The following is a 72,089-nucleotide window of genomic DNA, read 5'->3' on the forward strand; positions in this document are numbered from 1 at the left end:
TCACCCAATATAAGGTAGAACGGAGGTGGTTGTCAGGCACACGTTCATAGGTGAGAATGATGATGAGTGTCACGGATCATCACATTCATCAAGTTGAAGAACAAGTGATATCTTGGAACAAGAACAAGCGGAATTGAATAGAAGAACAATAGTAGTTGCATTAATACTCGAGGTACAGCAGAGCTCCACACCTTAATCTATGGTGTGTAGAAACTCCACCGTTGAAAATACATAAGAACAAGGTCTAGGCATGGCCGAATGGCCAGCCTCCCAAAGAGGGTTCAATCATAAAACATGATCAAAAGCTCTCTAATACAATAGTAAAAGGTCCTACTTATAGAGAACTAGTAGCCTAGGGTTTACAGAGATGAGTAAATGACATAAAAATCCACTTCCGGGCCCACTTGGTGTGTGCTTGGGCTGAGCATTGAAGCATTTTCGTGTAGAGACTCTTCTTGGAGTTAAACGCCAGCTTTGGTGCCAGTTTGGGCGTTTAACTCCCATTTTGGTGCCAGTTCCGGCGTTTAACGCTGGGAATTCTGAGGGTGACTTTGTATGCCGGTTTGGGCCATCAAATATTGGGCAAAGTATGGACTATCATATATTGCTGGAAAGCCCAGGATGTCTACTTTCAACGCCGTTGAGAGCGTGCCAATTGAGCTTTTGTAGCTCCAGAAAATCCACTTCGAGTGCAGGGAGGTCAGAATCCAACAGCATCTGCAGTCCTTTTCAGTCTCTGAATCAGATTTTTGCTCAGGTCCCTCAATTTCAGCCAGAAAATACCTGAAATCACAGAAAAATACACAAACTCCTAGTAAAGTCCAGAAAAGTGAATTTTAACTAAAAACTAATAAAAATATACTAAAAACTAACTCAAACATACTAAAAATATACTAAAAACAATGCCAAAAAGCGTATAAATTATCCGCTCATCAGGAGGCTAAATCCAGCCATGAAGGAGGTGGTGCAGAAAGAGGTCACTAAATTACTAGAGGCTGGGATTATTTATCCTATTTCTGATAGCCCCTGGGTGAGCCCTGTCCAAGTTGTCCCCAAAAAGGGAGGCATGACAGTGGTTCATAATGAAAAAAATGAACTGGTTCCTACAAGAACAATCACAGGGTGGCGTATGTGTATTGACTACAGAAGGCTCAATACAGCCACCAGAAAGGATCATTTTCCTTTACCATTCATAGACCAAATGCTAGAAAGACTAGCTGGTCATGATTATTACTGCTTTTTGGATGGCTATTCAGGTTACAACCAAATTGCAGTAGATCCTCAGGACCAAGAGAAAACAGCATTTACTTGTCCTTCTGGCGTGTTTGCCTACAGGAGGATGCCTTTTGGTCTGTGTAATGCTCCTGCAACCTTTCAGAGATGCATGCTATCCATCTTCTCTGATATGGTGGAGAAATTCCTGGAAGTCTTCATGGATGACTTCTCAGTATATGGAGACTCATTCAGCTCCTGTCTTGACCACCTAGCACTTGTCCTGAAAAGGTGCCAAGAGACTAACCTGGTTTTAAACTGGGAGAAATGTCACTTTATGGTGACTGAGGAAATTGTCCTTGGGCACAAAATTTCAAGCAGGGGAATAGAGGTGGATAAGGCAAAGGTAGAGGTAATTGAAAAATTACCACCACCTGCCAATGTTAAGGCAATCAGAAGCTTTTTGGGGCATGCAGGATTCTACAGAAGGTTTATAAAGGATTTTTCAAAAATTGCAAAACCTTTGAGCAACCTGCTAGCTGCTGACACACGATTTGTGTTTGACACACAGTATCTGCAGGCATTTGAGACCCTGAAAGCCAAGCTGGTCACAGCACCAGTCATCTCTGCACCAGACTGGACATTGCCATTTGAACTAATGTGTGATGCCAGTGACCATGCCATTGGTGCAGTGTTGGGACAGAGGCATAACAAGCTTCTGCACGTCATTTATTATGCCAGCCGTGTTCTAAATGATGCACAGAAGAATTACACAACCACAGAAAAAGAGTTACTTGCAGTGGTCTATACCATTGACAAGTTTAGATCCTATCTAGTGGGATCCAAAGTGATTGTGTACACTGACCATGCTGCTCTTAAGTACTTACTTACAAAGCAGGATTCAAAACCCAGGCTTATAAGATGGGTGTTGCTTCTGCAAGAGTTTGATATAGAAATAAGAGACAGAAAAGGGACAGAGAACCAAGTAGCTGATCATCTGTCCCGAATAGAACCAGTAGCTGGGGCGTCCCTCCCTTCTACTGAGATCTCTGAGACTTTCCCAGATGAGCAACTCTTTGCCATCCAGGAAGCTCCATGGTTTGCAGATATTGCAAATTATAAAGCTGTGGGGTTCATACCACAGGAGTACAGCAGAGTGCAAAGAAAGAAATTAATTTCAAATGCCAAGTACTACCTATGGGATGAGCCATATCTCTTTAAGAGATGTGCAGACGGAATGATCCGCAGATGTGTACCCAGAGAAGAAGCACAGAAGATCATGTGGCATTGCCATGGATCACAGTATGGGGGACATTTTGGAAGTGAGCGAACAGCCACTAAGGTCCTCCAATGTGGCTTCTACTGGCCTACTCTCTATAGAGATGCCCGAGAGTTTGTGCGTAACTGTGACAGTTGCCAAAGAGCTGGTAACTTACCTCATGGATACGCCATGCCTCAACAAGGGATCTTAGAGATTGAGTTGTTTGATGTATGGGGAATTGACTTTATGGGTCCATTCCCACCATCATACTCAAACACTTACATTCTGGTGGCAGTGGACTATGTATCTAAATGGGTAGAAGCAATTGCTACACCCACTAATGATACTAAAACCGTGCTGAAATTCCTCCAGAAACACATCTTCAGCAGATTTGGTGTTCCCAGAGTCATAATCAGTGATGGGGGTACTCATTTCTGCAATAAACAGCTTTACTCCGCTATGGTCCGATATGGAATTAGCCACAAAGTGGCTACCCCGTATCATCCACAGACAAATGGGCAAGCTGAAGTCTCCAACAGAGAGCTAAAAAGAATCCTAGAACGGACTGTAATAGCCCGAAGGAAGGATTGGGCAAGGAGCTTGGATGATGCTCTGTGGGCATACAGAACAGCATTCAAGACTCCAATAGGAACCTCACCATACCAACTTGTGTATGGCAAGGCCTGTCATCTGCCCGTGGAACTGGGACATAAAGCCTACTGGGCAACCAGATTCCTAAACCTAGATGCTAAGTTAGCTGGTGAAAAAAGATTACTCCAGCTAAATGAGCTAGATGAATTTAGACTCAATGCCTTTGAAAATGCAAAGATTTATAAGGAAAAGGCAAAGAAATGGCATGACAAGAAGTTGTCATCCAGAGTCTTTGAGCCAGGACAAAAAGTCCTGCTCTTCAACTTTAGGCTCAGATTGTTTCCAGGAAAACTGAAATCCCGCTGGAGGGGTCCGTATGTGATTACAGGAGTATCACCATATGAATATGTTGAGCTTCAGGATACTGATTCGGACAAGAAGTTCATTGTTAATGGACAGAGGATCAAACATTATCTTGAAAGCAACTTTGAGCAGGACTGCTCAAACCTGAGGCTGGAATGATCCTCAGTGAAGGTCCAGCTAAAGACAGAAGCACTTGCTGGGAGGCAACCCAGTCATTAGCAGGTCATATGTTTTGTTTCTACAAGGGCAATTATCAAAATTTAAGGAATTCACAGAGTTACAGAAGGATTCAGTGCAAAAAGCAGAGAAAAGGAGCTTACTGGCGAAAAAACGCCAGTAAGGGGTACTTTGGGCGTTAAACGCCAGAATGGGCACCATTCTGGGCGTTTAACGCCAGTAAAGGTGCCATTTTGGGCGTTAAACGCCAGAATGGGCACTATTCTGGGCGTTTAACGCCAGTAAAGGTGCCATTTTGGGCGTTAAACGCCAGAATGGGCACCATTCTGGGCGTTTAACGCCAGGTGTGCAGCGGCGTTTAGCAAAACGCCCAGTGATAAAGGGATTCCTGGCGTTTAACGCCCAGCCAGGTACGCCAGGGTACCTGGCTGGGCGTTAAACGCCCAAATTAGCCAACAAATGGGCGTTAAACGCCAGAATGGATACCATTCTGGGCGTTTAACGCCAGAAAGGCAAGGGGAGGAGATTTTGTTTCCCACTTCAAATTTTTTCAAACTTTCTTGTTTTGATCCATATTTTTCTGCATAAACACATTACAAACTTTCATCATTCACCTTCCAATTTCAAAAATCAAATCTTCTTCAAATCTATCTCAAATCCTTTCCTAGGCTCTTTCAAAAACTCTATTATCTCCTCAATTTTCTTTCATATCTTCTCAAATCTCCCTCAAATTTTCGAAAAATCTCTCCTCCTCCCCTATTTAAACACGTTCGGCCACCCCTCTCTCCCCACACCATTCGAATTTTCTCTCCTCTTCTCTCCCCTCTTTCCTTTCTTTTGCTTGAGGACAAGCAAACCTCTAAGTTTGGTGTGCTTTTCCATGATCACTAAGCCAAGATTCATCAAGATCATGGCTCCTAAGGGAAAACAAACCAATTTAAGAGGAAAGAAAGAGAATAATCCAAAGAATCTTTGGAATCAAGAGAAGTTCTTAACCAAAGAACATGAAGACCATTATCACAAAATAATGGGTCTGAGGTCAGTGATCCCGGAAGTCAAATTCGATCTGAAAGAAGATGAATATCCGGGGATCCAAGAGCAAATTCGAAACAGAGGATGGGAAGTTCTAACCAATCCTGAGATAAAGGTTGGAAGAAATATGGTTCAGGAATTCTACTCAAATCTGTGGCTGACAGATAAGCAGAGAATGACTGGAACTGCTTTCCATACTTACAGAACCATGGTCAGAGGGAAAGTTATCTACTTCCATCTGGACCAAATAAGAGAGATCTTCAAATTGCCTCAACTGCAAGATGATCCTGAATCCTTTAATAGGAGAATGGTGAGAGCAGATAAAGGGTTGGATCAAGTTCTAGAGGACATATGCCTCCCTGGAACTAAGTGGATAACCAATTCAAAAGGTGTCCCAAACCAACTCAAGAGGGGAGACCTCAAACCAATTGCAAGAGGTTGGCTAGACTTTATTGGGCGTTCCATATTGCCCACTAGCAACCGTTCTGAGGTCACTATCAAGAGAGCAGTGATGATTCATTGCATTATGCTTGGAAAAGAAGTAGAGGTTCATCATCTGATTGCTTGTGAGATCTACACAATTGCAAATAAGAATTCCACTAAAGCCAAACTGGCTTACCCAAGCTTGATCTCCTTGCTCTGTAAAGAGGCTGGGGTAAAGCTGGGAGTAGATGAATTCATACCCATTGAACATCCAATCACCAAGAAGTCAATGGAAGGACAAATGCAAGACAACTCTATCAAAAAGAGGGCGCAAGAGTTCCTCCCTGAATTTCCTGAAATTGACTACTGGGCCAGCCTAGAAGCATTTATCACCAAGTTGCAAGAAACTATGGCGCAACTTAAGGAAGAACAGCAGAATCAGAACTGCATGCTCTGCAAATTGCTGAAGAAACAAGAGAAGCAGGGGCGTGAACTTCAAGAATTGAAACGCCAAAAGTTCTCCCCTCAATTTGAGGGAGCATCCACCTCTCAAAGTCAAGGTTGTTGAGTCCTAACCCTGTGATAACCTCTATCATTAGGAGCCTATTTAAATTTTTGTTTTCTATTCTTACTAGTCTCATCTTATATCTATTTTTGAGTATTGTTCTTAATTCATGATTAATAAAAATTAAAGTTCATGTCTTAAAGCTATGAATGTCCTATGAATCCATCACCTCTCTTAAATGAAAAGTGCTTTAATCACAAAAGAACAAGAAGTACAGGATTTCGAATTTATCTTTGAAACTAGTTGAATTAGTTTGATGTGGTGACAATACTTTTTGTTTTCTGAATGAATGCCTGAACAGTGCATATGTCTTTTGAATTTGTTGTTTTAAGAATGTTAAAATTGTTGGCTCTTGAAAGAATGAGAAAAAAGAAAACTGTTATTGAGGATCTGAAAAATCATCAAATTGATTCTTGAAGCAAGAAAAAGCAGTGATTCAAAAAAAAACGAAAAAAAAAGATAGAAGAAAAAGAAAGAAATAAAGTTGTGATCCAAGGCAAAAAGAATGTGCTTAAGAACCCTGGACACCTCTAATTGGGGACTCTAGCAAAGCTGAGTCACAATCTGAAAAAGGTTCACCCAAGTATGTGTCTGTGGCATGTATGTATCCGGTGGTAATACTGGAAGACAAAGTACTTTGGGCCACAGCCAAGACTCATAAAATAGCTATGTTCAAGAATCATTATACTTAACTAGGAGAATCAATAACACTATCTGAGTTCTGAGTTCCTATAGATGCCAATCATTCTGAACCTCAAAGGATAAAGTGAGATGCCAAAACTGTTCGGAAGCAAAAAGCTACTAGTCCCGCTCATCTAATTGGGGCTAAGTTTCTTTGATATTTTGGAGTCTATAGTATATTCTCTTCTTTTTATTCTATTTTGATTTTCAGTTGCTTGGGGACAAGCAACAATTTAAGTTTGGTGTTGTGATGAGCGGATAATTTATACGCTTTTTGGCATTGTTTTTAGTATGTTTTAGTATAATCTAGTTAGTTTTTAGTATATTTTTATTAGTTTTTAGTTAAAATTCACTTTTTTGGACTTTACTATGAGTTTGTGTGTTTTTCTGTGATTTCAGGTATTTTCTGGCTGAAATTGAGGGACCTGAGCAAAAATCTGATTCAGAGGCTGAAAAGGACTGCAGATGCTGTTGGATTCTGACCTCCCTGCACTCGAAGTGGATTTTCTGGAGCTACAGAAGCCCAATTGGCGCGCTCTCAACTGCGTTGGAAGGTAGACATCCTGGACTTTCCAGCAATGTATAATAGTCCATACTTTGCCCGAGATTTGATGGCCCAAACTGGCGTTGCAAATCAGCTTCAGAATTCCCAGCGTTTAACGCTGGAACTGGCATAAAAATTGGAGTTAAACGCCCAAACTGGCATAAAAGCTGGCGTTTAACTCCAGAAAAAGTCTCTACACATGAAAGCTTCAATGCTCAGCCCAAGCACACACTAAGTGGACCCAGAAGTGGATTTTTACGTCATTTACTCATTTCTGTATACCCTAGGTTACTAGTTCACTATTAATAGGATCTTTTGACATTGTATCTGTACATCATGACACTTTACATGTTTCTCATTGTGTCTTCTACAGCATGAGTCTCTAAACCCCATGGTTGGGGGTGAGGAGCTCTGCTGTGTCTTGATGGATTAATGCAATTACTACTGTTTTTCATTCAATCATGCTTGCTTCCATTCTAAGATATCACTTGTTCTTAAACCTGATGAATGTGATGATCCGTGACACTCATCATCATTCTCAACTATGAACGTGTGCCTGACAACCACCTCCGTTCTACTTTAGATTGAGTAGATATCTCTTGGATTCCTTAATCAGAATCTTCGTGGTATAAGCTAGAATTGATGGCGGCATTCAAGAGAATCCGGAAGGTCTAAACCTTGTCTGTGGTATTCTGAGTAGGATCCAATGATTGAATGACTGTGACGAGCTTCAAACTCGCGATTGTGGGGCGTTAGTGACAGACGCAAAAGAATCACTGGATTCTATTCCGACATGATCGAGAACCGACAGCTGAATAGCCGTGCCGTGACAGGGTGCGTTGAACATTTTCACTGAGAGGATGGGAGGTAGCCATTGACAACGGTGAAACCCTACATACAGCTTGCCATGGAAGGAGCCTTGCGTGCTTGAAGAAGAAGACAGTAGGAAAGCAGAGATTCAGAAGATAGAGCATCTCCAAAACCTCAACATGTTCTCCATTACTGCAAAACAAGTACTTATTTCATGTTCTTTCACTTTTCATAATCAACCCTGATAATTATTGATATCCTGACTAAGAGTTACAAGATAACCATAGCTTGCTTCAAGCCGACAATGTCCGTGGGATCGACTCTTACTCACGTAAGGTATTACTTGGACGACCCAGTGCACTTGCTGGTTAGTTGTGCGGAATTGCAAAAGTGTGATTGCAATTTCGTGCACCATTTTCAATACAAAATTCAATTCCGCATTCTCCACTGGATTTTCTAATCTCTCCTTCATACTCCACTCTTCACTTGATTCTCCACATGTGGCTATGGGAGTACTTTGAGTGCATAAACATTGGGAGGCTAAGTTGGTTACTACCTTGGTCAAGGTAGCCATGAATTCTTTTTGCCTCCTTTGAAATTCAAGTCGCTCTTGAAGAAAGGTATGAAGTTCCCTTTGCTCTTGGAGAATGGTGCAAAGGAGATTATCTATTAGGGATTGGAGTGGATATGAGGGTTCATTGTTTGGGAGGAAGGGTTCATAATAAGAAGGTGGTTCATCTTGATAAGGATATGGAGATGGTGTATATGGAGGTGGTTCTTGGGAGTATTGATGTTGGAATTGTGGTGACTCTATGTATGGTTCATATGGCTCATATGGTTTTTGGTATGCTGGATAAGGATTAGGGTCAAATAGGGGTGTTTGGTGGTATGGGGCTTGTGAGTATGGTGGTTGAGGGCTATATTGAGGAGGGGTTCACAGGCATATGATGGTGATTTTTGTTAATCACAAAGAGGTCCACCATAGCCATTGAATTGGTATGCATCTTGGAATGGCTCTTTCTAATAGTACATTGGTGGAGGTTGATGCCATGAAGACTGAGCATATACTTGAGGCTCCTCCCACCTTTGATTGTTCCATCTTTGATGCATGCTTTCATTGTAATTTCCATTCCCTACAACATAGTTTGAACCAAACTCATAGCCAAAGTGATGAGAATTTATAGAAGCAAGAGAAAATTAAAAACAAATACTAATGACAAATAAAGAAAACAAACTCCTACAACTAGCAAAAAATAACAAACAAATCAAAGATCAAGCTATTTACAATATTAACATATATACAATAACCAATAACAAGGCACACATTTGCAACTCCCCGGCAACGGCGCCAAAAACTTGACGGAGGATTAATGTCGGTTAGGAATTTTCACAAAAATAATCACGTTGCAAGTATAGTTCTAAACCAACAAACAATACTCAATCAAAAACAATATTCAATCAAAGTTTAATTTATTTGTCACAAGTACAAACGCCAATAAAAATAAACCGAAGTATTTAAACCTCGGGTCTTCTCTCAAGGAATTACAGGGAAGTGTTCATATTATTGGTTATGGGGTATATTTTGGGGTTTTTGGGTTTGATAGACAAGAAAATAAATTGCAAAAAAATAAACTAACAACTAATATGGGTCTTGCCAAGGATCAAGAGTCAAGGTATCCTATCTTGGATTATTGACCACAACATGGCAATTACAAAGAGTTAATTCTACTTGGTTGCCCTTTAACATCAGAGGATTAAGTCAAGTGGACATAGTTGGCCCTAAAACCACTAACAACCCTAAATCACCAATGAAACTGGACATAAATTATCTCAAGGGTCCTAAATCTTCAATCACTAGTCAAGAGTACCAAAATCAATTCTAAAAACCAACCAAGCATTTTATCAAACACTTGGAAGGTATAAAAGGAAAGCATGGTAAATTGGCAAGAAATGTTAAATCTACAACTACCCAATGCAAGAAAATAACACTAAGAATTCAATTAAACAATAAAGAAACATAAAACATAAATTGCATTAAATGAAAATTAAAAGCAACAAAATGTCATAAACATAAAGGCAACAAAATAAAGGAAATGACAAATAAAACTAGAAGAGCAATGATGTAAGAACAATAAATTGTAAGAAAAAAGTAAATGAAAACAAAAGTTAAACCTAAATCTAAAGGAAATTTAACCTAATTCTAGAGAGAAGAGAGAACTTCTCTCTCTAGAAAATGACCTAAAGCATGATACTAAGCTAGTCTTAATTGCTCTCCTCTTGATCCATCCTGAAATTCATCCTCTAATAGCTTCAGAAATGAGTTGGATTTGGGCCTGGATGGCTCAGAAATCGCCCCAGCGCATTGCCTTTAAATTGGTCACGTGTCGCTTGTCACGCGTACGTGTGGGTGACGCGTGCGCGTCACTTGGCGAAATTCTCTCTCACGCGTATGCATGGATAACGCGTGCGCGTGGGCATGAATCCACCAAATCTTCATTTCTTCATGAATTCTCCACTTGCATGCTTTTCTGTTCACTTCTTCCATCCAATCCTTGCCTCATAAGCCTAAAATCACTTAACAAACATATCAAGGCATCGAATGGAATTAAAGTGAATTAAATTTAGCTATTTTAAAGCCTAAAAAGTATTTTTTCAATCATTAAGCACAATTTAGGAAGAATTACAAAACCATGCTATTTTATTGAATAAATGTGAGAAAAGTTCATAAAATCCTCTAAATTCAACACAAGATAAACCCTAAAAATGGGATTTATCAGCAGGGCCATTCCATAGGTAGTCTGCCAAAGGTCAATCATGATATATCAATGGACAGTCAGTTGAAGTAGTTCAACAAATGGTAGGTGGGTCAAGTAGATCAGGAGCCAATTGATCAAGGTAAGTCGGTCGATGATCAATCAGTTGAGATAGGTTAGTGGTTAGTCAGTTGGGTAGGTCGGAGTATGTTGCTTGGTAGTTGGTTAGACAGTCGGTCAATCAGGTTCCACCAATTAGACAAACCATTCTATTGTACAGATGGTCAACATCGATCATAGGACAATCCATCAGTTGTTTCAGGTAGGTCGGCGATTGGTTAGCTAGTCGAGCTCGATACACTACCAATTGAGTTAGGTCGTCAAGCGATCAAAAGATCAAGGTTGGTTAGCCGATTGGGTTTAAGGTTGGTCGAGCTCAATATACCACCAGTTTTTACGAATTGTCCCACATAATCGCTAATCCTCTCAATCTGTGTCCACTATGTCCTTCACAATCGAGTCCCAAAACATTGCCCATACCTCCTCTGCCTATAAGTCTCTTCATTTCTACAACATTTCTTTTCGTTTCCATAAGGAAAACAAAATTGGGAAACTTACTGTCTCAAGAAAATATTTAGAGGTCTCATTGCCTATGGATTTTCAAGGCCACAATAGTTCCAACTTATGAATCTCATTGGTAATTTCAGTTACCACCTCACATTTCTTGTTTTGCTTTCATCTTCTGGCTCTTGCTAGGAGAAATTTGGTGTGTTCAGTCTCTTACCATTATCTTCTGCTTCTTTCTAGGTGTTAGAAATTTGAGTTATTCATTCAGACTCCTATTCATGGACTCTTTTTTTGTTTTTCTTTTTTCCTTCACCTAATACTTACCATCTTTTTGGTTCCTCCCTCCCTTGATGTTTTGGGTCCACATTATCTTTTATATGGGCCTCTGCATTATGATAGACAATCTTATCCCCCCTCTTTACCTCCCTTTCTATGTTGATTTGTTTTCCCATTATTGGTCTAGATAATTCTTCTTTGTTTACTTGGCCAATAATCGCTCCTTTTTGCACCTTATGAAAAATCTTGCTCTTGTTCAACTTATGTGGTAACTCTTTCTTCTTCTACTTAGCATATATGTCCTCTGTTGTTGTTGATGATGTTCTTGCATCTCTGATGTCAGTCTTGCCAATTTTTCATGAACCATAGCCCTCCCATGGCACTTTTCACGCCTGCTTTCTCCACTCATAGTCTCACTTTCTTCTATCTTTTCCACTAAGGTCTTAACAACATCTGCTCTAACCTAGCCCCTAAGTCTCTTAGCTTCCATTCTACCCCTTCCTCTTCCATATCTGGGTTGTCGCAAGAGGTTTTGTCGTGTTCAATAACTCTACAAAAATAACAAAAATTGGAGAATTGTTCGTACCTGAAATTAATCTGTTGTTATCCAGCTATTTTATTTCCTAGTAAAATTTCAGTCTTGCTTAGTTCAAATAACTTCATTTGTATCCTGGATTTTAGAAAGTTTCTATTCTCAGGTTTGCTATGCTAATTTGTAATATATCTCCTATTTTACTGACTATCTTCTTCTAAAAATGATTGTTTTATAATATTCTAGGTTTCAAACTTGTAGTGTTAATTTGTAGTTTTATTTCTGTGATAGAAAAATCTATTTCACTTGTAGTGACATCTTTCTCCTACCTCCTGATCAATAGCCATAAGTTTCTAGAAATATAAAGAATACCTTTGAGAATTCTTCTCATGATTGCTTTTTTTTTTAAAGAAAAATTGGTATACTTTTTTTTATCAATTTTTGATCATGCTAAATTTTTCGAGTGACATTTTTCTCCCTTGATCCTAGCTGTCTAAACCCATGCTAGATTGATGGCCTTGTTCATTATTAATTTTTCCACAAGATTATTTTCATGCTTCGCCGCTCCTTCATGCACATCACCTTCATCGTATTTAATGAAGTCATCATGTTCAACTATTGTTGCTTTATTGTTGTTTATGTGTTTTGGAATTGGTTTTGATGTGGTTGCCTCCATTTGCAAGAAAATCCATAAATGCAAGACAAAGATGGTTGGTGCATTACTTAGGTGATAGCGACTCAATTTTGAACAAAAAATGATACTTGGCGCTATTTTTTTTTTGTGTAAAGTTGTTAAGTCGGTTACCTAACAAAAAAACAAAAAAAGAGGAAAACTTTTGCATAAGAAACTGTGAATTTAATTTTAATGTATTATCAGTGTAAAAGAGATTTACACATGTATTCAATTATAGAATAACACATTAGTAATTTTTATATTAACCGTGTGAATGGTCGTTCAAAAGAACGAGTGCATTTAAACAATTATATAAAACGTTTTGCAATTTCAGTACATCGAAATTAAACTTAAGAAACCATTGGATGTTACAAGGATGGAGACACATAGCTCTGGAGGGGACAATCCCCCCTTTAGTTTTTGTTAAAAAGAAATAGTAGACATGCCCCCCGTTTTTTTTTTCCAACCCCTCCCTAACTCATTACTTGGTGAACTAGTAGTACTAATACAGTAACGTTATTTTTTGGGTCTTTAATCCATAAAAAAAACAATCCATTCTTGTACAGTGTAAATAAAATATAATAGTTTTAGGCCTAATCCAGTAATCCACTTTATTTAAAAAATAAAATATAAATCCTTATTTTTCTCCCAATGTTCTCATTCACTCAAACTTTCCACTTTTACTTTGTAGCAAACCAACAGTAACAACTTTTTCTATTTTTCTCCTTATTTATCTCTTTAATTTTTTTATCTTCTACTCTTTTACTCTTTTTTTTTTCAGATTAAAAAAAAAAGATAATAGTTCAACAAATGATTCTTCACTCCTCTTTTTTAAAAAAGGTTCTATTTTTACTCTTTTTTATTTCAAGAGAATTATTGAACTAACAACAAAGACACATAATCATACAAAAATAGAACAAATGAATTGTATTTAATATTACAATTTCTTAAGGATTAGTAAATGTTACGTCGTAGGATGAAAGGATAAGAAGAATAAATTATATACCTCTAGCATTGCAACTTTTTGTTTAATATTTTTTATTATTTTTTTTTTAGTCTTGCCTAATTTTTTAATGGTTTTTATATATTTGGTTATTTACTTAATTTACTATTATTTGTTAATTAAGTTTATGTTATTATATGTTAGCTTGTATATTTAGTTTTTTTATTAATTAACTATTTAATATAATTTTATATTATTTATACTACAATGTTAGTATTATTGTTCTGAATTTTAATATTTTATTTTAAATTAAAATATAATTTTTATATTTTATAAAAAAATATAGATTGTAATTTACACTTTTTGCTAAATATATTTTTAATTATAAGAATTTATTTGGCCATTTGAATTATGGGTAAGTTCAAAACTATTGATACATTTTTTAAAAGAAAAGATCATGGGAATGAAGATGCTCCTACTATTACTACTCTAATACTTGAAAGGTCATTAAATTTCATCACTTCAAGTTTTCTATTGAATAGCTCAAAGCGTCCATGACTTCTTCTTAATCAATTGGATATTTTTCATTTGAAAAGAGATCCTGAAATGCGACCAATGATTTGAAAGTTTCCTCCAAATCAAAGAGATAAAACCCGTCGGGCTTATATTAAAGTTGGGCCAAATCAACCAATTCTTGATAACTATCTATTTTCTGGTGATAAAAATCATTATCGCTTTCAAGCGTCATGGTTTAAATTGTTCCCATCTTGATTAGAATATTCTATAGAAGATGATGCCATATATTATTTGTTATGCTTTCTTTTTTGCTAAGGAACCTTCAATCAATACGGGTTCAAATGCTTTTATTGAGAATGGTTTCAGGAATTAGAAAAAAGTAAATCGTGAAAAATAATGTGCTCTTTTGAATCACATTAGCAAAGGTTCCAACTCATTCCATCATAAGACGCTAAAATTATGTTATGATTTGATAAAACAATCACAACGTATCGACAGACTTCTTCATAAGCAAACATCAGAAGAGATTAAAAATAATCGAATTCGACTAGGAGCATCTATAGATTGTATTAGATGGTTGACATTTTAAGGTTGCGCCTACACAGGACATGATGAAAGCCAAAGTTCAAGCAATAAAGGTAACTTTTTGAAAATATCAAAATTTTTTGGATCTTACAATGAAAGAGTGAAAAAGAATGTTTTGGAAAATACTCCAAAAAATGCTATGTATATTTCAAATAATGTCCAAAAAGAAATTCTACATATTCTTGCTACTAAGGTGAGAAATTCAATTAGAGAATAGATTAGAGATGCCAAATTTTGTATTATTGTTGATGAAACTAGAGATAAATTTAAAAAGGAGTAAATGACCATTGTTTTGAGATTTGTTACTCTAGATGGTTTTGTCAAAGAGAGATTCTTTAATCTTGTGCATGTCACTGATACTTGTGCAATAACTTTAAAAAAAGAATTGATTTTTGTCATTTCTCATTATAATCTCCAAGTTGAAAATATTAGGGGTCAAGGGTATGACGGTGTTAGTAGCATGTAGGGTGAGTGAAATGGTTTGCAAGTTTGGTTTTTTAAAAATTCTCCACAAGCATATTATGTACATTGTTTTGCTCATAGGTTACAATTAGCACTGATGGCAGCTTCAAGAGAGGTACTTCAGATTTATGAATTTTTTATTCAATTAAACTCTATTGTCACTATTGTTAGTGCTTCTTCAAAAAGACATGATCAATTACAAGAAGCTCAAACAATTGAAAATGCAAACTCGGTTGCTCAAAATGAATTAGAAACAGGCAAAGGTGCGAATCAAGTAAGCACTTTACAAATAGTTGGGGATACTCGATGGAGCTCTCACTTTAATTCTATTTACAATTTGATAAAAATGTTCACTGCTACCAACATTGTTCTCAATAATATCATTGAAGACAGAACAACTTATGCACAAAGAGGTGAGACTTATGGTGTTAGTAAAATATTATTGTTATTTGAATTTGTTTTCACTTTGTACTTGATGAAAGAGATTATGGGAATCACTAATGTTCTTTGCCAAGCACTGCAACAACAATCTCAAGATATTCTTAATGTAATGCATATTATTTCTATATCAAAGTTACTTCTTCAACAATTAAGAGATGGTGGATGGTGCAATTTTCTTACAAATGTTAAAGATTTTTGTGAAAAGTATGAAATTAAAGTTCCTAATATGAGTGCACAATATGTTTTTGGAAGAGGTCGATCTCGTCAACCAAGTGTGACAGTTGAGCATCATTATTGAATAGATGTATTCTTAGCAACAATTGACTCTCAGATACAAGAGTTGAATAGTAGATTTAATGAGCAAACAATAGAGCTTTTGACTTTGAGTTGTGCTTTGGATCCTAAGGACAATTTTAAATCATTTAACATTGAAGAAATTATCAACTTAGCAAAGAACTTTTATCTCCTTGACTTTCCTTCTAATGAGCTAAATATTTTAAAATCTCAGTTGCAACATTATCAGCATGATATACCAAATCATTTGAAAGGCGTTGATACACTTTCTGAATTCTGCAACAAGTTGCAAGAAATGGAAAAATCAAGAACTTATCACATGGTTGATAGATTAATACGTCTTATTTTAACTCTACCTGTGTCTACAGCAACAACAGAAAAAACTTTTTCAGCAATGAAAATTGTTAAGACAAGACTCCAAAGTAAGATGACTGATGAATTTCTTACAGACAATTTGGTCATCTATATAGAAAAAGAATTAACAGATATTTTTGACACAAATTCAATAATAAATGATTTTAAAAATAGAAAAAAATATCAAATAGCCTTTTTATGATACAAAATTGTAAGTGATAACTTTTATATATTATTATTATCTTACTTTGATTAAGATTATATATTTAATTTTTTTTAATTTTATTATTAGAAATAATAATATAAAATATTTTTAGTAAATTATTAAACACCGTCCTTCCTAAATAATTAGCCTAGCTCCATTTCAGAGATATTATAAAATTGACAAAATTTATATCAATATAAACATAATTGTTTTTTATATAATATAATATAGAGGTGAGAAGGATACACTTAAATAGACCATATAAGGTGAAAATAAATAAACTTTTGAGACAATGATCATTTTATAGGATTGTTAAAATAGACTAAATATATTGGACTAGTCCGTTTATCTGTTTAAATGACATATTTTTTTCTCTTAAAATATGATCTATTTATGTTTTGGATTAAACAAGTTAAGTTCAATTAATCTAAAAAATAGTAGGTTAAACGAACTAATTTGAGGACAAAACACAGCTCATTTAATTTTTTGTAATTTAAAAAAATATAACATTTTTTTTAATATTTTTATTGATTCAATTCAAACATTCGATCTAACCCACTAAAAAAATTTTATTATTTAATATTTTTTACCAAAAAGATATTTTTTAAAAAAATTAAATGAACCAATCTATTTAATCCGTTGGATTGATTATTATTGATCTGAACTTGACAATTAAAACTCATGAATAAACAAAAAAATAAACAAATAATCTCATATAATCTACAATTTTAGATAAATTGAACCTAAATGGATCAGTTGGCCTATTTAATAGTCCTTCCATTTTAAAATGACTAAATTTTTTCAACAAATATATTTGCTATAGATATTATAAAAATGCTAAAGATACTATAAAAAAAACATGTTACTGAATTTGAGAAAATTATTTAAATATAATGAGAATAGTCAAAAGAGTTTTTACCTTTCTTATATTAAAAATCAATCATCGTATTATTATTATTATTCATTATAGTAGTAGCAATACTACTACATGGTACTATGGAAGGTTATTTATTTCGCGTCTAAAGTTGTGACTTGTGACGTTGACTTCAAAGTTCAAAGTCCAAATCCAAAACCATTGAATTTTCTTTATATATAGATAAAGAAAATTCAAACCCAAATGTTGAAGAATTATTATTACTATGATTATTGTACGTAATATTTCTTCTATAAATTATCAATGTAAATTTAATTTATATTATAAATATATTATCATTTTCTATCCTCATTTGATAAATTAATAAAGAGTGGGATTTAATATATGATAAAGGTAAAAAATAAATCAATATAAAAATTTATTAAATTTTTTTTTGATGAAATAATATATAAATATGCAATTGAGTCCATTATTTATTATCTCGTGTATGATTTGTTTAAAAGGATATTTTAAAAATATAAAAAATTTGTGAATGATTTTTTTTTTTTTTGCAAAATGAAAAGTCTAAAAAACGAATTTTGTTTTCATTATTTGTATGAATCTTCTGAATATAGTTATTTATATATTTTTATAAAAATTCAGATCAAATGTTCAAATAGTCTACTAAATACACAAGTCATTTCACTAATAAAAAAATAATATTTTGTTATTTTATCATATTTTTAAATATATAAAAATTTATTTATTATTCATGTTTTTAAAGTTATTTTTTGTCTATGATATAGACTTTTGTGTATTATTTTAATAGTTTATTCTATTTTAATTATAAACAAAAATCTAGTTTTCAAAGTATTTTTTATATAAAAATAAATTTTAGTTTTGATGTGGAGAGAAAATAAATAATTTTACATGATTATTCAATTAAATTCATAAATTTAAATAATTTTTTAAATAATAATAGATTTAATAATTAGTTATTTTTATTAATAAAATAATATATAATTTATTGTTTGTATAAAATTCTTTTATATTTATAGTATAAAATTTAAATTTATAAAATATTTAAAATTATACTAAAATTAATCACAAAAATTAATTAATATAAAATTTATATTAAAATATAAAATATATTAAAAATAAATTAAATTATATTTATATTTATATATAATATATAATAATTAATTTTTTAATAATTAATTTTAATGTATAAATAATATTTTTTATTAACATATATAAAACCTTAAGATGGCCTTAATAAAATATAAATAACATATTTTTTATTTTATATCTGAAATAATTAAAATGATTGTTATGGTGCCTACAAATGTTTACCTAATTTTTTAAAAAGTTAAAAATTAATATTTAATTTAAAAATATAAAAATAAAAAATTATTAAATATTCAAAACTTACTGTATCAAATAAATTAGGCAAAAATTAAGCACCATACTATAAGTATTATAGAATTCACAAATAATTAAATGCATTGGCACTGTGGCGGGCAGATAATCAAGTATCACATTAAAAAGGTGGGGCCAGTTAGAAAGAGTGGCAGAGTGTGTAATTATGAGGACTAGGGAAGGACGAAGTAGACAAAAGACAATTAATGTAGTCTTTTTTGGGTTGAAAGAAAATGGAAGAGGACATGAAATGATGGTTGTGATGTTGTGTGCCTTGTGCTGGGGTAACTCCAGCCAATCCTGCTGCATGCTTCCAAGCAGACAACGAATCACACGGCAACTAACGGTAACGCTCTTACACCGTTAGCAACTTCTCTTTCCGTTCCTCTTCCGTTGAACCCTGCCACACGCATCTCAATGCGCCGTCCATTCCTTCTCTTCAAGTTTCAACTACCCACCCACTTTATCACTACACACTTTTTTTGGTCAAAAAGTTTGCTGTTTTACAAATCTAGTAAAAAAAAAATACCGATCATATATTAAATATTTTTTACACATGTATAAAAATATAATTATTATTAATTATTTATGTATTTAAATTATTTTTAATTAATAAAAGAAAAAAACACATTTAATTGTTAAAAAATTACTAATATCAAAGCAGTATTTATTATAAAGAAGATAAACGCAGTGACACTAAAATTGTAAAAAAATATTTTATAGACAACAATATTTATAGAGATTACATGTAAATAAAATTATTTATCGAAAAAAATGAAAATTTAGAAAAATTATTATGTTGTATTCTAAAAATAAATCAAATTATTTGCTATATATAGCTTATTATTTAACATGCCTAAAATGTAAATTTATTATTTTTGTTTTGAATTAAAACTTTTAGATCATGGGTAATTTTTTATAGTACTTTTTACAATTTAATTTGAAACAAAAATAAAATTTCATAAAGTGACTTAATTTATTCTTAAAGTGCATGAAAGTTTCTCAGTAGATTTGATTTGGAAGGAAAGTTTACTCCAACACAATTTTTTTTTATGTTAGATATAAATATGTCTTTTAAGATACAATTTTGAAGATATAAAATAATTTTGTTTTAATAATGGTAGGTAAGTTTGTCTCAATATTGGAAATTGTTTCGGAACTCTTTAAAATAGTAGAGGGTAAATTACTCTCTCTTATACATATATAATTATGAATAATAATTAGGAGTCATAAACTACTATCTAATTTTAAATAAAGAAAGCTTTGGACTTTTTTTATCTTTTTGATATTTTTAAAAATTAAATAGAGTATGAATTAGAACTCTTACGTTACTCACATATTATTCATAGAATAATTAAGAGAGTAATTTAGTGATAACTATTTATATGAAAATATTTTCATCTGAAAAAAATAACTATAAATAACTGTTACATAATTTAATATAAATAGTCATCTAATTTAATATTCTCAATAATTTTTCTACTTATTTATTATTTGTGTATCTAAAACTCTAAAGTCCTAAACCAACTTGCTATCTTACTTGACCTGATATTCCGCAACTACAATAAATCCTAATTAATAATTTCTTAACAATTTAACTACTAACCCAATTTTCTTTCATAAAAGACGTTGGCCCAAAAGACGAGTTGCCTACTAATAAACGCATTCAGAACATTGAAATAGGTGTTTCTGTAGTGAATTGCATGGCATGGCTAATTTCCCATGAGGTTGGCCATTTTTACAATTTATCTTTTGTGGAAAAATATGCCTTTGCACACCTTTTTCTCCTTTTATTCCGTTCTATTTTGCTTCTTGTGTAGAATTCATAATTAGCCTTCAATGTTTTTAGTAAAGTGGTAGCCAAAGTGTCTAACTTTTAAATGGCTCTGAAATCATTCAAATTATGGTATGATTACTGAGCAAAAGTCAAAATTATTTGATAGTTTTTATTAGAGACATTCTTACCTTCAATCTTCTTCAACAAATTTCACATGGAATTATTGATAATTGGATAAAATGAAAAAAAGGGAATATTTTAGAAATAGTTTTTTTTATAGATTTTAAATAAAAAATATTTTAATTATTTTTTAACTAAATTATCTAAACATAAATTGATTGTTATATAATCTAGTATTTAAAAAAAAAACAACAATACAAATAAGTAATTATTAAAATAATTAACTTTAATTTTTTAGCATTCTTGAACACACATACAAATTTATAGCATAACACTTAAATTTTAGGATAATTCACATGTTTAAAATAAATAGAGATTAAAATTATATAAATACAATTTCCTAAACTGCATTTTAGCCATATGCCTATTCTATGTAATTCATTATAGCCAACAAAATTTTTAAAATTTTCACGTAAAAAATTACATCCTATCACTAATTACAAAAAAATTACCTCCTATCGCTAATTACGAACAAATATGCATAACATGTAATCCGCAACAGTAGACAAAGGATTATACAAAAGATATGAAGCTCCACAAACCACGATAGCCTATAGCAGATTATGCATGAAGTGGAGGAATCACATAAGACAACCCCCGAAGATGAATTCAGTTTCCATTCTTGTCACTAAACAATTGAATTGAGAATAGCATCATAATGTAAGCACGAGCATAGTATATATGTGCAATTTGTCCTCATTAGCATCGGCTGGGAGCATCTTAGCCTCTCATGAAACCATGCAAAGTGAATCGTCATCTACTTGACTTTATTTGGTAGCGGTAGTTCACCAAATATCTCCTTAAACCACTCCTACACTAACTTCCTGTTAGCCATGAACTGCGAAAAGTCCAAGAGACACCCACTAACAGCCTCACCATCAACATGTAACCCCAACTGATACGCCACTTCCTGCAGTGTGATGGTGCACTGTCTGAACGGCATATGGAAGGTGTGCATCTCAAGACGTCACCTCTCAATAAATGTACTAACCATAAGCTCATCTAGTCTGAACCAATGGTTATTCAGTCTAGCCAAGTGATACAATCCAACAGACTCCAAGCATGTAGAGCCATATTTTGTTGCCTCCTAACACCATAAATACACCTAGCCGGCTGCATTAAACACGAAAAATAAATAAGTACTACAACGACAAATCTATCTCTAATCAAGAGATAATTTATTTTATTATAACAGAGTACAAATTACAGTACCACTACAAGAAAGTCATCGAATAATGTCGGATTTACCGATTGATTTTCTAGATAAATCCGATGGTATAAACCTCGTCGAAAAATACCTACCGACGGATATTTAGAGTCAAACACTAATTTTCGTCAGAACTAGCGACTAAATATAGGTGGTAGTAATACAATCCGTTAAAAGCTACCATCAAATTAGCGTTGGTGCCATGTTGTCAGTATCCGCGCTATTTTACCGTCAGATTAATCTGATAGAAATGCCAACGAAAATTTTTTGGAGATTTTTTTTAAAAAGAATTGGCTATTGCGGTCGGTAAAATCTGATGGTAATACTGATGGAAGTATTTTTTATTTTTTTAAAATATAGTCATTTTCTATCCATTTATAGCGTAACCTGATAACAAGCATAATTGAAATAGTGCTTTAAACTTAAAGTGAAGTATCAAGCATCCAACGTAAAAATAGAGAATGATGGTAATTGATATATCTAAATAATGTTAATTACATTACATTCTTATCAAAGTTTGCTAAAGAATTATACATATCATAAAAATATATTTACATTAATCCTATTCAAATTTATCATCTTCTTTCTCTGGTTCACTATCCTCTTCTTCCGAGGTAGTTTTCTGATCAACGAACCCGTCTTCCTCTTCTTCGTCTACATCAACCTCGTCTTCTTCTTGAAGATTTCCGTCCTGTTGTGGTAGTGCATTGGTGCACGAAATTGTGATCAATACTTTTCACAACTCAAATAATCCCCGGTGATGAAACAAAAAACTTGGTATTCAATACCATGGCATAAACACAACTTCGCACAACTAACCAGCAAGTGTACTGGGTCGTCCAAGTAATAAACCTTACGCGAGTAAGGGTCGATCCCACAGAGATTGTTGGTATGAAGCAAGCTATGGTCACCTTGTAAATCTCAGTCAGGCAAACTCAAATGGGTATGGTGATATACGAATAAAACTATAAAGATAAAGATAGAGATACTTATGTAATTCATTGGTGGGAATTTCAGATAAGCGTATGAAGATGCTGTCCCTTCCGTCTCTCTGCTTTCCTACTGTCTTCATCCAATCCTTCTTACTCCTTTCCATGGCAAGCTTATGCAAGGGTTTCACCGTTGTCAGTGGCTACCTCCCATCCTCTCAGTGGAAATGTTCAACGCACCCTGTCACGGCACGGCTATCCATCTGTCGGTTCTCGATCAGGCCGGAATAGAATCCAGTGATTCTTTTGCGTCTGTCACTAACGCCCCGCCTTCAGGAGTTTGAAGCACGTCACAGTCATTCAATCATTGAATCCTACTCAGAATACCACAGACAAGGTTAGACCTTCCGGATTCTCTTGAATGCCGCCATCAGTTCTAGCCTATACCACGAAGATTCCGGTTAAAGAATCCAAGAGATATTCACCCAATCTAAGGTAAAACGGAGGTGGTTGTCAGGCACACGTTCATAGGTGAGAATGATGATGAGTGTCACGGATCATCACATTCATCAAGTTGAAGAACAAGTGATATCTTGGAACAAGAACAAGTGGAATTGAATAGAAGAACAATAGTAATTGCATTAATACTCGAGGTACAGCAGAGCTCCACACCTTAATCTATGGTGTGTAGAAACTCCACCGTTGAAAATACATAAGAACAAGGTTTAGGCATGGCCGAATGGCCAGCCTCCCAATGAGGGTTCAATCATCAAAACATGATCAAAAGATCCAAAGATTGAAAGATCTCCCTTATACAATAGTAAAAGGTCCTACTTATAGAAAACTAGTAGCCTAGGGTGTACAGAGATGAGTAAATGACATAAAAATCCACTTCCGGGCCCACTTTGTGTGTGCTTGGGCTGAGCATTGAAGCATTTTCGTGTAGAGACTCTTCTTGGAGTTAAACGCCAGCTTTTGTGCCAGTTTGGGCGTTTAACTCCCATTTTGGTGCCAGTTCCGGCGTTTAACGCTGGAAATTCTGAGGGTGACTTTGAACGCCGGTTTGGACCATCAAATCTTGGGAAAAGTATGGACTATCATATATTGCTGGAAAGCCCAGGATGTCTACTTTCCAACGCCGTTGAGAGCGCGCCAATTGGGCATCTGTAGCTCCAGAAAATCCACTTCGAGTGCAGGGAGGTCAGAATCCAACAGCATCTGCAGTCCTTTTTGGTCTCTGAATCAGATTTTTGCTCAGGTCCCTCAATTTCAGCCAGAAAATACCTGAAATCACAGAAAAATACACAAACTCATAGTAAAGCCCAGAAAAGTGAATTTTAACTAAAAACTAATAAAAATATACTAAAAACTAACTAGATCATACTAAAAACATACTAAAAACAATGCCAAAAAGCGTACAAATTATCCGCTCATCACAACACCAAACTTAAATTGTTGCTTGTCCTCAAGCAACTGAAAATCAAACAAGATAAAAAAAAGAAGAGAATATGCAATGAATTCCAAAAACATCTATGAAGATCAGTATTAATTAGATGAGCGGGGCTTTTAGCTTTTTGCCTCTGAACAGTTTTGGCATCTCACTCTATCCTTTGAAATTCAGAATGATTGGCTTCTTTAGGAACTCAGAATCCAGATAGTGTTATTGATTCTCCTAGTTAAGTATGATGATTCTTGAACATAGCTACGTATTGAGTCTTGGCCGTGGCCCAAAGCACTCTGTCTTCCAGTATTACCACCGGATACATACATGCCACAGACACATAATTGGGTGAACCTTTTCAGATTGTGACTCAGCTTTGCTAGAGTCCCCAACTAGAGGTGTCCAGGGTTCTTAAGCACACTCTTTTTACCTTGGATCACAACTTTATTTCTTTCTTTTCTCTATTTTTTTCGAAAATTTTTTTTCTTTTTCTTTTCTCTTTTTTTTTTCACTGCTTTTTCTTGCTTCAAGAATCATTTTAATGATTTTTCAGATCCTCAGTAACATGTCTCCTTTTTCATCATTCTTTCAAGAGCCAATATTCATGAACCACAAATTCAAAAGACATATGCACTGTTTAAGCATACATTCAGAAAACAAAAGTATTGCCACCACATCAAAATAATTAAACTGTTATAAAATTCAAAATTCATGCAATTCTTTTCTTTTTCAATTAAGAACATTTTTCATTCAAGAAAGGTGATGGATTCATAGGACATTCATAACTTTAAGGCATAGACACTAAGACACTAATGATCACAAGACACAAACATAGATAAACATAAGCATAATTTTCGAAAAACAGGAAAATAAAGAACAAGGAAATTAAAGAACGGGTCCACCTTAGTGATGGCAGCTTGTTCTTCCTCTTGAAGATCCTATGGAGTGCTTGAGCTCCTCAATGTCTCTTCCTTGTCTTTGTTGCTCCTCTCTCATGATTCTTTGATCTTCTCTAATTTCATGGAGGATGATGGAGTGTTCTTGGTGCTCCACCCTTAGTTGTCCCTTGTTGGAACTCAATTCTCCTAGGGAGGTGTTTAGTTGCTCCCAATAGTTTTGTGGAGGAAAGTGCATCCCTTGAGGAATCTCAGGGATCTCATGATGAGTGGGGTCTCTTGTGTGCTCCATCCTCTTCTTAGTGATGGGCTTGTCCTCATCAATAGGGATGTCTCCCTCTATGTCAACTCCAACTGAATAACAGAGGTGACAAATGAGATGAGGAAAGGCTAACCTTGCCAAGGTAGAGGACTTGTCCGCCACCTTATATAGTTCTTGAGCTATAACCTCATGAACTTCTATTTCTTCTCCAATCATGATGCTATGAATCATGATAGCCCGGTCTATGGTAACTTCGGACCGGTTGCTAGTGGGAATGATTGAGCGTTGAATAAACTCCAATCATCCCCTAGCCACGGGTTTGAGGTCATGCCTTCTCAATTGAACCGGCTTCCCTCTTGAATCTCTCTTCCATTGGGCGCCCTCTTCACATATGACTGTGAGGACTTGGTCCAACCTTTGATCAAAGTTGACCCTTCTAGTGTAAGGATGTTCATCTCCTTGCATCATGGGCAAGTTGAATGCCAACCTTACATTTTCCGGACTAAAAACCAAGTATTTCCCCCGAACCATAGTAAGCCAATTCTTTGGATCCGGGTTCATACTTTGGTCATGGTTCTTGGTGATCCATGCATTGGCATAGAACTCTTGAACCATCAAGATTCCGACTTGTTGAATGGGGTTGGTAAGAACTTCCCAACCTCTTCTTCGGATCTCATGTCGGATCTCCGGATTTTCACTCTTTTTGAGTGAAAAAGGGACCTCGGGGATCACCTTCTTCAAGGCCACAACTTCATAGAAGTGGTCTTGATGCACCCTTGAGATGAATCTCTCCATCTCCCATGACTCGGAGGTAGAAGCTTTTGCCTTCCCTTTCCTCTTTCTAGAGGTTTCTCCGGCCTTGGATGCCATAAATGGTTATGGAAAAACAAAAAGCAATGCTTTTACCACACCAAACTTAAAAGGTTTGCTCGTCCTCGAGCAAAAGAAGAAAGAAGAGAGTAGAAGAAGAAGAAATGAGGAAGAAGGGAATGGCTTTGTGGTTCGGCCAAGAGGGGGAGAAGTGGTGTTTAGGTTGTGTGAAAATGAAGGAGTGAAGATGGGTTTATATAGGAGTGGGGAGAGGGGTAAGGTTCGGTTAAGTGAGGGTGGGTTTGGGTGGGAAAGTGGTTTGAATTTGAATGGTGAGGTAGGTGGGGTTTTATGAAGGATGGATGTAAGTGGTGAAGAGAAAGATGGGATTTGATAGGTGAAGGGTTTTTGGGGAAGAGGTGTTGAGGTGATTGGTGAATGGGTGAAGAAGAGAGAGAGTGGTAGGGTAGGTGGGGATCCTGTGGGGTCCACAGATCCTGAGGTGTCAAGGAGAAGTCTTCCCTGCACCAAATGGCAAGCAAAATTGCATTTTTAGCCAATTCTGGCGTTAAACGCCGGGCTGGTGCCCATTTCTGGCGTTTAACGCCAGCTTCTTGCCCTTTTCTGGCGTTTAACGCCAGTCTGGTGCCCCTTTCTGGCGTTAAACGCCCAGAATGGTGCCAGATTGGGCGTTAAACGCCCAACAGCTAGCCTTACTGGCGTTTAAACGCCAGCACGCTCTCCTCCAGGGTGTGCTGTTTTTCTTTCTGCTTTTCATTCTGTTTTTGCTTTTTTCATTGATTTTGTGACTTCTCATGATCATCAACCTACAAAAACATAAAATAACAAAAGAGAATAGATAAAATATAACATTGGGTTGCCTCCCAACAAGCGCTTCTTTAATGTCATTAGCTTGACAGAGAACTCTCATGGAGCCTCAGAAATGCTCAGAGCTATGTTGGAACCTCCCAACACCAAACTTAGAGTTTGAATGTGGGGGTTCAACACCAAACTTAGAAGTTGGTTGTGGCCTCCCAACACCAAACTTAGAGTTTGACTGTGGGGGCTCTGTTTGGCTCTGTTTTGAGAGAAGCTCTTCATGCTTCCTCTCCATGGTGACAGAGGGATATCCTTGAGCCTTAAACACAAGGGATTCTTCATTCACTTGAATGATCAATTCTCCTCTATCAACATCAATCACAGCCTTTGCTGTGGCTAGGAAGGGTCTGCCAAGGATGATGGATTCATCCATGCACTTCCCAGTCTCTAGGACTATGAAATCAGTAGGGATGTAATGGTCTTCAACCTTTACCAGAACATCCTCTACAAGTCCATAAGCTTGTTTTCTTGAGTTGTCTGCCATCTCTAATGAGATTTTTGCAGCTTGCACCTCAAAGATCCCTAGCTTCTCCATTACAGAGAGAGGCATGAGGTTTACACTTGACCCTAAGTCACACAAGGCCTTCTTGAAGGTCATGGTGCCTATGGTACAAGGTATTGAAAACTTCCCAGGATCTTGTCTCTTTTGAGGTAATCTCTGCCTAGACAAGTCATCCAGTTCTTTGGTGAGCAAATGGGGTTCATCCTCCCAAGTCTCATTCCCAAATAACTTGTCATTTAGCTTCATGATTGCTCCAAGGTATTTAGCAACTTGCTCTTCAGTGACATACTCATCCTCTTCAGAGGAAGAATACTCATCAGAGCTCATGAATGGCAGAAGTAAGTCCAATGGAATCTCTATGGTCTCATTTTGAGCCTCAGATTCCCATGGTTCCTCATTAGGGAACTCATTGGAGGCCAGTGGACGTCCATTGAGGCCTTCCTCAGTGGCGTTCACTGCCTCTCTTTCCTCTCCAAATTCGGCCATGTTGATGGCTTTGCACTCTCCTTTTGGATTTTCTTCTGTATTGCTTGGGAGAGTACTAGGAGGGAGTTCAGAAATTTTCTTGCTCAGCTGACCCACTTGTGCCTCCAAGTTTCTAATGGAGGACCTTGTTTCAGTCATGAAACTTTGAGTGGTTTTGATTAGATCAGAGACCATGGTTGCTAAGTCAGAGTTATTCTGCTTAGAACTCTCTATCTGTTGCTGAGAAGATGATGGAAAAGGTTTGCTATTGCTAAACCTGTTTCTTCCACCATTATTATTGTTGAAACCTTGTTGAGGTCTCTGTTGATCCTTCCATGAAAAATTTGGATGATTTCTCCATGAAGGATTATAGGTGTTTCCATATGGTTCTCCCATGTAATTCACCGCTTCCATTGAAGGGTTCTCAGGATCATAAGCTTCTTCCTCAGATGAAGCTTCCTTAGTACTGCTTGGTGCATTTTGCATTCCAGACAGACTTTGAGAAATCATATTGACTTGTTGAGTCAATATTTTTTTCTGAGCCAATATGGCATTCAGAGTGTCAATCTCAAGAACTCCTTTCTTCTGACTAGTCCCATTGTTCACAGGATTCCTTTCAGAAGTGTACATGAATTGGTTATTTGCAACTATTTCAATCAGCTCTTGAGCTTTTGTAGGCGTCTTCTTCAGATGAAGAGATCCTCCAGCAGAGCTATCCAAAGATATTTTGGATAGTTCAGACAGACCATCATAGAAAATATCTATGATGCTCCATTCAGAAAGCATATCAGATGGACACTTTCTGATTAATTGTTTGTATCTTTCCCAAGCTTCATAGAGGGATTCTCCTTCCTTCTGTCTGAAGGTTTGGACTTCCACTCTAAGCTTACTCAATTTTTGAGGTGGAAAGAACTTTGCCAAGAAGGCATTGACTAGCTGTTCCCAAGAGTCCAGGCTTTCTTTAGGTTGAGAGTCCAACCATGTTCTAGCTCTGTCTCTTACAGCAAAAGGGAATAGCATAAGTCTGTAGACCTCAGGGTCAACCCTATTAGTCTTGACAGTGTCACAGATTTGCAAGAACTCAGCTAAAAACTGATGAGGATCTTCCAATGGAAGTCCATGGAACTTGCAATTCTGTTGCATTAGAGAAACTAATTGAGGCTTAAGCTCAAAGTTGTTTGCTCCAATGGCAGGGATAGAGATGCTTCTCCCATAGAAGTCGGGAGTAGGTGCAGTAAAGTCACCCAGCACCTTCCTTGCATTGTTGGCATTGTTGTTGTTTTCGGCTGCCATGGGTTATTCTTCTTTGAAGATTTCTGTTAGGTCCTCTACAGAGAATTGTGCCTTAGCTTCTCTTAGCTTTCGCTTCAAGGTCCTTTCAGGTTCAGGATCAGCCTCAAAAAGAATGCTTTTGTCTCTACTCCTGCTCATATGAAAGAGAAGAGAACAAGAAAATGTGGAATCCTCTATGTCACAGTATAGAGATTCCTTTAGGTGTCAGAAGAAAAGAAAAATAGAAGGCAGAAATAGAAAATTCAAACTTATCAAAGAAGATGGAGTTCGAATTTTGCATTAAGGAATAGTGTTAGTCCATAAATAGAAGGATGTGAGAAGAAGGGAAGTAATTTTCGAAAATTAAGTAAAAGATTTTGAAAACATTTTGAAAAAAACTTGATTGATTTTCGAAAACCAAGGGTGGAAAAGAAATCAAGTGATTTTTGAAAAAGATTTTGAAATTAGAAATTAAAAAGATATGATTGAAAATTATTTTGAAGAAAGATGTGGTTAAGAAGATATGATTGATTTAAAAAGATGTGATTTGAGGAGATATGAATTGAAAAACATTTTAAAAAGATGTGATTTTGAAAATTAATGACTTGGCTATCAAGAAAAGATATGATTCAAACATTAAACCTTTCTCAACAGAAAAGGCAACATACTTGATATGTTGAATCAAATCATTAATTGATAGCAAGTATCTTTGAAAATAGAAAGAAATTGATTTTGAAAAAGATTTGATTGAAAATATATGATTTGAAAAAGATTTGATTTTGAAAAACTTTGAAAACTTAGAAAAAAATTGATTTGAAAACAAAATCTTCCCTCTTGTGCCATCCTGGCGTTAAACGCCCAGAATGGTGCACATTCTGGCGTTTAACGCCCAAAACTATACCCTTTTGGGCGTTAAACGCCCAACCAGGTACCCTGGCTGGCGTTTAAACGCCAGTCTGTCCTTCTTCACTGGGCGTTTTGAACGCCCAGCTTTTTCTGTGCAATTCCTCTGCTGAATGTTCTGAATCTTCAATTCTCTGTATTATTGACTTGAGAAGACATAAATTAAAAATATTTTTGGATTTTTAATAATAAGGAATAATCAAAATGCAACTAAAATCAAATAACAATGCATGCAAGACACCAAACTTAGCAGTTTGTACACTGCTGACACTAATGAGAATGCATATGAGACACATAAACACTCAAGTCAAAAGAATTCAAAGATCAGAGTAAGAAATCATCAAGAATTACTTGAAGATCCTTAAGACACATGAATGAATGCATGCAATTGACACCAAACTTAAAATTATACTCTAGACTCAAACAAGAAATATTTTTGGATTTTATGATTTTGTAAAAATTTTTTGTGCTTTTTCGAAAATAAAGTGGAAAAAAAGTATCAAAATTCTTAATGAGAATTCCAGGAATCATGCAATGTTTAGTCTAAGACTCCGGTCCAGGAATTAGACATGGCTTCACAGCCAGCCAAGCTTTCAGAGAAAGCTTCGGTCCAAAACACTAGACATGGCCAATGGCCAGCCAAGCCTTAGCAGATCACTGCTCCAACAGCAAGATTGATAGAAATCAACAAGCTCTTGTGATGATAAGTTGAAACCTCGGTCCAATGAAATTAGACATGGCTTCACAGCCAGCCAGACTTCAACAAATCATCTTGAAACACTAGAATTCATCTTCAAGAATTCTAAAAAAAAAAATACCTAATCTAAGCAACAAGATGAACCGTCAGTTGTCCAAACTCAACAATCCCCGGCAACGGCGCCAAAAACTTGGTGCACGAAAGTTCACAACTCAAATAATCCCCGGTGATGAAACCAAAAACTTGGTGTTCAATACCATGGCATAAACACAACTTCGCACAACTAACCAGCAAGTGTACTGGGTCGTCCAAGTAATAAACCTTACGCGAGTAAGGGTCGATCCCACAGAGATTGTTGGTATGAAGCAAGCTATGGTCACCTTGTAAATCTCAGTCAGGCAAACTCAAATGGGTATGGTGATATACGAATAAAACTATAAAGATAAAGATAGAGATACTTATGTAATTCATTGGTGGGAATTTCAGATAAGCGTATGAAGATGCTGTCCCTTCCGTCTCTCTGCTTTCCTACTGTCTTCATCCAATCCTTCTTACTCCTTTCCATGGCAAGCTTATGCAAGGGTTTCACCGTTGTCAGTGGCTACCTCCCATCCTCTCAGTGGAAATGTTCAACGCACCCTGTCACGGCACGGCTATCCATCTGTCGGTTCTCGATCAGGCCGGAATAGAATCCAGTGATTCTTTTGCGTCTGTCACTAACGCCCCGCCTTCAGGAGTTTGAAGCACGTCACAGTCATTCAATCATTGAATCCTACTCAGAATACCACAGACAAGGTTAGACCTTCCGGATTCTCTTGAATGCCGCCATCAGTTCTAGCCTATACCACGAAGATTCCGGTTAAAGAATCCAAGAGATATTCACCCAATCTAAGGTAAAACGGAGGTGGTTGTCAGGCACACGTTCATAGGTGAGAATGATGATGAGTGTCACGGATCATCACATTCATCAAGTTGAAGAACAAGTGATATCTTGGAACAAGAACAAGTGGAATTGAATAGAAGAACAATAGTAATTGCATTAATACTCGAGGTACAGCAGAGCTCCACACCTTAATCTATGGTGTGTAGAAACTCCACCGTTGAAAATACATAAGAACAAGGTCTAGGCATGGCCGAATGGCCAGCCTCCCAATGAGGGTTCAATCATCAAAACATGATCAAAGGATCCAAAGATTGAAAGATCTCCCTTATACAATAGTAAAAGGTCCTACTTATAGAAAACTAGTAGCCTAGGGTGTACAGAGATGAGTAAATGACATAAAAATCCACTTCCGGGCCCACTTGGTGTGTGCTTGGGCTGAGCATTGAAGCATTTTCGTGTAGAGACTCTTCTTGGAGTTAAACGCCAGCTTTTATGCCAGTTTGGGCGTTTAACTCCCATTTTGGTGCCAGTTCCGGCGTTTAACGCTGGAATTCCTGAGGGTGACTTTGAACGCCGGTTTGGGCCATCAAATCTTGGGCAAAGTATGGACTATCATATATTGCTGGAAAGCCCAGGATGTCTACTTTCCAACGCCGTTGAGAGCGCACCAATTGAGCTTCTGTAGCTCCAGAAAATCCACTTCGAGTACAGGGAGGTCAGAATCCAACAGCATCTGCAGTCCTTTTTGGTCTCTGAATCAGATTTTTGCTCAGGTCCCTCAATTTCAGCCAGAAAATACCTGAAATCACAGAAAAACACACAAACTCATAGTAAAGCCCAGAAAAGTGAATTTTAACTAAAAAATAATAAAAATATACTAAAAACTAACTAGATCATACTAAAAACATACTAAAAACAATGCCAAAAAGCGTACAAATTATCCACTCATCATGCATCGTCATGTAATCCAAGGTCAATGATATCATCATCAATAATAGCCAAGCTAAGGGTAATCGTCTCACCGGTATCAACCACAATTTTTGAAAGAGTTGGGTCATCAATCTGGTAAGGTTCCTGACCCTCTGTCTTATCATCAGACTCGATGCAGCTTCTTGGCTTATTCTTAACCACGCCACCCAACTAGACTTACATGAATTTGGATAAGGAAAAAAGTACCCTTGTCGTGCATTTTGAGGTAGAATTAAAGGATCATAGTGCCTATATTTCCTGGTTAAATTAATTTCAGTGATATCGTAGTCCTTGTACTTTCGTGTTCTTTGTCGCGAACTAGGATTATACCATTTACATTTAAACACACACACCTTGTACGTAGTGTGACAAAAATGTTCTAATTCAATTATGTTGTGCAACACACCAAACCAATGAGAATGACCACCGCCTGAATCCCCACGAATCCAAACTCCGGAGTTATCTATTTTCTTTTCTATCAACCACTATAAGATATGGAACTGATATCCATTAACATTGTACATCGGGTACCTAGTACCCTTATTCATTGGGCCCCAACTAAGAGTAACTAGTTCCGAATTTGTTGTGCCAGATAAATGCACGCTGATGTATTCTCCGAACCAACGTGAAAAGTTGTTCAATGAGGTATCATGATTTGCCTCTTGAAATAACCTATACGATGGAATAGGATAAAGAAGTTTTGACTAGATTAAGAAGTTAGAATGTTACTTATTGCAATACTTATGAGGACTTGATAAACTCACATGAGGTACGGTGAAATCTGGTCACAGTTAAGCAATATATGCAGATGTTCGGCATCGATTTGTTCCACCCAACGAAGATTCTTTTCGCTCATCGTTCCTTGCAACCGTTGTTCTATGTGACTCAACATGAGGCTAAAGGAAACAAGGGTTTCGAGAAGGCGCCCCTACACGACCTTCTCTCACTTCCGTCCTAAAACGATATCCTAGGAAAAGTAAGTCGAACATAAAACTTAAATAATTGATTATAGTTAGAGATAGAAAATCTACCTGAAATATGGATGCACAGAATACGGAAGAAGAGAAATCCAATTAATTTCAGAGAAATACCACCATCCCAATAAAAAAGAAAACTTATTGAACTCATAAGGTGAAACTAATTAATTCAACAAACTACACAAAGTCATCCACCAATAATGTGGACCACTCTTAATCTCACCCTATTTAACCTACCTTAACTTAATTATAATTTCTATTTACGTTAAATTACAATAAGAAATCATAATCACAAACTTCATTACCCTGCTTTAATCGATAATTTGATAATAAAATACATAACAAAATCCTAAACTCACAAAAAAATATGACAACATTAAAAACCCCAAACCAAAGCCTAACAACAAACTTCATTACCATAATTTAATCAATAATTGGGTAAAATACCTAACAAAATCCTAAAGTCACAAAAAAAATATGAAAAATAGTAAAAATACTATACCAAATTCTAATCACAATTTTTATTAACTTAATCAATAATTTCATAAACTATTTAATAAAATAAAACTAAACTCACATAAAAATCTTTAAAAAATTAAAAAAGTATACCAAAATTACCTCTGATGATAGCTGCAGGATGCTAGAGGTGTGGTGGTAGCAAGAGTGATGGCGACACCGATGGCAGTGGCCACGAAAAACAGCGGCTGCGTTTCCCACCTTTCTAGCAGTGACCAACAGCTCCAACAGTAACAACGTCTAGCGGCGGCTGCACTAGAGGCTCTGGCAAGTTGCAGCGATGCCGGCAGTACCTCCTCCGACGAGAGAACACGAGATGAGAGAGAGAGAGAGAAGAGAGAGAGAGAGAGAGAACTCGAACAAGTGAGGGAGAAAGGGCTTCGCGTTTAAATTTAGCTCCAACTTTACCGTCGGATTAACGTTATCCATATGCCCAAAACGGCAACGCAACGTTTCACTAAACAAGGTTATCATCGGATTTACCCACCGGTAAATCGGGCAGTAGTGAGCGCGCCAAAATTTATTTCTTTCCCTCAAATATTACCGTTGGAATATAAATTTCGACGGTAATATTTTAAGGTGACGAATTTATTGCAAAATCCGATGGAAAACTCGCCGCTAACGTTCGACGCTATATTCGATGGTACTCATCGTTTTTCTTATAGTGTAGTAAGTACTAACCTCTTTATTGATGTTTCCAACAACGTGAGCAATACCGTTCAATCAGTACAAACGATTTTTTTCTTGCATGACCCCACCAAAGTATGGTATTCACGTGATTCTCTCCCTGAGAATCTCTCACTCACAAAACTCCTGGCTCACTCAAATGAATAATATGTGACTCACCATCGCAGTTTTATAATGCTACAAAGCGTGAACCGCAACCGTCCAAAGAGGTTTAAGTCTCTATAAACCGTGACAACCGCTAGCAGTTTTAGGACATAATTTTTTCATAATCCGTAGTTGGTCAAAGCGGATTACACACACATTTTCGTTCTTCTAATTAATCCATGATGGTGGATGGTGCTTTATGGGGTTTCGATGGTTTAACATAATCTGCAATGGAGGATGATGGTATATGCTTTGATAGTTGTCACACGTAATTCACGATTTGTTACGATTTTGCATGATAATTCCTAAAAATCTATATGTTATAGCAGATTATATAGATTAGGGTTAGGACCCAGATATATGCGGTTTAAAAATATTGTATTTATGTAATTTTAATTTTCATTTATTTTAAACAATATAAATTACTCAAAATTTTATTTAATAGGAATAAAAGAATATTTAAATATTTTACATTTTGGCTCATACTATAAAATATAAATATTGGTAATTTATTTAGACCAAAAAATATTTAACATATTTTGTATTTCGATTTTATTTTTGAATAAATTTACATAGTAACATGGGAAGTAGCAGACCGTACATAGGTAATTAACTATTTAACTGCATGAAAATTTTATCTTATATATATATATATATATATATATATATATATATATATATATATATATATAAGCTACGAAAGGTTTTTTACTTCTTTTTTCATTCGATGTCAAATAATTAAGTTGCAATACGCATTCAAAATTTATATATGTTCAAAATTCTCCATCGCTAGTAGCATGTTGAGCAACAACTAACACAACCACCATGTTAGTTCCTGTTTTATGTCTCGTGGGATTAGACAATAACAAAGAAACGCACGTGATATGACAAAGCACAAGTTGATTCGGAAAAATAAAGAACAAACAATATGGGAAACGCCGATAAATGGGAGAGATAGGTATTTTTTCAGAATACGTGAAAGATCAGAGGTGACAATTTGTGGTGGAGAATTTTAACAATTTATTTTCGCACTTATTTTACCCAAAATAATTTTTAAAAAATTTTATTTTATCCAAAATAATTCCAAAAAAATTAGTAGAGAGATAGAATGTGATAATTTTTAAGTATATTATTATTTTTAAATATAACATTGTTTAAAAAAAATAAAATTAGAGAGTCTAATTTTAATTTAAGAAAAAAAAAGTTTTTAAATTTTTAACTAGAAGACAAATAAGTGTTTTTGATTAATTGAAAATATAAAATTTTATTTATCTTCTAAAATACGAAACATCTAGATTCATGTGAAAAATCTATGTCTTCGTATATTTTGAATGGAGGGATTTAAATGTCTCATATTTTAAAAAGTAATGGATGTTTTTATTATATTTTAATTAGTCAAACACTTATTTATTTTCGAATTAAAAAGTCAAGACTTATTTATTATTTTTTTAATTTAAAAAATATTTTAATTTTTCAAAAAAGAAATTGTAAAGTCCAATTTCAATTTTAAAACATTGTAATTCTTTTATTTTCAAAAATGAAAATTAAAATGTCTAATTTCAATTAAAAATGTTTAATTTTCAAAGACCGTAAATCAAAAAGTCCGATTTTTTTATTTTTTCTAAAAGAATTAAACAATGTAAATCGGTGTATACTATTTTTGCACACCATCATTTAGCCAAAAAGAAATTATTGTCTCCAATTTCTGTATATCCATAACAGTTAATTTCACACCACTATTATCATTCTCTTGTCATACACACATATAAATTATTTTGAAGATAATAACAAAAAATAATGAGCATTTTTTTCTAATCAAGTATTTAAGATTAGTTTAATAGTTTATAAGTTTTAAAATTTCAAAAATTATTTTTAGTTTATGAAACACATGAAAGTTTTTAATCACAAGCATCATAAGTACTCTATAATTATAGAAGGTATTGTAATAATCTCTTAAAATATTTACTAAGGGAAAAATTAGTAAATATTAAAAGCTTTTCAAATTTAGAATTTCATATGGGAGATCAATTCAAGAAAAAAAATTCAATATTTTAAAATCCAGAATACTATAAGGACAAATTCATAAACTTTAATTTTAAGAGTAAAAATACATAATCAAGAATTCACGGAGCTAAAGCAATTTGTCAATTAAAAAATTATTGTGATGCCAAGATTGAACCACATACATTCAAGGGCGTGATGAGGGTGTGTGATTCAATTTGTGAGTAGAATTCAGTTATTTTTTTTTATTTGTTGCACAATATCCATTGAGAAGCTATAAATACACAACTTTATCAAAGCATAGATGCTTATATTTTAAAGAGAATGAACAGTGTCCTATATATAATATACAGTGGGTTCGTATTATTTCAAACAATGCTTGTAATTTGAAACTATAGTATGCAAAATAGTTTTTGATCCAATAACTAATCAAAGCCAACTAGGAAGGAAAAAGATGGCTTAAATATGCATATATGTTTGAAGTTAGAAACATAGAATGAGCGGAAAATAGTGAAAACAAAGACGAATTCAAAGGCAACTACAAAATGGTTGGGAATGAGAACAAGGATCAAACCGATGACATACAACACGTGGAAGTTGTGGTAAACATAGTAGTAAGTCAACATTCATTACGATGCATTTGAATATGCAAATTTAGCAATATATCATAATAATGGTAAATGGAAGCTGCCATGCAGATTGCCTATATGTTTTGCATGCTATATATATATTAGAGGATTATTAGAATTTATTATTTTTTGTCATCAGTTAGTTATTAATATTTAAAAGTATAAGATAAAATATATTATTAAATTATTAGACTAAAAAAATTAAATTAAAAGAATTAAATTGTTAAATTAATGACTAAATAATAGCCAAAATCAATATATTCTAATGATCTCCAATCCTAACATTTGTTCAATATATTCTATTTAATTTCCTAAAGAGATTCAAAGTGTATGTCGTACTTGCACAAACTTATTGTCAGCATGAATAGATAAGATGTATATATGTTTATTGTTTTCTAATATTATATTTTGCATATCATTCAATATATAATGCATAAATATTGTACCAATGTTGTCGATGACAAGCTATGCTAGGATGAAGCGTGAATATAATATGTATTATCAGTAATTGCGTGTGTGGCGAAGTATAAACATAATAGCCTAGTTAGATCGAACAGGAAAAAGTGGGTTATAGCATTTGATAGATGGTTAACATTGCTAAGGTCACACGACCATGAACCTAATTAAGTGTATATATTTTATATTGAAGAGGGCATGTATTCTCCTAATTATGATACTATTGGAGTAACTTTTTATTGATTGAATGAGTTATTTACTAGGAAGAGTGTTGACACTCGCGAGCTAATTAATACTTGCAGATATATTTTCTTTGAAATTATGGCTCAACAACTTAAAGCAAATCACAGCACATGTGAAAATACACAAGTGATTCATTTTGATAACTAAATAAGAATATCAAAGTTTGTGAACTTCCTAGTGGTACAAAATACACGGTGAATCTTAAGTAGCGATACTATGAGTATGGTCTATGGTTCTAAAAATCATACCAGATCGGCAAGTTGGATCAGTTTAATTGCAAATCGACGATATTAATGATTCGGTCAAACATGTGAAACCATTCATCAAAAAATTAGTAGAGAATTGTTGAACCGGCTGATTTGAAAAAAACGATGTTTGTTTTAGGCTTGTTAAGTGTTTGAAGACTATGCGTTTATTCCATGCCTCTCATTTCGCTAATTTGCTTCTCACTTCTCTCACTCCTCACTCTCCCTTCTCCAACCCTAGCCTCTTCGAACTACTATCGCCGCCCGTCCATTGAGTCACTGCCCTCAAGTCTCCAACCCCTGCTCTCTTCTTCTACAAGCCCGGCCCATCTGTCGTCTTCGTCTTCTCGCCGTTGTCTTCATTTTCTCGCGGATGTCTGGTCAGCATCGTCCGTCCATCAATAATCTGTCGATGTCATCTTTGAAGGTTAATGGCTCAGTGTTCGCTTGTTCTTCATTTTTTTTTTGTTTTTTATGCTCTGTTTCTATCTTTCGAAGCTATGTGGCTGTGTTTTTAATTTTATCGATTAGCTCTAATTCTGTTATGGTGCTATTTCGTGTGTTGTGATTTTATGCTCTGTTCAATGTTCTGCTATGCTGCTGTTTTGTGGGTTGTGATTATTTTGTGTAGTGATGTGCTGCTGGAGAGTGATGCGCTGCTTTGTGTTTTGTGATTAATTCTGCTTGGGTTGTGGGTTTTTGACTGCATTTCTGGAGTTATGTGTAGTTAGAGAATTAGTGCCAATTGCTTGATTAATTAATCACATGAGACACTAATTAGAATAATTTTTCACTTGAAGCCTTGAATATGGGAATGTTATAAACAATGTCATTTTATTCTACTGTAATATTCGTGAACATTGTCGATTTAAACTGCTAAGCAACAACTTGCTTTCTGATTTTGTTATAATTTATTTTGATTTGTTGGGTTAGAAGATTCTAATTTCTGAATTCTGATATATGAATACGGCTCCAAATAGAAGACAATGTGTGTGTTAATTATGCAATTTGATTTTGTAACTGTATGTTTATTTAGGAACTTATAAGTAAAAAGTGGGACTTAATGTATAACCGCTTGAAGTATATAATTTTATTCTTTTTTTTATATTGTTATCAATGTACAACTTATGATCTCTCTCTCTATCTCTCTTCTCTCTCTGCCACCACCACCAGCTTCCATTATCACCACCAGTGATGTCCATCGTGGTCACTGTCAGTGCCCCTTCTGTGCCACTACTAGTGATGTCTAGCGCGACCACCATCTCTCTCATCTCTCTCTCTTCTCTCACTACCACCGGCCTCCATTATATTGTTGTTGCCACCACCGTCACTGCCACCGCCACTATTCCCATCTCTGCCGTCGTGAATGGGTGCTGTGTGAGGAAAGATCGTGTTCAACCTCCATCAGCCGTTGCTACCACTATTACCACGCTTCCACGCTTTTCTCTTAGGGTAAGCTTTTAATTTTTTATTTTTTATTTAATTTTGTTTTTTAATTTCTTTCAAAATCCTAACTTTAGGTTAATATATTAGTTTAGATTAGATTAACTTTGTTAGATTATGTTAAGTTTAGGGTTTAGGATATTAATATATTAATTTGTTACATTTGGGTTGATTAGGGTTTAACTAGGGTTAAATAGGGTTTATTATTGAAATAATTTAGAGTGAGTAATATAATATTTAGTTAGGGTTTATTTAGGGTTTAGAGTAATTTAGAGCAGTTAGAGTACTTAGGTTGTGTTTGTTTTTGTGGACATGACAGAACATTGACACTGAGATAGAGACAATAGAACAAAGACACTAAAAATTATCCTTAATGTATTGTGTTTGGATACAATATACAAGACACTAATATAATATCCTGTATTATGTTGAATAGACATGGATAAAAATAAAATATTATGCGAAATGACTAAAATAGCTATGTGATTTTAAATTTTTTACATCAAGTATAAACTAATTTAATAGAGAATGAGAGTTCGTGGAAGTATAGGGGATTAAAAGAAGAATTGGTCTATTAACCAATAAGGTAAAAATGGTACTGAAGTAACAAAATTAAGAATAAAGAAAGTAACGTAAGTAGAAGAGTGAATTAAGCTTCCATCGAGTAAACTTGCAGCATATCACAGAAATGAGAATGAATAATAAGAAGGAAGGAATTATCAAGCCAACTAAAAAATTATGCAAGAAGAAGAGAATACCTGGAAAAAAAAGGAAGAAGAAGAACGCAGAGATAGAGAATTGAAAGGGTAGGGAGAAGAGAGTACCTTTCTGAGAATGACGATGCATAGAAGAAGCTCAAATTAGCGAAGATAAGAAGGGGGTAACAGTGGAATAATAAACAATATCTATGGACAAAAAAAGAAAAAAATCATAAAAAAAATCTGTGTCCACTTTCTCAAATTCCATGTCCATCATTGTCCTTCATAAAAGAGTGGACACAAAAATAAAGAAAACTGTTCTGAAGACAATGTGTCAAGTGTCTATGTCTCTGCTTCTAAACATTTTTTAAACATTCACGGTTCATATTTATGTGTCTTGTCTTTAAAAACAAACACAACTTTATTGTTTAGTTTAATTTGTGCATTAGGTTAATATAATAGTTTAATATATGTTAATTAAACTAGTATAGAGTAATTAGAGTTTAATTTTTTAATCAAGGTTTGATATAGGATATTAATGTAAGAATTTTGTTAGTTTTGGTTACATTTTGATTGGGTTTAAGGTTTAAATTACTTTAGAGTAATTAGTTTTGGTTAAAAAATTATAATTAAATTTATTTATTAATTTTTAACTTTTACTAACTTCATTTTTATTTTAGGATTTTTTTAGCTTCATCGTTGGTTGTTCATGCTGCTTATATACATGGGTTGTTCGTGCAGTACTAGAGTTGGTTCTTTATTTTCTAGGCATGTTAAATTATTTAAGTTTTATATCATACTTTTTTTTAGGATAGAATTTTAGGACAAAAGTAAGAGAAAGTTGTTTAGTGGTACCTTCTCAAAACCCTTATTTGCTGAAATATTACGGAATAATAAGAAAATGTACACTAGAACGACTAAAATTTCATGTTTGCTTGAATGCTTTTTTTAATATATGGTTGCAATTGTTTAAACTTTGAAAACTGAGAATTAGAATTGGTAGGAACGATAATAGGGGAGAATCCTCATCCAGTGGACCAAAATACATGATCTTTGTTTAGGAAGAAAATGCGCTGGGTGCGGTAAATGAACAATGGTTAGCTCAGAAGAAAGTCGAGATCGCACATTTGCATGTATTGGTTAACTATGATCAAATTTCACTATATGTGACATAAATTTGCTAACTTATTAAAATAAATTGTTATATATTTCAAATATTAGAGTTACTTATTTAAAGAATTAATCAATGTGTGATGCTATTTTAACTTAGGTTATTCTAAGAAATGAATCCCGATTCTTCACTCAATAAGTTTTCACATTGGTTCAAGGAATACGTTCGATCAAATCTGTATGAAACAACAAATGCCAAACTTGTTGTATTTAGTTGGAGCCCAATAAATAAAGGAATGAGCTATCCAATTTATAACGTTAACAATTATCAATTTCATTCTTTTCAATGGTCAATAGGTAAAAAATAGATAACATTGGGATTTGGGTTTTCAGAGACACCAGTAACGGTCATTCGGATTAGTTCAATGTATTGTACAGCATAATTTAACTACAATATTTTGTTTAAATGTGAGTGGTTTGATCCAAGTCTGCGACACAGAATACAAAAGCATAAAGATTCCAATATTACTTAAATGAATATGTCCAAGAAATATAGACATTATGACCTTTTCATTTTATCCCAAAATGCACGACAAGTATATTATTTGCTTTACCCTGAAAAGTGTAAGTCTAGTTGGATGATTGTAGTCAAGACTAAACTAAGAAATCGCATCGAGTTTGATGGGACGGAGGACTAACAACCTTATCAAATTGATGAGCCAACTCCCTCTAAGTTAGTGATTGACACTAGCAATCCTATCACCTTTAGGCCACTTCTTATGGACAATGAAACCATTGACTTTAGGGTTGATGAAGAAGAGAAATTTGATAATCAGAAAATAACATCTGAAGGGAATGATGAACAAGGGGTTGTTGAGGACAAAGAAAAAGAGGAATTCAAATGAGGGTAAAATTTTGTTGAATTGTGTTATGTATATTGTATTTGGATTATGATGATTTCAATTTTTGACTATTTTATTTTATTTGTTTTAGGTAGACATGTCCAGCAAAACTAGTGTCGAGAGTCGCAATAAGATCAATAGTGAGGTCATTAGGAGGAGGAGGACGACGACGACGATTATAAAGACTCGTAGCGTCTAGTGTTTTCTTTTAATGAGATTACTTTATTAGACTTTTAGCGCATGATTTTTTTGGATTATGCTGTAGTTTTTTTATTTTAATGTCATATTTAGTTTTTATTTATTTTTATTTAATTTTTATCAGATTATAATTATGATAATCATAGCTAAAAGTATTAAATAAAAATTAATTTTTTATTTTAAAATAAAAATATTACCATCAGATTTTGCATCGGATAAATTTTATAATTTTTTATTTTTTAAAATTAAACTTTATTAAATAATATTACTATTAGAATTATTGAAGAAAATTTTCGACGATAATAAAAGCGCAAAAAAATAAAAAAGGCACTAACGATATCGTCGATTTTTTTCGACAGTAATAACACACTAAAATAGCTATTCTGCAACGCCTATTGTTGAAATTTTTTTATGGTAATTAACGTCTGAATTTATGAATCCGCCAATAATGGTTTACCGGTGATATGTCTATCATTAAATTTATTTGACAATAAATTTACCGGTAATAATATTATTGTACAATTTTTCTAAAGAATTCAACAATAATTTCGATGATTTTAAATAGTTTTTTAGTGAAATTGGGTGATTTAAGAAGATGATTATGATGACAACAATGATGAAAATAAAGATAAACATACTGATTTTCAAAGAGTAAAGACCCAATCCAACCTTTATCTATTTTTATGAAGGACAAGGCACCCCTTATCCAAAAAAAAAATGGACACTTCGATTCTCAACCTTTTCATTTGAGGACAATACAATCATTTTATTAAAAAATCTATTAAATAGTAACAAAAATTAATTTTGTGGGGATTTTATTTATAATTTGTGGATATTTTAAACTCCCATAACCTACTAATAAGTTTATTTTTGAAAAATTCTTTTATTCGTGGTAGTTAAGTGAAAAAAGACCATTACTAAAAATGATGTTATAGGAAAAAAATGTAATTGCACTACTAAAACCTTTTAAAGGAAAAAAAATAGTATCGAATAAGAAATGAAATAAGATAATATTAATGTTAATGATATTTGTATTGGTGATGATGACAATAGAGGAGATAATGATGATAATAAAATATTGTTATACAATAAAAATAATAGAGGTAGAAGTGATAATGATAAAGATAAAGATAAAAAAAAAAAAATAAAAAAGTAATAATCATAATTAATTATATTGTTGAAAAGAATTTTATAAAAAATTTTAAATGTTATAAATTATAAATAAAACTCTCATAAAAATAATTTTTATTATTATTTAACAGATATTTTTTAACAGAAAAATTATATTATATAAAATAAAAAATTAAAGACTAAAATCTTTTTTTTTTAAATAAAAAATATCTTATCTTTTATAAAGATGGACAAAGACGAGTTAGACTTGAAATAATCCTAATGAAACCTTTCTTTGCAAATAGATCTTTCTCATTGGGCAAAGTAGAAACGCCTTGGAAGGTTATTTGGAATAATCCAGATAATTTACTGATTCCTATGTTTTTTTTTTTTTTCATGTTCCTTTATTTAATTTATGCACTCTTTCTAAATTAAATGTTTATCGTAATATTTTTGGTTTATTGATGATTTTTTATAGTCTTTTTTTTATCCTATTTTACAGTATATGAAAATACTTTTTTTCAAAAAAAATTTTCGTCCTAAAAATTTATAGGAATTATCTATATGAATCTAATTTTCGTATATTATCAGTAAAAAGAATTGTACATAAACAAATAATGGTATATTATTAATAAAAGTAATTAATTTTTAAATTTAATATTTAAAAAATTATCTAAGTATATAAATCTAATTAAATGGTGTTAAATTAATATATCAAAATTAAATTATATTATTTTAATGTACTTTTGTTCTGTTTATGTCAATTTAATATTAGTCGAAAGTTTAATTTATTTATTATCAAATTAACTATTAATATAAAATATATATTAAAATATAAAATATATATTAAAAATAAATTAACTAATATATATAAATATATATAGATATATAATAATTAATTTGATGACTTATTTTATAGGTACACATAATTAGAGGTGAGCACGGATAGCGGATATCCGATTATCCATCTGAACCCGAACCAAACCGATGACTTTTGATAGTAATTGGTTTGAGTATTGGTTTTGGGGGTGCGGAATCAGAACCAACTCGCGAACCCGATCATACATTAATTAAATAAAAAATAATATATATATATAGCTTTTTTATTAGACAATGATTATTCATTATTAATATGTTTGGATTTTAATAAATTTAGTTTTTAATGTATTTGGTATTTAACATATTTGGATTATTTATATTAATGTTACATGTTTATTGTACTTGTTGAATTTTTAAAATAAAAATTTGGTTTTTTTATGAATTTTAAAGTCATCAGGTACCTAATTACTCGAACCGAACCAATTTATTTTTAATCGGTTTGATTTGATTCGGGTACATATACAAAAAATGCAAATCTAAACCAAACCAAATCGATTTGATTCTAATTTTATCATAAATCCAAACCAAATCGATCCGTACTCACCCCTACACATAATAGTTTTGTCTTACCTTTTAAGTTTTAACTTTGGACACATAATAACAAAGGATATCTTAATAATTAATAGAGAGTTACTGGATAATTTTTTTACATATGATTATTTTAATATTAAACATGAGAATATTTGACTTTTCAATAATTTATATTATTACGGTAATAATATAAAATATCACTGATATTTTGTAAAAAATATTTTTTTATTATAAAATAAGAAAATATTATTGATATTTTGACAAATAAAAATATTATTTATATCAAAATCAATTATTAATATATTTTTATATAAATATATATGTTATTTAATTATTTTTAATTTATATTTATATTTCAACACATATTTCATAACACCTAGCATAGTTATTTGATAAAATATCATTGATATTTTAATGATATTTTATAAAAATCTAGAATAGCATATAACACATCATTTGAGTAACTTTTAGAAACTCACTTATAGAGTTGCTTTCATGACTCATGAGACGAAAAAATATTACGACAACATAAATACTTTAAATCTTTTTAGTTTTTACTCTTTGTAAAATGTAAAATATATACCTTAAATATTAAATTGCTACTCAGAGTACCAGTAGTACTACTACCTCCTACTAAAAAAAGTAACAATTGCATAAAAAAAAATGATGGCGTTGGGAAGAAAAAAAAATGAAAGAAAACTACAACTAAAACAATAACAAGGAGTAATAGAGGTGTATAAATAAACAAAAGAGGTGTGTGATGTGTGGATCCGAGAGGAAGGTGAAGAAGACCGAGGAGAGAGAGGAGAGAGAAGAGAGAAGAGAGAGAAAGAGTGTGGTGTGCTTTTGTGTGTGTTGTTGGTCATAATATTCCAACACACGGAGTAACGCCGTTTCCCTTTGGCCGTAAGAAAAAGATTCCAGACACAGACACAAACACACAGACAGCGCGTCGTTGAAGAAGCAACCATAACAACCCCCCAAACCGCTTTTTCCCCCCTCTGTAACCGCCGTTCCTTCCTTCTTATTCATACTCTTACGATTGCATACTTTTCTGGTCTTTTCAGCTCCAAAAAGTCGTTTCGTTTGCGTGTGGCTCGTGGGAACGGGATCTAACACATTAAAAACTCGTGCTCAACCATTTTATCATTTTGTTCTATATTCTTTTCTTTCCCTCCGTGGAATGAAGAGAAGGATTCATACTGGTCACAATCTCAAGGAATAAAGAGGCAAAAACAAAAATTCTTCTACCGTTGTGTTTAGCTTTTGGGGAGCTTCTGAGCCTTCTTGTTGACTTGGTGTTGTTGAATTGAAATGATGTTGAATCGCGGGTCAAATGTTTCGGCCGAAGGTGAAGAATCGAATTTTTCTCAAACCTCTCTCTCTCTCTCTTTCTTTTTTTTTTTAATTTTTTTGTAATTTGTTTTTGGGGGGAGCAGGGGGTGGAGATGAGCTGTATTCGCAGCTATGGAAGGCATGTGCGGGACCACTGGTGGACGTTCCTCGTGTTGGAGAGAGGGTCTTCTACTTCCCTCAGGGGCACATGGAACAAGTGAGTCACTCGTTATTATTATTATTACTTCTACTTTCAATTATCATTATTATTGTTATTCTTCTTCTTCTTCTTCTTGTTTTTGTTTCCCCTTGCTTCCTTTCTTACCCTTTACTTTGCGAAATTCCCCCTTTTTTTTTGTAATTATTGGTAGTATTTATTTTTTTTGTGTTCTAGATCCCTTTTGCTTTTCTTAGCTGGAAAATTAATACTGTCGGAAAATGAAATTTTTAGGTATGCCTTAGTTTGTTATGGGTTGTTATAATTATATAATTATTGTTCCTGTTGTTTATTATTATTATTTTTATTTTTCATTTTTTTAAAATTTGTTTCTTGGATTTTGGTTGTGTAGCTAAGAGACGTGAACGGAAAACTGTTACCTGGAAATGGAAAATAATCTTTCTTTTGTACTTGATAATTATTATTATTATTATTATTATTATTATTATTATTATTATTATTGTTGTGTTGTTGTTGTTCTTGGTGTAGTTAGAGGCATCAACGAATCAGGAATTGAATCAGAGGATTCCGTTGTTCAAACTTCCCTCGAAGATCCTTTGTCGCGTCGTGAACATTCATTTGCTGGTAATTTTGTCTCTAACACTCACTTTTTTTCTCCTTAATTTGTTGGACTTCATTCGAGTTTAGAAATATGCATGAAAGATTGAATCTATTGTAAAGGAAATGAACACTTTGGATTTTGACATGTTTTCATCAGGCTGAACAAGAAACTGATGAGGTTTATGCACAGATTACTTTGGTGCCGGAATCTAATGTAAGGATGTTGCTACTACTTTTGGAATTTCAACCCTTTTCATGGTCAACCTTAGATTCTTTTTGTGCTTGTTTAGATTCTAACAGAACAAATTTTCAGCAAGCTGATGAGCCTACGAGCCCCGATCCGTCCCCTGCTGAACCAACAAGGCCGACAGTTCACTCGTTCTCCAAAGTCTTAACTGCCTCAGATACCAGCACCCATGGCGGCTTTTCTGTTCTCAGGAAACATGCCACAGAATGCCTTCCTGCTTTGGTAAGACTACTACTTTCAACTATTGAACTTCTGTTTCAACTTATTTTGCCGGGAAATCACTTTTTGCTGCTAACAAAGTTTTAGTTCAGTTTTTTTGGTAGGAGCAAAAATAGTAGCTTTTCAGAAAAATCAATTTCAGTTTTTTCAATCGAATAATAGATGTTAGCTGTAGAACCACTTTTTACAGAAGTTGAAACAAACACATCTACAGTATTAGTGATTTTTGGAATAAATTTTCAGGAATTATATATTTATTAGTTTATTTATAATTAGGACATGTCCCAACCAACACCGACTCAGGAATTGGTTGCGAAGGATCTTCATGGTTATGAATGGCGCTTCAAGCATATATTTCGAGGTAAATGATGCGAGAGGTTTTCATTTTAGTCTTTGTGATTCAACCATGTAATTGCCTAATGATTTTCCCTTGAACTGTTTTTCGGTTTGATTAGGTCAACCACGCAGACACTTGCTCACAACAGGGTGGAGTACTTTTGTGACTTCCAAAAGATTGGTTGCTGGAGACACCTTTGTATTCTTGAGGTTACAATACTTATGCTTTTTTTGTATGGTTCAGCAATCTTCTACTGTATCTGTTATTATATAGAAGCCTTAATGAAAATAACTTGTCTTGGACAGAGGGCAGAATGGGGAATTGCGCGTAGGAGTGCGCCGTCTTGCTCGTCAGCAGAGTAACATGCCATCATCTGTAATTTCCAGTCAGAGCATGCACCTCGGTGTGCTTGCTACTGCCTCTCATGCTGTTGCTACTCAGACACTTTTCGTAGTTTATTACAAGCCACGGTAAAAATTCTTACCGTTTCAAGAACTATATAGTTTATAAATATTTAGTAGATGATTGTTGACATGGAATTTTCTGTTTCTTTAGCACGAGCCAGTTCATCATCAGCCTCAACAAGTATTTGGATGCTGTCAACAACAAATTTAGTGTTGGGATGAGGTTTAAGATGAGGTTCGAAGGGGATGATTCCACAGACACTGATAAAAGGTAGCAAAACTGATTTCTGTATCTTGTGTAAGTTTAAACTTTTCTTAGCATAGCTATTCTAATACATGGTTGATCAGATTTTCGGGTACCATTGTTGGATTGGAAGATATATCTCCTCATTGGGAAAATTCTAAGTGGCGATCACTTAAGGTATTCTCATTTTTCGATTGCAGTTGTTCATTTTATTTATGGTGGTTGTGTTTTTTTTGTGTTCTCATTTTGTCAATCCACAGGTTCAATGGGATGAACCTGCAGCTGTTCCAAGACCTGATAGGGTTTCCCCATGGGAGATGGAACCCTACGTGGCTCCTGCTCTTACATCCTCAGTTCAACCTGCTGTTGTAAAGGCCAAAAGGCCTCGACCACCAAGTGAACATCCCGATCTCGGTGAGGAATTATTTCTAATGAGTGAAATATGAAAATTTATGCAAATTCATGTTGCTGGCGTTGGCAAATCACCCATTGAAGAACAAAATTTCAAACCATAAACATAAAATATTTGGGTGAATTTTGTCTAGCAAATCAAGCCTTATGGGATATACTAGGAAAATTTTGTTAGTGACATGACCTTTTGTGTGGGTATCTTGTGTACTTCACTCTTCTAAGAACTAGGTTTTTATTATTGATTTGAGTTGTATTTTGCTTTCAAACCAGATACCCAATCGGCTACCTCAGTTTTCTGGGATTCAGGTCTAACACAGGCTGATATGACACAGCATAGTGTGATGGCCGAAAGTAAAAGGAGTGATACTACCAGCGTGTGGCATCATAAGCAGATCGATATGAATAGTAAAAGCAACAGCAATCTGATGTCAAGGAATCAGACAGAAGGAAGTTGGCTATCTTCCCCCCATTCTTCTTGTCCTTCGCAATTATTTCAGGACACAATGGATGACAGCAAGAGCGTCTCAGCTTGGCCTGCTCCAAATCCACACTCGTCTAGATTGAACAATGATCATGTGCATGATCAGGTTGACAAGGAAAACAAAGCTGAGACTGCTACGAGTTGTCGACTTTTTGGCATTGACCTTATTGATCATTCCCGGAACTCGTCTGCTGTAGAGAAGGCGGCTGCACAGGCGGTAAACATTCACAGTTTCACCTCTGAAGGCTGTGTGAGCACAGTTTCCAAAACCGAGGCAGGTCAAAAGTCTGATGCCTCGAAGACTGGTAAGGAGAAGAAACAAGAGCAGCAGCAAGTATTGCCAAAAGAGACTCAGAGCAAGCAAATATGTAGCAGAAGTCGCACCAAGGTATCGAACTCAAACATTGATTTGTTTGTTCGTTTTGAGCAATAAATTAAGATTTGAGTAAGCTTATTTTGTTTTTGGGTATATCGAACTCGAACTTTTTCTGAAGTAAGCTTTTCTTTGGTTTCCAAAACCTGTGGAAGGTTCAAATGCAGGGTGTCGCAGTAGGTCGTGCCGTGGATCTGACTATGTTGGATGGCTATGAGCATCTTATTGTTGAATTGGAGGAGTTGTTCGACATAAAAGGGCAGCTTCAAGACAGGAATAAGTGGGAAATTGTCTTCACTGATGATGAGGGAGATATGATGCTGGTGGGAGACGATCCATGGCCGTGAGTATTTTCTTAAATAACTAAAGTAGGGAGTGATACATGCACGAGAGAATAAGTTATAGGGACAATATTACCGGGAAAAAAAATTTAAGGATTTGGAAGTGGGAGAAAAAAAATGCTAAAGTGCATATAGTATCGATAGTGTAACTATTTCTGAAAATTAGCACTTAACCATTTTGATTGTCACCATTATTTTCTTGCAGTGAATTCTGCCACATGGTTAGGAGAATTTTTATCTGTTCCAGTCAAGATGTGAAGAAGATGAGCACAGGAAGCAAACTACCAATCTCTTCAATCGAAGAAGGCACTGTAATAAGTTCAGAAACTGCTGAAACATGAGAAAGGAAAACAAAAAAAAAAACTGACTTTCCTTTTCCTGTCTTCTTTTCCAATCTGTGGATCCTTTGTTGCAATTATTGGTTCTTTGTGGGGGCTGGGTGGCAAAGAAGTTGGCCTATTTTGGGCTAGGCCAAAGTTTCATGTTATTATTTAGATATGAAACACTAGGTAACTGTAACTCCACTTTGTAGAGACTGCAGGTTATTTAATTGTCCTAGAGAAGAGACCCCAGAAAAAAGTAGATTTATTACCATAATAAAATTAGTGGGGGAGATGGAAAAAATTTATTAGGTGTGGTAGCATATGTGAATATGAAGTTTAAGTGGGAAAACAAATGTTGGGGAGGGTTGATGTTTAATAAAAACAATTGCCTTCTTTTGTTAAAAGGGGCTAATATTATTTGTGCTGAACTCTGCATTATAATGCATAGTGTGGTAGATTCCCTATTCTGAACTAAAATTCTGATCTTGGTGAGTCAAATGGTGTCATCAGTGAACTTGAATTATTGCATTGAATTGCTGGAAGTTTTTATTGCCATTGTTCATGTTCAGAGGGTACTGTGGTCCAATGGTGGCTTTTTATGGTGCCATCACTGCACCACTGAGGCACTGATTATGCCCCCTGACAAATTGGGTTGTTTCTGGCAGGTGGTGGCACCACACAGGCCCATGATTTATTCTGAGGTCCTATGTCCAGAATATTTGCAGTTAATTTTCAATTGTAAAAAGTAGTGGTAGTAAATCCATATGGTAGAATGCTTTTGGTTACATTACTAATCAAATTGTACCCTATTATTTAATCCCAATGTTTTGTGAATTGAATTGCTTCTCAGTACCTTGTGCATTGGACTCATTTGAAAAGTAAATCAAGAATTGTGTTATGCGTGCTTATGATAAATCTTAAATGAGATATGTTTATTTGAAGTATATTTATCTCTAGATGAGAATGTCATTGTATTTCATACTTAATATGAATAATATTTTTTCATTTAAATGCGAGTCTTTGGTGGATAGAAGTATTAAATGAAATTCTTATGTATTACAGAGTTGGTTAAACTCTAAATATATAATAACTATGCTCAATAATTGTTATCAACTCTGGTGTCTAAAGACAGAGACTCACCTTCAGTTGTGTTTGATGTGACAATGTAAATAGGAGTAAAAGTTTCATCAATTAAGGCTTTGTTTGGTTGGAAGGAAAGAAATAGAAAGGAAAGAAGAGAAAGAAAAGAAATTGAGTGGAATTTTATTTTCCTTAGATATGTTTGGATGAAAGGAAAATGAGGAGGAAGGAAATAGTATATAATGTTATGAAAAGACAATTTTATCCTTAGATATTTTAAAATATATTAAAAAGTAGAGGGTAATATTGGAATATTGATACAAAACACATTTTCTTTCCATTTTCCATCCATTATTGGAAGGAAAAATTTTTTAATGGGTCCCACCTATTTTTTTACACTATTCATTTTTTCCCTTTGACTTTTCCATTCAACCAAACAAAGGAAAATAGTTATTTTCCTTCCAATTTCTTTCCTTCCTATTTTCTTCCTCCCATTTTCCCCTCAAACAAACACACCCTAAATGTGGTACTTGTTTCTATTGATGGATGGTATCAAATGTTCTTTAAAAAGTTGCATACAACTATGCATAGTTAATTTTATATAATTTGATTAATGAATTTTTTCCCCTCCCATGATATCTTTTGGAACCAAAACCCAAGAATTGTTTGGCCTGTGTCAGAAAAATGAAAGTTCATAATTAGGTTAGGCAGTGCCAAGGGTCAACTTGAATTGAATGCCAAGTATACTGTACCAACTTTAATCTCCAAATAGAACATCACACATGGTATAGCAGACTAGGTTGTTGGGTGAAATATGTATCCAAATTCAACATTTGAAAAGGTTTGATGTGGTCCAATTATTTTTTCTCTTCATAGAAACTTAAGCCATATGATTTAATTCAGTCTTTAATGGACTAGATTTTATGATGTAGATGATTCAATTTAAATTTATTTAGAGAGCAAATTGAGTTACATATTTGTAGAACAATTGTTAACTCGTCATTAGGCTGCCACAATGTTATTTAATTGTATACATAAGTAATTGAGTAAACACTAAAATTAGTCTCTAAAAGAATTTTAAACTAGAGACTTTTGGTTCTAAATAAATTTTTATTATTTCAAAAATCCTCTAAACAGTTTGCTCTCTATGTTAGAAGGACTAATTTTTCTTATAATAATATTTGTTGAGGGTTGAATCTATTCTATTATATAAAAATCGGATGTCTGCACTTAATGATGGAGCTGACATGACATGTTTTGGAGAGTGTTTTCCGATTTAATTATTTTAACTCATTCAATACAATTTATTATCATGACTTAATTATATCAGCTAATTGATTTGATTAGATATTTAAATATTAATATAATTTATTATAATATATATTACTTAATTAATTTTACTACATTAATTATAATTTGTTATATAAGTTAATTAATTTATTCATTTATAAAGTCTGAAATAAAATAAATAATTTATTGTTTATTCTAATTGAATTCATTAAATTTAATTATATATTATATACAAATTAATAATAATTTGTAAATCATTTTATATTATATATGTATTAACAAAGTATTATATATGTCTTAATGTGTTAATTAAATATTATATACGCACAGAAAAATAAATACAAAGATGATTTATATAATATTAATAATATTATATTAGCACGGTGATTTTTTTTGTTTTGATATCATATAGTATTGATAATGATAATATTATTATATAGTATTATATAAATTTTCTAATATTAGTATAGAAAATTGGAAAATTATTCTTTATGGCAATCATTCTTAGTGGAGTAGTGTGTTTCTTATATAGTATTGATAACTGTTGCTTAATTTAAAGTAATTGTATGTTGGTATCTTAAATTTATTTTTCAATAATGACCTAAATAGATAAATCTAATTGAATTGAATGATTATATAAAATATTTTATATTATTAATATACTAAAATTAAATTCATTTTTCGGTACAAAATTTTATAGGTAAATTTTATACAAGATTAAGTTATTTTTTATTTTTTTATTTATTTTATCTATGTTACTTTATTTAATTTTAAGTAGTGTCATATTTACACTTACCGCCAGTATGATATTTTATAAAATATGAAAATCAATTTTTTTATAATTTAAATATCAATGTTTGAATAGAAGAACTTAACATACTCACAATGAGAGAGAGAGAGAGAGAGAGAGAAATTTACCTAGAGAAAAGAAACTCGCATGAGAATGGTGGTGACGGGCTCAACAACAATGGTAACGGGATGCGTAGCGATGATGACATAAGCTGTGAACAGTGACGGACCCAGAAAAATTTAGTAATGGGGACAAAAATATAATAAAATTTAGATATAGATATTTTTTTTTTCTTCCCACGAAATTCAACAAGTTAAGGACTAATCCGTCATGAATTTGAATTTCATTTAAGAATCTACAAATGACCGGCAACAAGTTGCTATACATACGAGACAGAATTCGAACCCTCAATACTTATTTAAGTAGACGACTAAATCGATCACTTGATCAATCTAAATTAGTTTAGATATATTCAAAATTTAAAATTAGAACTATCTAATACATATTGATAAGAACTAGAAATATACACACAATCATTATTATAATACTTAAAATAATAAAAATATAATTTCATACGCATAATATAATATTTAAAATAACAAAAAAATATTTATAAAGACCTTTTTTTATTTTTAACATGATTAAATATTATTTTTTTATATATATTTTTAAACAATTATTTTACTTAATTGTCAAATCTACTTATTATAATTTGTATAGTATAAATAAATTTTTTAACCAAAATAATTACAGTATATTAATACATAGATAATATTTTTTTATCTTAAACAATTTTTAAAAAATAACTAATAATTTAAGTTATATTTAATTAGAAAACTAAGTTTTAATTTAATTATTAATTAATTAACTAATATAATATAATTAATTATCACTAATTTTTGAGTGTATTTATTTATTTTTCATACTAAATCAAATTTAACAATATAATTATTATTATGTGTTAAGTTTAACAAAATATTTTTTAACATAAAATACAAAAGAACTATTTATATTTTATTTTGAGACAAATATAATATAATAAGTGGTATATATGTATATAAGTATTAATTTTTTTTTAAAAAATTTGTGGGGGCAAATGCCCCTTGTATATTAAACGTGGGTCCGTCTCTGGCTGTGAAGGAAGATAGGAGTTGTGAATAGGTAAGCGGTGATGGACTCAGCAACAACATGACAGGAACTATGCGATTTTTTTGTGAAGAAGTCGAGAAGAAGAAGATTTTAGGTGAGGATGATTGAGTTTATCTTGCATGGCTATAGAGTATAGACTGAAGTTATGAATCATGTGTGATGTGAGGCAAATCCTAATTCCTAAAAAGTGTTTATATGTATATATTCGGGGCGGGTACACCCTAAACCCGACGATACCTGTCTTGAGCAAAATCTGCCCCGACTCGAGTCAAGTTATTACCCTTTTCATCCGGGTATGGACAGGTCGGGTACCTGCGTATTCGAAAACTCCTGCCAAGTCTAACCACGTATTGATGCTCCTTTTATTAAGGGTGAAGGTTGTAGTAGGCTTAGAGAAGGGGGGTTGAATCTATGCCTTCCTTGTTAGTTGCTGTTATTACCCTTTTTAAAATAACTTTGCAGTTTTGATTCTGTTTGAACTCAGCAGCGGAAATTTATGAGACTATTTATTTTTGTCTCATGAATATCAGAAAACAGAACACAGCAGAGAAGAGAAAAGCTAACACCAGCAAGTATCCTGGTTCGGTTGCCTTGTGCTATGCAACCTACATCCAGTCTCCTCCACAACTATGGAAAAATTTCACTATAGTTAACAGTATTACATACACTAATAACACATGATTGACCCAATCCTATCACACTCAAGTTCTAACCTAACTTGACATTGGCTATGCTAATACCTAACTATACCTCTTAGTGCTAACCCAACTAAGAAAGGGATACCTTTCAGGTACAAGATACAAGACACTTAACCAACCTAAAGAAATCAGAAAACAACTCTAGGCTTTTCTCTCAAGTGTTTCACTCAGCCTTTTTCAACTCTTGGCTTTTTCTCAAGCTTTCTCACAATGCCTTTTCTCTCAAGAAATTAAAGAAAGATAAGCTTAGAAAAGTACATCACAATCAGTAAAACATGAAGGAGATTGACTTCATCAACAGCCTCTGTGCTATGCGAAAAACAAGATTAGCAAGCCTCTGATTTAGTTCTTCATACTGGCGAAATGCACCTTTGAATAGGTTACACTGTCCAGTTAGTTGAACTTCTTCAAAGAGCTCTCTCAGAATAAACACCTCAAGTTCACTGGTTATCTCTCCTTGCTTCAGAATGAACAACAAGCTTCTTTTTATCTCCTTGCATGTTCCTTGGTTCTTCTTCCAATGTCACCATCTTGAGCCTTGAGCTTCACCAACCCACAAGCTCACTTTTTCTTTTCAATCATCAAAGTGGAACCTTTCCTTCTGACTTTTCCAACTTGACCGAAAGCCATGAAGGAGTAACCGAAATTGTTTTCCAATGGTCAACCAAATCTGAACCATAGAGATGCAACTTGGTCCCCAAGAATTTCTTGTGACCGTGGATTTGTAGCAGTGAAGAACAGAGATCAACTTTCCTTTGAATGCCATTTTCGGATAGAGCAGAGAGTTGGGAAGAAAGGATGAAGATCTGATGGATGCAAGATGAGATGGGTTACCTTTCTTACGCTTGATTTAGCTTGGAGTTTCTGTTTTATCTTCTATGCTTCAAGCTTCAACTCTCTCTCTCTTGCTTCTTTGGTTACTAGCTTAGGGAGGAACCTTTTTCTCTCTTTCTCTTTCTTACTTTTCTGATGCCATGATTTGACTTGATTTGAGAGGAGAGGAACGTTGCTTACTTTGGAGGAGTGAAGAATTCAATCTTACAAGAGAAGCTTTGTGGGATGGATACGTGCTTGGATCCGGTTTTTATTAAGCAACCCGTTTGGCCTATTGGATCCTTTGGATTTGTTTCTTTTGGGATGTGCTAGTTTATTTACCCATCAGCCTTGTTATATTATTTTCATACCATTTGGGCTGCTTAACTTGAATTATGGCCTGCAACATAACATAAATAATTAGCAATGTATATTTATTAATTAAACAACTCTAATTATTTATTTTGCCAAAAATAATGTTTGTCATCAATAATTAATTTAGTTAATTTCTTAACTCAACAATCTCCCCCTTGATGACAAACATAATTTAAGCAATTATCAAAAAGGAAGTAAATTGAGTAAGGTATAGAAACTCCCTTTGATTTTTGTCATTTGCTCTTATGTTGCTCTCCCTTTCCTTTTCAAGATTAGCTCCCCCTGAATTTGTGCTCTTCTCTTCTTTCCTGTTTACATATGCTTCTATGGAGCTAAACAGATGCTATGCATCAACCAAAGGTATAGCAAACAGTGACAGTTTAAATTGCCAAAAAAGTTTTAATACATCAGGGTCAGAGTCAGATAGCAACATATCATAAAACAAGTTTCCAGCCTCATTCACAACAGTTCACAATATCAAACAAAGTTCAAAAAATAATCAAATAGCTATTGCTATTGCTCCTATTACTCCCCCTTTTGTCATCAAGGGCGGATGATAAAAAGACCAACAAAAAGAAAGTCTTGTACCCTGCAGAAAAGAGTTAGAGTACATAACAAAGCACTAAATAAACTGTCAAAAGTGCAGTATAGTCAAAAGTTATTACAGTCATCCAAAATAAAACAGTGCAAAAGTAACGAAAGAAATAGAAATCATGAGACAAAAAGAGAGCAGCAGCAGCAGTTTTCATGAGACAAATTCTAGGCATCAGAATTATCCCCTTCTGATCCAGTTTCCTCTTCATCCTCAGTGGCCTGATCTTCATCCTCATTCATGTTATCAATGAATTTCATAAGCACAGCCACCCTATCTCTTGATTTCTTCAGGAAGTTCTCATGCTTGCTAGCTAGCTTTCTTTGTTCCTTACTCATGGCAATCAAATGATTTGATTGAGAGACAAACTCTTGAGCAACATCTTTGACCACATTCAGCAGAGCTGATTTCTTCCCGGTAAAAATGGAAGTACCCTCAGTGGAAGGAGGAGGAGAGTCATCTGGTATATACTCTTCATCATCATCATCTAAGACCACTCTCTCAGATCTAGTTGGCCATTTTTACTGTTTCACTGAACCACCCCCTTTTAGGTATGAATGTTTATTTTTATAAGCCTCATTTGACAAGTCAACACCAAAAGTCTCAAGTCAAAAACATGCCATAAGGTAGTGCTTTATCCTTCACACTTCTAACAGAATCAAACACGTATCTAGCCATCAAATAGGCAAAAGAGATTTCTATTTTAGTGATTAGGGCATACAAAACAAGTGTGTCCGTGTAAGAAACCCTTTGATATGAACCACTTTGAGGAATTAAAATGTGGTTGATAATACGATGCAACTGAGCACATTCATATCCTAGGGCTTTGTGAGTGGGTGTGATGCCATCAATTAAAGAAACATGTTCACAAATGTGAGCAAGAGCATCATGGTAAGAGATACCAACACCTTCATCCCACTTCACAGATGTATAAGCACACGGCCCTACATCGGTGTACTTCAAGGAGTCACTGATTGTCTCATTATTCAAGATAATGTCTCTGCCCTTAACATAAGAATGCACACTTCCTTCATGGTAAGTCATGTTTGCATAAAATTCTTTGACTAACTTAGGATATACTGGTTTTTTGATTTTGAAAAGGTGATTCCAGTCTAAAAATTCCAAATTTTCAACAAAAGGAAATCCTTTCTTTTTCAAATCAGGTAAATCAGCAAGAAAAGAGGGACATAGATGACGGTACTGAATAACTCCCTCATAAAAGTCATGGTTCATGGCAGATTTGAAACTGTGAGGGTTATAGTCTGAGTGAGATGTCATGAAGTGTGATTTGTGAGCAAAGGGATCAATGTCTGGTTCGCTAACAGATTTGAGAGGGTGATGAGGTTACCTTTTTGTGAATGCACAGGAACAGACCTTAACTTAGGTTTTGCAGGCTCAGGAACAGGTTCTTCAACAGCAGGACGCTTACCCTTGGATGAACTAGGTTTTGTGGAGCTTGGTTTGGATGGCGTTGCCTTCGATGGTGGCGTTGGTTTGGCAGGAGCAGGATACCTTGGAGTGTTCTTGGTCCGAGCCATGGGGTCACAGCGAGGAGGAGAGGTAGGAGGAGAAGGTGAGAGAGTGAAAGTGGTGTCTTGAGAACGGGTTGATAGTCTAGAAAAACCTGGAAGTTTATGGATTTTCTCACGAGGTGCTCTTTTGGCAATGACTTTCTTCCCCATTTTGGTTAAATTGATGCTTTTGATGGAAGAGAGATAGTGGTGTGAGAGGGAAGAAACCGAAGGGTTGAGGAGAAGTTATGGAGGGAAGAGAGGGAGTGTTGGTAACCGAACCCAAAAGCAAGTTTCCAAAACCATGCAACTGCATCACCAATTGAAAAGACTTGAAAAGACATGACATCATAAAAAGAAAGATTTGATTTGATTTAAAAATTAATTTTAAATTTTCAAAATCTTTAAAAAAACAAAACACACTGAAAATCCCTTTTGGACAAAACTAAAAATAAACACACAGGCCACTAAAATTAAAAAAAATTGTGACATTCATGTTTAGGCCTTGAAGTGATTTGGATTTAATGAAACACATTTGGACCACTCTTGATCTGAATCTTGAAGTTGGCCCAGATTGAGTTTCACTTTAAGCAAGTCCAGAACACGCTGTCTTGAAGGAAACATTCATCATCTGCCCAGAATTGTCTCATACCTGTTTATGAGACAAAAAAAAGCTCCAGTAAATATATCAGCACTATTCAAACAGAAAATCATAGCTCAAAATGCCTAGACAAGTCCTAAGCATGCAGAATCTATCCTCAGCTAATGGTTTTGTAAAAATATCTGCTAATTGCTCCTCAGATTTAACAAATTGAATGCTAATATCCCCCTTTTGGACATGTTCTCTTATTGAGTGAAATTTCACTTCAATATGCTTTGTCCTAGAGTGCAAAACTGGATTTTTAGAAATATTGATGGCACTCATATTATCACACATTAAGGGAATATTTTCAGCATTTAACTTGTAATCAGCAAGCTGTATTTTTAACCATAAAAGCCGAGAACAACAAGAAGAAGCAGCTATATACTCAGCCTCTGCAGTGGATAAGGCCACTGTTGGTTGCTTCTTACTTGACCAAACATTTAAGGACTTTCCAAGGAAGCAACATAAACCAGAAGTGCTCTTTCTGTCAACTCTATCACCAGCAAAATCTGCATCACAATAACCAACTGCAGAAAAATCATCAATCTTAGGATACCAGAGACCAAAATTGGATGTGCTGTGAACATATCTAATGATCCTTTTAACTGCAGAAAGATGTGACTCTTTAGGTTTGGATTGGAACCTAGAACACAATCCAACACTTTGCACAATATCGGGTCTAGAGGAAGTTAGATACATAAGAGAACCGATCATCCCTCTATACCTAGTCACATCAACATCTTTCTCAGTTTCTCCCTTATCTAATTTAGAATTAGGATGCATGGGAGTTCCCATGGGTTTGGCATTTTTCATACCAAATTTCTTAACTAATTCCTTGGCATACTTTTCTTGATGAATGAAAATACCGTTTTCAGTTTGTTTAATTTGCAGTCCAAGGAAAAAATTAAGTTCACCCATCATACTCATGTCAAATTCGCTTGTCATGAGCTTTCCAAATTCAGTACAAAGGGATTCATTTGCTGATCCAAAAATAATGTCATCAACATATATTTGGACTAAAATAAAAGAATCATTAGAGTTCTTGATAAATAGAGTTGTATCAGTGGTGCCTCTTTGAAAACCATTTTTCAAAAGAAAAGAGCTAAGTCTCTCATACCAAGCTCTAGGAGCTTGTCTTAAACCATAGAGAGCTTTAGACAATTTAAAAATATGATTAGAATGTTCTTTATTTTCAAAACCAGGGGGCTGCTCCACATATACCTCTCTATCTATCACACCATTTAAAAATGCACATTTCACATCCATTTGGTATAATTTAAAACCACAAAATGCAGCATAGGCTAAGAGAAGTCTTATGGCTTCCATTCGGGCAACAGGGGCAAAGGATTCATCAAAGTCTATTCCTTCTTCTTGGTCATATCCTTGTGCCACTAGCCTTGCCTTGTTTCTTGCAATGCTACCATCTTCTCCCAACTTGTTCCGGAATATCCACTTGGTGCCGGTTACTTTCTTTCCACTTGGCCTTGGAACCAACATCCACACTTAGTTCTTTTCAAACTCAATAAGCTCATCATCCATAGCTTTAATCCAAGAGGGGTCACTAAGGGCTTCCTTGACGTTTTGAGGCTCTATTTGTGAAAGAAGGGCAATGTTTGAACCTTCATTTGCCTTTCTAGTGGAGAACCTAGTTTGCACTCCATGAGAGACGTCCCCAATGACAAATTCCTCAGGATAATTCTTCAAGAATCTCCATTCACGAGGTTTGGTGGGCTTGGATGCAGATTCAGTCACTAAGGGATTCTGTGTGTTGCTATCTGCAGAATTTCCTTCAGATTCATGAGACAAAATGGAATTGTCTCTTGAATTTTCAGCATTTGGTGTTTCTGGTTCAGCTTGTCCAGAATTTTCTTTTCCATGATTCTGAGCTGTTTCATCCTCCTTTTGAGCTTGATTTCCTGCATCACCATCTTCCAAAATGCTTTGCACCAAGTTAGTATCACAGAATGTAACATGTATGGACTTTTCAATAATTCTAGCATCTTGATGATAAACCCTATATGCTTTACTAGTTGTGGAATATCCTACAAACAAGCACTCATAAGCCTTTGGATCAAATTTTCCCAAATTTTCGACTAAATATCCATTTTAGTCCCTGAAATTTACGCGATTACTCAATTTGGTCCCCAAAATTCAAAATTACCTATACTAGTCCTCCAGATTTAAGTTTGGGCACCAATATGGTCCCTCGACTCTTTCCGATGATAACTAGGCAAATAGAGTGCTGATATAGCACTCTCCCTACTACACTGGATGATGAGTAAACGACATCGTTTACCCTTGGTGTCCAAACAAGTCAGAAATGAAGAATAGTGGAAGTAGAGAAGAAGAAGAATATTTTATTTTAGGTCTCCATCATTTCTTCTCCCTTCATATACAAAGCGACGACATTTCTGACTTGTTTGGATGCCAAGGGTAAACGACGTCGTTTACTCATCATCCAGCGTGTCAGGAAGGATGCCATCTCAGCATTTCATTTGTCTAGTCATCACCGGAAAGAGTCGAGGGACCACATTGATGCCGGGACTTGAATCTGAAGGACCAGTATAAGTAATTTTGAATTTCGAGGATCAAAATGGATATTCATGTGAATTTCAGGGACCAAAATGAGGATTTAGTCCAAATTTTCTTTGTTATTTAAAACAAAACATTTGCATCCAAAGATGTGCAAGTAATCTAAGTTTGGTGGATAGCCTTTCCAAAGTTCATAAGGGGTTTTCTTCAAAAATTTCCTTATGATTGTTCTATTTAAAATGTGGCAAGCTGTGTTAACCGCTTCAGCCCAAAGGAATTTTGGAACATTACTCTTACAAAGCATGGCTCTTGTCATCTCTTGTATGCTTCTATTTCTTCTTTCCACAACACCATTTTGTTGTGGTGTTCTTGGACAAGAGAAGTTGTGAGATATTCCAAATTCTTCACAAAAGAATTCAAACAAATTATTTTCAAATTCAGTTCCATGATCACTTCTTATAGAAGAGATTTTCAAATCCTTTTCATTTTGAATTTTCTTGCAAAAAGGTTGATGAGCGGATAATTTGTACGCTTTTTGGCATTGTTTTTAGTATGTTTTTAGTATGATCTAGCTAGTTTTTAGTATATTTTTATTAGTTTTTAGTTAAAATTCACTTTTCTGGGCTTTACTATGAGTTTGTGTGTTTTTCTGTGATTTCAGGTATTTTCTGGCTGAAATTGAGGGACCTGAGCAAAAATCTGATTCAGAGACTGAAAAGGACTGCATATGCTGTTGGATTCTGACCTCCCTGCACTTGAAGTGGATTTTCTGGAGCTACAGAAGCCCAATTGGCGCGCTCTCAACGGCGTTGGAAAGCAGACATCCTGGGCTTTCCAGCAATATATGATAGTCCATACTTTGCCCAAGATTTGATGGCCCAAACCGGCGTTCAAAGTCACCCTCAAGACTTCCAGCGTTAAACGCCGGAACTGGCACCAAAATGGGAGTTAAACGCCCAAACTGGCATAAAAGCTGGCGTTTAACTCTAAGAGAAGTCTCTATACGAAAATGCTTTAATGCTCAGCCCAAGCACACACCAAGTGGGTCCGGAAGTGGATTTTTATGTCATTTACTCATCATTTGTAAACCCTAGGCTACTAGTTCTCTATAAGTAGGACCTTTTACTATTGTATTCGAAGCGTGGTTCTTCTGGTTCCCTCTCTGGGACTGAAGCCAATGATCACTCTTGTTCTTATGTATTTTCAACGGTGGAGTTTCTACACACCATAGATTAAGGTGTGGAGCTCTGCTGTACCTCGAGTATTAATGCAATTACTATTGTTCTTCTATTCAATTCCGCTTGTTCTTGTTCTAAGATACCAGTTGTTCTTCAACTTGATGAATGTGATGATCCGTGACACTCATCATCATTCTCACCTATGAACGTGTGACTGACAACCACCTCCGTTCTACCTTAGATTGGGTGGATATTTGAGTTGTGAAAAGTAGTGATCACAATTTCGTGCTACCATGTTTTTGGCGCCGTTGCCGGGGATTGTTCGAGTATGGACAACTGACGGTTCATCTTGTTGCTTAGATTAGGTATTTTTTTTTTCAGAATTCTTGAAGATGAATTCTAGTGTTTCATGATGATCTGTTGAAGTCTGGCTGGCTGTGAAGCCATGTCTAATTTCATTGGACCGAGGTTTCAACTTATCATCACAAGAGCTTGTTGATTTCTATCAATCTTGCTTTTGGAGCAGTGATCTGCTAAGGCTTGGCTGGCCATTGGCCATGTCTAGTGTTTTGGACCGAAGCTTTCTCTGAAAGCTTGGCTGGCTGTGAAGCCATGTCTAATTCCTGGACCGGAGTCTTAGACTAAACATTGCATGATTCCTGGAATTCTCATTAAGAATTTTGATACCTTTTTCCACTTAATTTTCGAAAAACACAAAAAAAATTACAAAATCATAAATTCCAAAAATATTTTTTGTTTAAGTCTAGTGTTTCATTTTAAGTTTGGTGTCAATTGCATGCATTCATTCATGTGTCTTAAGGATCTTCAAGTTATTCTTGATGATTTCTTACTCTGATCTTTGAATTCTCTTGACTTGAGTGTTTATGTGTCTTATGTGCATTCTCATTAGTGTCAGTAGTATACAAACTGCTAAGTTTGGTGTCTTGCATGCATTGTTCTTTTGATTTTAGTTGCATTTTGATTATTCCTTATTATTAAAAATCCAAAAATATTTTTAATTTGTGTCCTTTCAAGTCAATAATACAGAAAATTGAAGATTCAGAATATACTGCAGAGGAATTGCACAGAAAAAGCTGGGCATTCAAAAACGCCCAGTAAGGAAGACAGACTGGCGTTTAAACGCCAGCCAGGGTACCTGGTTGGGCGTTTAACGCCCAAAAAGGTAGTGTTTTGGGCGTTAAACGCCAGAATGTGCACCATTCTGGGCGTTTAACGCCAGGATGGCACAAGAGGGAAGATTCTGTTTTTCAATGCAATTTTTTTCAGGTTTTCAAAGTTTTTCAAAATCAAATCTTTTTCAAATCATATCTTTTCAATCATATGTTTTCAAAATCAATTTCTTTCTATTTTCAAAGATACTTGTTATCAATTAATGATTTGATTCAACATTTCAAGTATGTTGCCTTTTCTGTTGAGAAAGGTTTAATGTTTGAATCATATCTTTTCTTGTTAGGCAAGTTATTAATTTTTAAAAATCAAATTTTTTTTAAATGTTTTTCAAATCATATCTTCCCAATCACATCTTTTTAAAATCAATCATATCTTCTTAACCACATCTTTTTCAAAATAATTTTCAATCATATCTTTTTAATTTCTAATTTCAAAATCTTTTTCAAAAATCACTTGATCTCTTTCCCACTCTTGGTTTTCAAAAATTAATTAGTGTTTTTCAAAATGTTTTCAAAATTTCTTACTTAATTTTCGAAAATTTCTTCCCTTCTTCTCACCTCCTTCTATTTATGGACTAACACTATTCCTTGATGCAAAATTCGAACTCCATCCTCTTTGATAAGTTCGAATTTTCTACTTCTGCCTTCCATTTTTCTTTTCCTCTGACACCTCAAGGAATCTCTATACTGTGACATAGAGGATTCCATATTTTCTTGTTTTCTTCTCTTTCTTATGAGTAGGAGCAAAGACAAAAGCATTCTTGTTGAGGCTGATCCTGAACCTGAAAGGACCTTGAAGCGAAAGCTAAGAGAAGCTAAGGCACAACTCTCTGTAGAGGACCTAACCAAATTCTTCAAAGAAGAAGAACACATGGCAGCCGAAAACAACAACAATGCCAACAATGCAAGGAAGGTGCTGGGTGACTTTACTGCACCTACTCCCGACTTCTATGGGAGAAGCATCTCTATCCCTGCCATTGGAGCAAACAACTTTGAGCTTAAGCCTCAATTAGTTTCTCTAATGCAACAGAATTGCAAGTTCCATGGACTTCCATTGGAAGATCCTCATCAGTTCTTAGCTGAATTCTTGCAAATCTGTGACACTGTTAAGACTAATGGGGTTGACCTTGAGGTCTACAGACTTATGCTATTCCCTTTTGCTGTAAGAGACAGAGCTAGGACATGGTTGGACTCACAACCTAAAGAAAGCCTGAACTCTTGGGAAAAGCTAGTCAATGCCTTCTTGGCAAAGTTCTTTCCACCTCAAAAATTGAGTAAGCTTAGAGTGGAAGTCCAAACCTTCAGACAGAAGGAAGGAGAATCCCTCTATGAAACTTGGGAAAGATACAAACAGTTAATCAGAAAGTGTCCCACTGATATGCTTTCTGAATGGAGCATCATAGGTATTTTCTATGATGGTCTCTCTGAACTGTCCAAGATGTCTTTGGATAGCTCTGCTGGAGGATCTCTTCATCTGAAGAAGATGCCTACAGAAGCTCAAGAGCTGATTGAAATGGTTGCAAATAACCAATTCATGTACACTTCTGAAAGGAATCCTTTGAACAATGGGACTAGTCAGAAGAAAGGTGTTCTTGAGATTGACACTCTGAATGCCATATTGGCTCAGAATAAAATATTGACTCAGCAAGTCAATTTGATTTCTCAAAGTCTGTCTGGGATGCAAAATGCACCAAGCAGTACTAAGGAAGCTTCATCTGAGGAAGAAGCTTATGATCCTGAGAACCCTTCAATGGAAGAGGTGAATTACATGGGAGAACCCTATGGAAACACCTATAATCCTTCATGGAGAAATCATCCAAATCTCTCATGGAAGGATCAACAGAGACCTCAAAAAGGTTTCAACAATAATAATGGTGGAAGAAACAGGTTTAGCAATAGCAAGCCTTTTCCATCATCTTCTCAGCAACAGACAGAGAGTTCTAAGCAGAGTAACTCTGACTTAGCAACCATGGTCTCTGATCTAATCAAAACCACTCAAAGTTTCATGACTGAAACAAGGTCCTCCATTAGAAACTTGGAGGGACAAGTGGGTCAGCTGAGCAAGAAAATTACTGAACTCCCTCCTAGTACTCTCCCAAGCAATACAGAAGAAAATTCAAAAGGAGAGTGCAAAGCCATCAACATGGCCGAATTTGGAGAGGAAGGAGAGGCAGTGAACGCCACTGAGGAAGACCTCAATGGACGTCCACTGGCCTCCAATGAGTTCCCTAATGAGAAACCATGGGAATCTGAGGCTCAAAATGAGACCATAGAGATTCCATTAGATTTACTTCTGCCATTCATGAGCTCTGATGAGTATTCTTCCTCTGAAGAGGATGAGTATGTCACTGAAGAGCAAGTTGCTAAATACCTTGGAGCAATCATGAAGCTAAATGACAAGTTATTTGGAAATGAGATTTGGGAGGATGAACCCCCTTTGCTCACCAAAGAACTGGATGACTTGTCTAGGTAGAAATTACCTCAAAAGAGACAAGACCCTGGGAAGTTTTTAATACCTTGTACCATTGGCACCATGACTTTCAAGAAGGCCTTGTGTGACCTAGGGTCAAGTGTAAACATCATGCCTCTCTCTATAATGGAGAAGCTAGGGATCTTTGAGGTGCAAGCTGCAAAAATCTCACTAGAGATGGCAGACAACTCAAGAAAACAAGCTTATGGACTTGTAGAGGATGTTCTGGTAAAATTTGAAAACCATTACATCCCTACTGATTTCATAGTCCTAGAGACTGGGAAGTGCATGGATGAATCCATCATCCTTGGCAGACCCTTCCTAGCCACAACAAAGGCTGTGATTGATGTTGATAGAGGAGAGTTGATCATTCAAGTGAATGAAGAATTCTTGGTGTTTAAGGCTCAAGGATATCCCTCTGTCACCATGGAGAGGAAGCATGAAGAGCTTCTCTCAAAACAGAGCCAAATAGAGCCCCCACAGTCAAACTCTAAGTTTGGTGTTGGGAGGCCACAACCAACTTCTAAGTTTGGTGTTGAACCCCCACATTCAAACTCTAAGTTTGGTGTTGGGAGGTTCCAACATAGCTCTGAGCATTTCTGAGGCTCCATGAGAGTTCTCTGTCAAGCTAATGACATTAAAGAAGCGCTTGTTGGGAGGCAACCCAATGTTATATTTTATCTATTCTCTTTTGTTATTTTATGTCTTTTGTAGGTTGATGATCATGAGAAGTCACAAAATCAATGTAAAAAGCAAAAACAGAATGAAAAACAGAAAGAAAAATAGCACACCCTGGAGGAGAGCTTGCTGGCGTTTAAACGCCAGTGAGGCTAGCAGATGGGCGTTTAACGCCCAGTCTGGCACCATTCTGGGCGTTTAACGCCAGAAAGGGGCACCAGACTGGCGTTAAACGCCAGAAAAGGGCAAGAGGCTGGCGTTAAACGCCAGAAATGGGCACCAGCCCGGCGTTTAACGCCAGAATTGGCTCAAAACGCAAGTTTGCTTGCCATTTGGTGCAGGGATGACTTTTCCTTGACACCTCAGGATCTGTGGACCCCACAGGATCCCCACCTACCCTACCACTCTCTCTCTTCTTCACCCATTTACCAATCATCTCAACACCTCTTCCCCAAAAACCCTTCACCTATCAAATCCCATCTTTCTCTTCACCACTCACATCCATCCTTCATAAAACCCCACCTACCTCACCATTCAAATTCAAACCACTTTCCCACCCAAACCCACCCTCACTTGACCGAACCCTACCCCTCCCCCACTCCTATATAAACCCATCTTCACTCCTCCATTTTCACACAACCAACACACCACTTCTCCCCCTTTTTGGCCGAACACAAACCCATTCCTTTCTTCCTCATTTCTTCTTCTTCTACTCTCTTCTTTCTTCTTTTGCTCGAGGACGAGCAAACCTTTTAAGTTTGGTGTGGTAAAAGCATTGCTTTTTGTTTTTCCATAACCATTTATGGCATCCAAGGCCGGAGAAACCTCTAGAAAGAGGAAGGGGAAGGCAAAAGCTTCCACCTCTGAGTCATGGGAGATGGAGAGATTCATCTCAAGGGTGCATCAAGACCACTTCTATGAAGTTGTGGCCTTGAAGAAGGTGATCCCCGAGGTCCCCTTTTCACTCAAAAAGAGTGAATATCCGGAGATCCGACATGAGATCCGAAGAAGAGGTTGGGAAGTTCTTACCAACCCCATTCAACAAGTCGAAATCTTGATGGTTCAAGAGTTCTATGCCAATGCATGGATCACCAAGAACCATGACCAAAGTGTGAACCCGGATCCAAAGAATTGGCGTACTATGGTTCGGGGGAAATACTTGGATTTTAGTCTGGAAAATGTAAGGTTGCCATTCAACTTGCCCATGATGCAAGGAGATGAACATCCTTACACTAGAAGGGTCAACTTTGATCAAAGGTTGGACTAAGTCCTCACAGTCATATGTGAAGAGGGCGCCCAATGGAAGAGAGATTCAAGAGGAAAGCCGGTTCAATTGAGAAGGCATGACCTCAAACCCGTAGCTAGAGGATGGTTAGAGTTCATCCAACGCTCAATCATTCCCACTAGCAACCGGTCCGAAGTTACTATAGACCGGGCTATCATGATCCATAGCATCATGATTGGAGAAGAAATAGAAGTTCATGAGGTCATAGCTCAAGAACTTTATAAGGTGGCGGACAAGTCTTCTACCTTGGCAAGGTTAGCCTTTCCTCATCTTATTTGTCACCTCTGTTATTCAGTTGGAGTTGACATAGAGGGAGACATCCCCATTGATGAGGACAAGCCCATCACTAAGAAAAGGATGGAGCAAACAAGAGACCCCACTCATCATGAGATCCCTGAGATTCCTCAAGGGATGCACTTTCCTCCACAAAACTATTGGGAGCAACTAAACACCTCCCTAGGAGAATTGAGTTCCAACATGGGACAACTAAGGGTGGAGCACCAAGAACACTCCATCATCCTCCATGAAATAAGAGAAGATCAAAGAATCATGAGAGAGGAGCAACAAAGACAAGGAAGGGACATTGAGGAGCTCAAACACTCCATAGGATCTTCAAGAAGAAGAACAAGCCGCCATCACTAAGGTGGACCCGTTCTTTAATTTCCTTGTTCTTTATTTTCCGTTTTTCGAAAATTATTGCTTATGTTTATCTATGTTTGTGTCTTGTGATCATTAGTGTCCTAGTGTCTATGCCTAAAAGTTATGAATGTCCTATGAATCCATCACCTCTCTTAAAAAAAATGTTCTTAATTGAAAAAGAAAAGAATTGCATGAATTTTGAATTTTATAACAGTTTAATTATTTTGATGTGGTGGCAATATTTTTGTTTTCTGAATGTATGCTTAAACAGTGCATATGTCTTTTGAATTTGTGGTTCATGAATGTTAGCTCTTGAAAGAATGATGAAAAAGGAGACATGTTACTGAGGATCTGAAAAATCATAAAAATGATTCTTGAAGCAAGAAAAAGCAGTGAAAAAAAAGAAATTTCGAAAAAAAAAGAGAGAGAGAAAAAGAAAACGAAAAAAAAGAGAGAAGAAAGAAAGAAATAAAGTTGTGATCCAAGGCAAAAAGAGTGTGCTTAAGAACCTGGACACCTCTAATTGGGGACTCTAGCAAAGCTAAGTCACAATCTGAAAAGGTTCACCCAATTATGTGTCTGTGGCATGTATGTATCCGGTGGTAATACTGGAAGACAGAGTGCTTTGGGCCACGGCCAAGACTCAATAAGTAGCTATGTTCAAGAATCATCATACTTAACTAGGAGAATCAATGACACTATCTGGATTCTGAGTTCCTAAAGAAGCCAATCATTCTGAATTTCAAAGGATAGAGTGAGATGCCAAAACTGTTCAGAGGCAAAAAGCTAAAAGCCCCGCTCATCTAATTAATACTGATCTTCATAGATGTTTTTGGAATTCATTGCATATTCTCTTCTTTTTACCTTATTTGATTTTCAGTTGCTTGAGGACAAGCAACAATTTAAGTTTGGTGTTGTGATGAGCGGATAATTTGTACGCTTTTTGGCATTGTTTTTATTATGTTTTTAGTATGATCTAGCTAGTTTTTAGTATATTTTTATTAGTTTTTAGTTAAAATTCACTTTTCTGGGTTTACTATGAGTTTGTGTGTTTTTCTGTGATTTCAGGTATTTTCTGGCTGAAATTGAGGGACCTGAGCAAAAATCTGATTCAGAGACTGAAAAGGACTGTAGATGCTGTTGGATTCTGACCTCCCTGCACTCGAAGTGGATTTTCTGGAGCTACAGAAGCCCAATTGGCGCGCTCTCAACGACGTTAGAAAGTAGACATCCTGGGCTTTCCAGCAATATATGATAGTTCATACTTTGCCCAAGATTTGATGGCCCAAACCGGCGTTCAAAGTCACCCTCAAGACTTCCAGCGTTAAACGCCGGAACTGGCACCAAAATGGGAGTTAAACGCCCAAACTGGCATAAAAGCTGGCGTTTAACTCCAAGAGAAGTCTCTACACGAAAATGCTTCAATGCTCAGCCCAAGCACACACCAAGTGGGTCCGGAAGTGGATTTTTATGTCATTTACTCATCATTTGTAAACCCTAGGCTACTAGTTCTCTATAAGTAGGACCTTTTACTATTGTATTCGAAGCGTGGTTCTTCTGGTTCCCTCTCTGGGACCGAAGCCAATGATCACTCTTGTTCTTATGTATTTTCAACGGTGGAGTTTCTACACACCATAGATTAAGGTGTGGAGCTCTGCTGTACCTCGAGTATTAATGCAATTACTATTGTTCTTCTATTCAATTCCGCTTGTTCTTGTTCTAAGATACCAGTTGTTCTTCAACTTGATGAATGTGATGATCCGTGACACTCATCATCATTCTCACCTATGAACGTGTGACTGACAACCACCTCCGTTCTACCTTAGATTGGGTGGATATCTCTTGGATTCCTGATACACGATGCATGGTTGATCGCCTGACAACCGAGTGCTCGCCTGACAAACGAGCCAGCCATTCCGTGAGATCAGAGTCTTCGTGGTATAGGCTAGAACTGATGGCAGCATTCAAGAGAATCCGGAAGGTCTAACCTTGTCTGTGGTATTCTGAGTAGGATTCAATGATTGAATGACTGTGACGTGCTTCAAACTCCTGAGGGCGGGGCGTTAGTGACAGACGCAAAAGAATCACTGGATTCTATTCCGGCCTGATCGAGAACCGACAGATGGATAGCCGTGCCGTGACAGGGTGCGTTGAACATTTCCACTGAGAGGATGGGAGGTAGCCACTGACAACGGTGAAACCCTTGCTTAAGCTTGCCATGGAAAGGAGTAAGAAGGATTGGATGAAGACAGTAGGAAAGCAGAGAGACGGAAGGGACAAGCATCTTCATACGCTTATCTGAAATTCCTA

General features: G+C 35.0%; 1 protein-coding gene and 1 non-coding gene across 2 annotated transcripts; both read left to right on the forward strand.

Annotated features, from left to right (window-relative positions):
- Positions 1 to 28,660: 28,660 nt before the first annotated feature.
- LOC112763046 (small nucleolar RNA R71) lies at positions 28,661 to 28,768 on the forward strand. Its single transcript, XR_003182810.1, has one exon. It is a non-coding gene; the product is annotated as a small nucleolar RNA R71 (small nucleolar RNA).
- A 17,287-nt stretch (positions 28,769 to 46,055) lies between these two features.
- LOC112748183 (auxin response factor 9) lies at positions 46,056 to 51,772 on the forward strand. The gene is made up of 14 exons (XM_025796394.3): positions 46,056 to 46,724; positions 46,813 to 46,925; positions 47,415 to 47,510; positions 47,644 to 47,700; positions 47,800 to 47,955; positions 48,229 to 48,313; positions 48,408 to 48,498; positions 48,595 to 48,759; positions 48,845 to 48,964; positions 49,042 to 49,114; positions 49,198 to 49,351; positions 49,619 to 50,217; positions 50,358 to 50,545; positions 50,749 to 51,772. Exons 1-14 carry the CDS (start codon positions 46,688 to 46,690, stop codon positions 50,882 to 50,884), a joined length of 2,070 nt encoding a protein of 689 aa, XP_025652179.1. The 5' UTR covers positions 46,056 to 46,687; the 3' UTR covers positions 50,885 to 51,772.
- The last annotated feature ends 20,317 nt before the right edge of the window (positions 51,773 to 72,089 follow it).

This window comes from Arachis hypogaea, chromosome 2 (genome assembly GCF_003086295.3).
Source record: "Arachis hypogaea cultivar Tifrunner chromosome 2, arahy.Tifrunner.gnm2.J5K5, whole genome shotgun sequence".
NCBI classification, from domain to species: domain Eukaryota; kingdom Viridiplantae; phylum Streptophyta; class Magnoliopsida; order Fabales; family Fabaceae; genus Arachis; species Arachis hypogaea.

Bases quoted from the DNA above. Each gene is read 5' to 3' on its own strand.
- LOC112748183 (XM_025796394.3), top strand. From the start codon at position 46,688: ATGATGTTGAATCGCGGGTCAAATGTTTCGGCCGAAG. The intron at 48,314-48,407 runs GTAAATGATGCG...CGGTTTGATTAG, and splicing joins CTTCAAGCATATATTTCGAG to GTCAACCACGCAGACACTTG. The intron at 50,546-50,748 runs GTGAGTATTTTC...ATTTTCTTGCAG, and splicing joins GTGGGAGACGATCCATGGCC to TGAATTCTGCCACATGGTTA.